Below are 72,089 nucleotides of genomic sequence, written 5' to 3'. Positions count from 1 at the left end.
TGACATTGATCCTAAAACTGACAAGGTTGTGGTAGTTGATCCCGAAGCATACACCTACGATGATGAAGTGATCAAGAAAGTAGAAGCTACTCCTCAATGCTATAGAAGTCCTGAAACAGAAGCTGGACGCAGTGCGCCTTTCTGAGGATACTGTAAAAGCCAATGACTAGTCGTGGGTAACGGCTATTACCCTGCGCGAGGGCCTTAGCCCAAAGACCTGCACCATATTAAGAATGGTCGGGGACATGGGGCCCATCTCAAAGTTGAAGGTGTTGGAGCCAGAGTTCCAAAAAAGAAGTGCAGTTTTTAACAGCTCGAGCTTAGCAATCATAGTCGACTTGGACAACATTATCAACTCATAAATTTTGTTGTTCATCCATTTCCTTTTAAAGATAGGCTTGAGCTCGTTAATCCATTGTGTTCATCCCTCGTCCTTCATCAGAGGGAAGTCGCGACGGTGGTTTGACCATTTGGAGGAGGAGATGCTTGACTCGGCCAAGAATGGGTTGGGAGTGAACCATTTCTTCTTGGGCATATTGTTTGTTATAGGTACAGGGACTGGAGAGGTCCATGCAGGCACCAAGGAATGTACTTATCCCTCCTTGAAGAAAAGTTCAATATGCAGGCTTGCCCGAGGGCGATGAAGGCTGTTAAGCAAGCAGTACCTGGTGGAAATCCCCTCACCAGTCTCGCAAAAAGATTGAGTTCAAGCAACTTTGGGTGCCATTGAGTAGAGTTGAAGGAAAATGAGGAGAAAATTGAAGATTAAGGAGTAAGAACTGAGAAAGCAAGAGTGTACTGGGAAGGTTCTGAGAATACTAAGAGTTCTAGAAATTTGAAGGCTCGAAATTGCTAAGGTATTTAGCTAGCCAGAGAGTTTATATAGGGATTATATAGTAAGTGGTTGGTTAACATTGGAATTCGTGGGTTAGTGCAAAGGTTTTTGTTAAACAATGGTTATTTTAAAATGGGCAAGTCCCGAATGAAGGCATGTGGCGGCTGTTTAATCATTATTAGCGTCTTGGGTTGTAGACTCAACAATGATTAAAGGGGGCACTATTTGGGTTAATATTTTAACATTGGACTTGGATGAAGGAAAGCCCAAGGGTGCCAAATTAAAGAAGACTTGCCCGAAGCCCAGCATCAAGCCCAAAGGCAAATTGAAGCATTCTTAGCCAAGATACAAGCCACGTGCTTACCATTGAAGTGACAAGTGATGGAGACTAACCTAATACCAGCCAAAGAACACTTTCTAATGGTATTCCAAGTAAACAGATGATGACTCACTACCCTCCAAGTGCTTTCGGGCAAGAACAAAGTTATAGTAGTCGGGCTAATTTGCCTATAAAAGGAAGAAAAGGCCCCATAAACAACTCAACCAATCAAACAAACAAACATACAAACTTTGCTCTTAAGCCAGACACTCAACCAATCAAACAAACAAACATACAAACTCTGCTTTCAAGCCAGATTTGCATCCAAAAGCTGAGATCAACCCAGATTCAATTATTTTTTAGCAACAAGCTATCTCTTGTCCAGTTTAAAGCTATGTTACCTCCCTTAGTGGCGTAGTATCGATTCTCTTGTGTAAACTTGTTTACCATCCATCCTTTTTTAGCGTACAAACCACTGTTAGTTCAAAGAGAAGCAATTGCAAGAGGTTCAACCTTGCCAAACAAGGTGAAATCTTGCTTGAGGCTCTTTGTTTGTTTTCTAAATTTGTAGATCTATTACTTAATGCATTCTCCAGTATGTATTCAAGTTATTTCCAACAGTTTTCCTACTTTAAGAGTTCCATTTGTATCTGGATCTGGTTAGTTTAATGGATATGTTATCATTAAAATGAACCAAGAACAACTAAGTAAATGGCTTAAAGGGCTCTGGACTCCCTTTATTTGAACATACAAGACTGTGAACTAAAAGTCCTTGTTTACAAGGAAAGAAAAAGAACTTAATGTGGACTTAACCCATCCACGACAATCTTTTGATAACAAGAAGTCCAAGTAACTTGGGGCGCAAGTAATTGACTAAATACACTTGTTCTACATCTGCTATACTGAGATAGCAGTTGCACGCCTAGCACTTAGTTAGTTTTGATTGCGAGCCTCAAGGCCTACACCTAAGGCCCCACAAATGCACCTTTCAATACTAACTTTGTCCTCTTCTTGTAGCACATCAACAAGTAAGAGCCCGACTACACATCCAAAGTGCCAATCCTTTGGGGAGCTGTGCTGAGATCCGAAGAGCCTTCTCTAAAGAAATCTTCGCCTGAACAGAAGGTATAACACCCAAAGGGAACCCATTTCCCAGAAGAAAGAGTTGCTGAATCCTAAGGGCTTGGCTAGCTCGAGCACCGTCGAGAGGAAATGGGTCGCCAGGAACGGCCTTGGCAGAGCCCTTAAGGGTCTGAGGTGAAGAAACGTTCAAGTCCCAAAAGGCTGAGTCCATTGTCGTCCTCAGGTTCGCCATTGTTGGCTATTGAAAGAGTAAGGGAGTGCAAATTCGTTTTGGTTTCGGTTTTTGGGGTTTAAGTGATGGGTTTGTGATGGTTTTATTTGTCTCTTCCTTTGGGTCCTTATGTGTCTTGAAATGAGTTTGAACATGGTGTATCCTCTTTATCGTGTTTCGTGCTAATGAGACTGTTTTAAAAATTCTCATGCGCTAGGCGGCTGGCTACCGTCCCGATTAATGCCTAGGTGTTTGAAAATTAAGAAATGGCGTATATACCTGCCAAGGCGCCCACCTAGACCTCCTAGTCACCCGTCTAGCCTGCCCAGACCCGCCTAGGCACTCGTCTAGATTGCTGTTCACTTAGATAGAAAATAGATAACTCTCATTTTGCATTTTATTTTTTTCAATAAATTGTAATAGACTTGTTGAATACTTAAATCAACACACATTATATGTTTGTTCCCTATATGTTTTCATTATATTCCAATACTTCATAATATATATCATTATATTTTGTAGTTTATGATGAAATTATATATATATATATATATATATATATATATTAACTATAAACAAACACTTATTTACACGAAATATAATAGATTTACACGAAATATAATAGATTTACTTAAATCCGCCTAGTCGCCTAGGCGCTAGGCCTTAGCCCGCTGCCCGATTAGCGCCTAACGTCTTTTAGAACCTTTACATGGAGAAAAACTTATGAGATAATTGTTTCATTGGCTTGAGACTCTACCATGGTGATGTAACACTATCATAGAAGTACTTTGCGAGAAAGAGATTGGTGGTTGAGAAATCCGCAAAATCCACCATGGTTTGAAAGGAGAAAGTGGTGATAGAGTGCTCTTATGTTATGTTTCAATGAAGGATGGTACTAATTTAAGGGGGGTGAATAGGTTCCAATTTATAAATTTAATGTCAATTTCGATTCTCAAATTAATTTTCACATCCGCATCATATGAAATATCCTACATAATAAACAAATAAAATGTACACGCGGATGTAGGAAAATCCTCAGGTTCCCTCCCAAGTCAAGACAAATGAGGACGGAAAGACTTACAAACACAATGACTAGTAGGCAATTTTATCTCCACACTTTGCTACTCAAACTCTCTTCAGCCTTCAAGTGGAAGTGGCATGATACTAACGCAGTCATCGATCAACTTCTTCTCAAACTTTGCAAAATACTAACGCCGATTATACATAATGTATGAAATGAAATAATGTTTTGAAAATCAACCAATTACAAAAATCAAGTAACATTTCCATAATTGATTTTGAATTAAAGACCAAATAAAACCAGCATGAAAAGAATACTATTTCTCTGAAAAACGCAAGATGTTGTGATGCATCATGCACCCTATTTGTCTCATAATCAATTTTCCTCTGTGTGCAAACATGCCATGCAGGTCCGTCTCTAACCGTGTGTGAGTAATATTGAAAATATTTGAAAAATATCAAACATGACAAACTAAATTATCAAATAAATAAATTCCGAATGAATATTATTAAACCCAAATAACAAATAAGGTCTAACTACATGAATGCATATATATAACAAACTTACTTGGGTGAATATTTCTAAAATATTTGTGATCAAGAGTACAAGAGACAAATATAGATTTAAATAGTTACAACCGAAAACATGAGTCTAAGAAATTACAGACTCATGAGTTTTGTTAGGAATTATCAATTTTACTCTAATGGTGCGTTTAGTACTTGGGAAGGAATTCCCTAACTTTTCCTAGGGTACATGAAATGCATTTTTCTATTGACATGTTTAGTGACGTTTGGAAATTAAATAGGAAAGAAGAAGATAATTTAGTGTTTTAGTTTAATGATGAGGATAAAGTGTCACTTAGTACTTCGGTGTAGTGGTATTCCTTTTCATTTGTAAGTGAGAAGTCTTGATTCAATTCTTATCAAAAGCAAATTAGAACCACATTATTGTTGCTAGCCCATTGTGTATATATTGGCCAACTCACGAGTCATGACCCAACAAATGGGTTAACCCTGACAAGCCCATCGGACCTAAGTTGTTTTATAGTATTGGACTAGGCCGACTCATGACCCAACACATTTTCCTAACTATACTATTTTTCTATAACTTAATAGCGTTACGGTTCATTGATATTTATTTTAACTTATTTGTAAGAGGTATTTAGTTTAACCCATATAGATTATTGAATTCGGTACCTAATTACGATTGGTTAGGATGAAAAAAATCTCCACACGAATATATGTAAGTTCAAGGCTCCGCACTGATGGAGCGAACACAAAATACCAAAAGTATGCTATATATGTGGAATAGAACCCTCTTTGTTCCCCTGCACGTTTGCGGGAACTACTTAAAATAGTGAGATCATTAGTAAAAGAAGGACCAACTACCGTGAAAGGGGAGAAGGGGGATGTTTGAAAAAAAAAATTCAAGGTGTAAAGGGAAAGCACTCGTTAACGTGGTTGTTAGTTCAAAAATTAGCTATCAACCAAAAGAATGTGAAAAAACGATTCATGAGTATTGAAATACTTTCGTACACGGTGAATGTTACTGCTTTTTGTTTCTTCTTTCTTCACCCACATGTCATCAAACATAAGGATATTTAATAAAAATAATAATAATCCCCCCACATTCTCATATCCCACATTTCTCTCCAACTTCTCTTTATTTCGTTATATTTTTCTGTTTAAATCTTTTATATTTATTATTTACACACATGGTGTACGGGCTCCATCTAGTCTATTTAATTGAAATAATAATTTTCAATCCAAGTCATTTAGTATTACGGTGAAATGATATTCTTCTTTATTCGTAAGTGAGAGGTTTTGTGTTCGATTCTCGTCAAAGGCTAATTTGAACCACATTATTGCTAGTCCATTATGAAATTAAGTTCACTCATTCCCCTTTGTGTAAATAATATCGTTTGTTAATAATTTTCAATCCAAGTGTGCAAGCATCCCTTCCCATAACTTCAGAAAGGGTGATGCTATAGAGAGACCATATTTTAAAGTTGAGAGTTGGATTACTTAATTGAGATAGCACGTATACATCACTTGCAACATCAAACGGTACCATGAAAGTGGTCTTCCTATCATTTTTCCTAAATCCTAAAAAAGAAATCCAATCATCAAGCATCACATCATCTAATTTACAAAACATAATATAACATTATTGTCACACCAATTGTTTTCTTTCAAAAAATAAAATTAGCCAAACTACCTATAAATACCCAATTCAGAAAAATACATAGTCCTCATCCCACCATAACACAAAAAAATGAGAACTCCCACATTCTCCTTCACAACTCTCCCTCTCTACCTCCTCTTCTTCTTCTTCTCCTTCAATGCCATTACTGCCAAAAACCTCATCCCTGAAACTTGCAAAAAATTTGCTCAATACGATCCAAACCTAAGCTACAATTTCTGCGTAACCTCTCTGCAAGCAGCGCCGAAAAGCCAGCGCGCCGATCTTCACAAACTCGGCATAATCTCAATCAAGTTAATCCGCAACAACGCTACGGACACGAGGCATTACATCAAACACCTGCTGAAAAACAAAAAGCTCGACCCCTACGTAAGGGCGTATTTGGGCGACTGCTTGGAGCTTTACTCAGATGCCATACCAACCATCAAGAAAGCCCTTATGAATTACAAGGCCAAGAAATACAACGACGCCAACATTGAAGTGAGTTCTGTCATTGATGCCTCCATAACTTGTGAAGATGGATTCAAGCAAGGACGGTTGGTTTCGCCGTTAACGAAGCGAAACAACTATACGTTTCAGTTGTCGATTATAGCACTGTCTTTTATCAATCTGCATAATTCACTAAATTAAATCAAACAAAGAGAGATATATATTATATTTTATTTTATTATATATATATACACACACACACACACATGAGTATATATAGCTGTCTTTGTTCATGAATTATATATGTATTTTGTATGTTTTTATTATTTATTTGTAGTTATCTGGTTTGTTTTCTGCAATACCTAGATTTTATGTTCGTTCATTGTTTTGTTTGATTGTCTGGTTGTTGTTGTTTGCAAGGTTTCCTTTCTGAATTCTGCTAGCTGTATATGTAGTGTGTAAAAAAATCTAATTAATCAGAAGATAAGATTTGGAAATTGGTAATGGTGAGCTTTGAAGATAACATCAAGAAAGAGTAGCTTCTAATTAATCCTATTATATTAAATTAGTTTTTATTTTTTTATAGAGAAGTATTGGGAATGGAAAAGAAAACTAGAAGGTTCAATGTTAGGGACACGAAATGTGTTCGCATGGTGTCGTGTTTATACGTTATTTGTTAATCTTCTACATTATTTGTTAATCTTCTGTTTGCAATGGACCGAGGCTTCAAATTTCCCAGCTAATTAACACCTCGTACTATTAGACGTTGATCAATGTCGATCTTATTACATTAACAACTAACAATTACAATAATCTCATAATGAATTAGCTATTAGTCTGGCTGTATAGAAGATGTCTCATATTTGATTCCCGTCCTTTAAGTTGGATAATTATAAAATAAAAAATAAATAGAAATCTGATGAAGTATGTGGAGCCTTGTGGCTTGTATACAACAACTACTTTTTTGTTTACTAAATAAGTAGATTGCGTCATGGATGAAATTAAGGTGTTGGTGCAAAAATACTATTTATGTGGTGCTTTAATTGTTATATGACAAAACAATATGGCCAATCTTTTTCAGTGAAGGACCTGATGACTTTCGAATACAACGTGACCAATATATCCCCTCATAACATGATGGGTTAATATTCTGAAGCTTAAATAAACACCAAAAATAATTGTTTCGATAAGGGTTTTTAGCCAAAATGGTAAATAAAACATCACTTTGGTCCCTGACATTGAAAATCAATAGATATTGTCACTGAGATTGTCCACCATCCATTATTTTGGTCATTCCGTTCAAAACTCAGTTAAGTGTCCTGGAGCTCTTGGCCGGAAGTTTGGGCAATTTTCAAACTTCGTAACTCAATCGTTTCTTAACCAAATTTGATCCATAATATATCAAAACGAAGATAGGAAAGTGATGAACAATATTATATCCATTTGGAAGCCCAATGGTTGCCGGAGATGGCCTGAAAATAGCCTGAAAGGTGACTGGTCGGCGGGAAAACTGGAAAACTCGCCGGAAACTGGGTAAACTTTAAACGTTCATAACTTCTTCAATACTCAACGAAATCGAGTGATTCCAAAACAAAAATCATACTTCTCAACGAGAGGAAGAGAATGGTACCTTTCTCAATGGATAAATAGCTGTGGTTTGACCGGAAAACAGCTCGAAATTAACTAACGCGAGACCAAGACAGCCACTTTCGAACCATTTTCCAGCCAAACCACTGCGATTTAGCTATCGAGAAAGGTACCATTCTATTTATCTCATCGAGAAGTATGATTTTCATTTTTGAATCACTCGATTTCGTTGAGTATTGAAAAAGTTATGAACGTTTCAATTTTACCCAGTTTCCTGCGAGTTTTCCAATTTTCCTGCCGAATAGTCACCTTTCAGGTTATTTTCCGGCCATGTCCGGCAACCATTGGATCTCATCGAGAAGTATGATTTTCGCTTTTGAATCACTCGATTTCGTTGAGTATTGAAAAAATTATGAATGTTTCAATTTTACCCAGTTTTCGATGAGTTTTCCAGTTTTTCTGCCTACCGCACCTTTCAGGCTATTTTTCGGCCAGCTCCGGCAACCATTGGGCTTCCAAATAGGTATAATCTTGTTCTACACTTTTCTATCTTCATTTTGATATATTATAGGTCGAATTTGGTTAAAACACGATTGAGTTACAAAGCTTTGAAAATTACCAAAACTTTCAATCAAAAGCTCCGAGACACTTAACGGAGTTTTTAACGGAATGACCAAAATAATGGATGGTGGACAATCTCAATGACCATTTCTATTGATTTTCAATCTCAGGGACCAAAGTGATATGTTATGCAAATCTTAGAAACCATTCTGGCTAAAAAGTCTTTCGATAATTATAAATTGTAGAAAATAATAAAATGCCAAAACTTAATATACGAAAAGGAAAATATTGTCTTCCTACATGTAAAGAGCATTTCCTCCTCACTAAGTGATACATTTGTAGATATAATTTCCAATATTTGTTGCGTTAGCACAAGATATGCTTGACCAAGGCAGAATCGTGCATACAACCAGAGATATGACCCTCGCTTCCTATATCTCCTTGAACAGATCACCAGACAAGTGGCACTGGAAGAGAGAGGGGGGGAGGCTCTAACGGGAAAAAGATCCGGAGGATCCTTTTCCTGGGGATCCTAGGGATCTTGTAATCGCGACCGTTTATCGTACATCGTGCGGTCAATTTTCGTTAAATACTATTTATATTTAATTTTAAATTTTTAAATATTTTCTAACCGCGTGATGTACGATAAACGGTCCTGATCACGGGATCCCTAGGATCCCCTTATCCTGGGAAAAGGATCTGTTTCCGTTCTAACGGGAAGAACCAAGAATCTCCAATTACAGCCGCTAAGTTCGTTCTAATGACAAGTAATCATAACAAGCACTTGTGTATGGGAAAACTTTACAAGCACTGTAATGGGTCCAACTTCCACAACACCAGTTGCCCACAAGAAAGAAATTGGTGGCAAACTTAGTACATAAGCAACATATACAAGCCAGTGTGACCACTAAGAAATACTACCATAAAGACGACACACACAATCACAATCCCGAAAGTCTCGTATGAATCTTACATTAGTCTTTCATACGAACAAAGAATTTCCACTCGAGCAAGGTATCAAAATTAATGTTTGAGAATTCTTTCTACGGTGACATGTGTGTTGTTTCCAGATTATTCAAAACGCTTCTGAAATATTCGGATGAAATCAAGAAAAATAAGTTTGGATTTGGAAAGGGTTTCTTAGAGACAGACCAAATGACAAAAAGTGTTCCTAAGAGAACAGGTGCATTTATGGGGAACAAAAGTGCACGTCTTAGACACGGACAATAATACTTCAGTAGAAGCGTGCCCTCCACTGTTACAATGTCTGCCCAACAGAACCATGATGCTTGAACAATGATTCACGAATCTAAAGTAATCGGAAAACCATGTAATGAATGATACACAGTATACAAGTAATACAGTTTCAACTCAGAGACACGTTATCCATACAAATCAGAACGTGAAACCATGTAATAAAAAATGAATTTAAAGTTATTGAGAAGGAACACAACCAATCAGACTGATTGGATAGAAGTTGACGGTGTTTACAGTTGAAGCATTGCAAAGACATTGATAGGTTTTAGTTCCAGGAGAACAACTCTTTTTTTGAGAAAGATGCAAATTATTTTCAACCAACATGGTGATCAAATTTCTTCGAGCGTCATTTAGGCAGAAACAAAATTACGTTCAAACAGTTCATGCAAAGAGAAAACGCTGCTGCTAAAGAGAGTTACGCAGCCATTGGATGGTTATAGACGTACTCAATTGCCAGATTAGTGGAGTCGATCCTAACAGCTTCCAAATCTGGAATCTCTAGCTTGAACTCTTCTTCTAGAGCAATCACAATCTCCACATTATCCAAGCTATCCAAGCCCAAATCCTTCTGAAAATGTACATCAGGACTCACCTGCCAATAATTGACGGAAAATCGGTACTCCCAGTAAATTTCAGCTAAAAAAAATTGATACTTGATAATGGAAAAAGAAAAACATTCTGAAAGGGAGAAACAAAGTTATACTTATTGAATGAGGAAAACATCAAAACAAAAGGAAGATGAGCAATCATGCCACTGCACTTGGTTTCTAAACATATAATATAAGCACTAAAACATACCCCACAGGCACGGTTTTACATTCTTAACCGCTACAACCTACATTTTGTTCATGATTATAACATAAAAATATCAAAGCAGTCACTCTGCACATGCTCAATCTAGATTATGTAAAGCGTCTCATTCATAACCAACTTTTCCCTGTAAAACCCAAAACGTTTCAGATCTTGGCTAATAGTTACAAAGGACCAAAGCATATCATCATCTTAAGCCTAATCATGCCTTATCTCTTTAATTAATCAAGAGAATTTGCCTCACCAACCGTCCTATGCGGTTCAAATAGTCCAATCAGCGCCAGAACTGTGAGCTGACAACATGTCAAAAGGTCATAGTTACAAGTTACAACCATGCGACCTTTACTCGGAAGATTTGCAAAAACATCTCACCAACCCGTGCAAGCCCAAGGAAGAAATAGTACAACATCAGCATTTGATACCAAGAAAATGTGCATTACCTCCCCAAAAAAAAAAATCAGTATAAAAAGTTGTTTTCTTTCTCTTGCTTTCTCATATCAGCTAAATATAGGACTAGCAGTGGGTATAGCCTATGGGAACTCTTTCCGCAGCCTGACCCTGCAGGCCTATTCTGCAGGGTCAAGTTCTACCCATGATGTCTCATCAAAGTTCCAAATTACCATCAAACACACACCAAAAAACCAAAAAACAAAAAACGATACGGCACGGCTAGAGGTACGTAATACTAAGCCTATTGCCATTTAAAGATTGATGAAAACAAAGAAAACAATGAATTCAAGAGAAAAATTACACCAACATTTCTACATTGTATTGATGCCTGGACACTGAGATCCACAAAAATCAAGATAATTCAAATGCCCAAAAAGGGCGAAAGCTTAAGCGAACCAACAAACAAAAAATGGATCCAAAATCTCTTTTTTTTTCTTTTCTTCTGGTATTATTCTGTAAATTGGAACCCCAAATCGACCCTGAATTATTTCGAAAATTCATGGGGGAAATTGAGCTGAAATAATAAACTGACTGATAAAACACTAACTACAATTTAAAAACGAATAAATTGAAATCGAAGCAATCTAGCAATCAATAGCTCTAATTACGCTTTTGGTTTCCGAGAAAACCGAAGGAAAATAAAAACAAAAATTGGGATTTCGGATTTCGGATTTGTGATATAATGTTTACATTTTCCAGGGAAACAAACAGAAAGTAGAGATGGAAAGAAGGCTGACCGTGGAAGGATCGACTTTCGGGAAGCTCTTGACAACGGAGAGGACTCTGTCGGTGACCTCGCTTTTCGTCAGATGATCGTCGCCGTGCGATGACATCCATCGGAGAGAGGGTGGGGCCCATTTGCCTCCAGTTAGGGTTAGGACCGGGTTTAGGGTTACCGGAACTCGCAAGTGCCGCAGTACGGCTGCTCTCAGCGCCATCTCTCTCTCCTCCCTCTGGTCCAGCGGTAAACTCTTTATCAGTCTAGTTGGTTGCTGTAGGGAAATGGCGTATCGAACAAAAGCTTAGTAGTTCACGTGTTTGTGGCGTGATTTATCATTTTCTTGACCTTTTTCTTTCCCTTTTTCTTTCTTTTGTGTTTTTTTTAATTGTTTTTTTTTTTTTAAATATAGGAGTTTTCACAACCTATGTTGATGATAGACTAATTCTCCTCCTATCAACACCGCAATGACATGAGACAACAATACTTTTCTGACCCACCCAATCAAATGGGGTGGCCCAAACAATACATTTATGGGAGGTCGAAATAGGGTTGGTGGTTCCAAACATCTTCTGTTTTGTGTTTTTAAGAATATGTGGATTGAAATATAAAGCGACTTGCTTTTACATTATAACGCGTCTAATAACCCATCGTGTCACTTGTTTAGCTCTCCACTCAAGAGATGATTGTAGTTAGTTCGACGAACCTCCTACCATAATATTTAAAGATTTGGTATCTCCATATCTTGTACTAAGTAACTTTTTTCTAATTTTTGAATTAATTATGACGTTATTCTTCAAAACAAAGACATTTAAAAATAGAGAAATTGAATTGAGGAGTTGGAATTAGACAAAATCAAAATTGGATTCATATTAAAGTTGTTTATTAATTTTTTTTTAAAATCAAAGTAAAATTATATCAATTCTATGTAAGATGCCTAGTAATACATATAAGATCCAAATTATATATTTTATTTGTAGCTCAACTAAACGAACCAAAAAACATATAATATCAATGAATTGTAACCTATGAAAGCATCAACATCCTTTTTTGTTAATGTGTACTTTCGTCTATAAATTGTCTAATATTAAGTTTGCTAAAACTTTTTTGTTTGTGTAATGTGTATCATTGACAATATTGTAATTATTGCTCAGTAACAATTATAACTCAGTTACAAACTTAATCATTAATAAAGTGCTTATAATTATTATTTTCATGTACATGTGTTACTTCGTATATGTCTATTTGGCAAAATTGTTTACATATATATAAGTGATGATAAAACAAAAATGAAGGCATACAACGCTTTATCGCAATGTTATAAAGAAATCAGGTTTATGCACACTGATGCAGGTTTGATTCTTATCCATTTCTTTCTACCCTAACAACTAACTATTAAACTCATTAATGCTAACGCTTTACTAAAAAGGAGGTAAAATACAAATAAAGGAATGTGGAAACGTAAAATAGCTCCACATGACAACACTTTTTATGCTTAATTTATCTGGTTAATGGGTTTTGATTTTTGTATTTGCAATTGAGATAAAATACTAATCATGGTAGCCACTTAGTACTACCATTTAGTAGTATTACTTTTCACTTAAAAGTGAGAAGTTTAGGTTTAAATTGTAACATCCCACATCGTCCAGGGGTGTGGATCATGTAATCCTATATGTATATTCTCATCTCTACCTAGCACGAGGCATTTTGGGAGCTCACTGGCTTCGGGTTCCATCGGAACTTCGAAGTTAAGCAAGTTCACGCGAGAGCAATCCTAGGATGAGTGATCCACTAGGAAGTTCTCATGTGAGTTCCCAGAAACAAAACCGTGAGGGCGTGGTCGGGACCCAAAACGGACAATATCGTATTACGGTGGAGTTGAGCCCGGGATGTGGTAAGGGCCAAAGCCGGGATGTGATAATTTGGTATCAAAGTCAATCATTAGCCGGGAGTGTGCCGACGAGGACGTCGGGCCCCTAAGGGGGTGGATTGTAACATCCCACATCACCCTGGGATGTGAATCATGTAAGCCTTATATGTATATTCCCATATATACCTAACATGAGGCCTTTTGGGAGCTCATTGGCTTCAGGTACCATCGAAACTCCGAAGTTAAGTGAGTTCGCGTGAGAGCAATCCCAGGATTGGTTACCTACTAGGAAGTTCTCGTGTGAGTTCCCAGAAACAAAACCGTGAGGGCGTGATCGGGATCCAAAGCGAACAATATCGTGTTACGATGAAGTCGAGCCTAGAATATATTGGGATCCGGGCTGGGATGTGATATAAATCGTTTGAATGAAGATTTTGATCCTAATTTTTTTTTTAACCCCTTAATGTAAATATATCATTGTATAAAACAAAACACTAGCAATGGCATGCTCTTCTCGTTTTTTTCTTCTCCTTTTTTTAAATTAATCAAATGAAATTCTATTTAAATACTTTTTTGGTTTAGTCAAAGCTATTTCCGCTCTACATTAAATACTTTCACTTAACTGTCAAATGTAGACTTGGAATTCGTGTCGTGTTTCTCGTGTTTATATTGTTTTCGTGTCATAGCCGATAGCTTAACATGTCGTGTCGTTTAATACCTGTTAAAGTAAACGGGTAATATAACCCCACCCGAAATCAACTCATTAATATTATCAGGTAATATGGCTCGACCCGTTACCTGTTAAGAAAAATATATTTTAAATCAATAAAAATGAAAATGAAAAACATAATTTGACCCCAATAAATGTAAAACATAATTCTAAATTAGTATATACATACTAAATTTCAGAGTTAAATCATTCATAAAAGTTGTAAGATTTTCATTACGAGTTATTACATTATTCATGTCACAACCCGTCCCGGAATTTTAATTTCGAGGACGTGAAAAGACGAAAATGCCCTTAAACGGGACTAAGGGGCGAAAATTTAACAATTGGTTTTACTTAAAGTTCCTAAGTTATTTGGTTTTAGGAACTTAAACTAGGCTTAAGTTTGGATTTTTATGTTGGAATTTATGAAATTGGGATTGGGTTGGACACGTGGGATCCCCACACCTCAAAACCCTCCCCATAACCCGTAACATTCTCTCTCTCTCTCCTCCCTCACGAAACTCTCAGTTCTCTCTCCCTCTCCTTCGAACTCACACGGACCACCACAAAACCACCCTAAAGCTATACCAACGACGAATCTAAGACCACCATTGGAACCCTGAAGACTTCACGATCACGATGGTATCTATTTCAGGTAAGTTTTGCTTCGGAAAACCCTAGTTTCAAAGTTCCCGTGAAGAGCACTGTTCATGATCTTTTAAATGGTTACGTTTTAGGCTAAAACAAGATCACAGCGAGCTTAGTGAGGTCCCAAGGAAGCTCGGAGTGCTTCGTTGGAAGTTTTTGGACGTAAGAACACGGAGATCGACAAGTTCAAAGTTTGGCCGGAGCTTTCGAGGCATTTTCCGGCGACTCCCCGGTGAGTTAGGAGTCGAGGTAGGTATCAATATCTTCGTCTCGTCAAGTAATACAACTTTCCTTTTTGTTTCACTCAATTTCGTTGAGTATTGAAGAAGTTATACTCATTTGCAAAATACCCAGTTTCCGGCGACCTCCGAGGCTTTCGAGGAAGTTTCCGGCCAAACCACGGTGAACTAGGTGTTGTGAAAGGTACCATTCTCTTTGTCTCTTCAAGGGCTACAACTTTCGTTTTTAAATCACTTGATTTCGTTGAGAAATGACAAAGTTATGGCAATTTGAAAAACGGCCGCCGGAAACACCAGTCCGGCGACCCAAGGAAGAAGAAGGTGCGCGTGGGGGTGCGTAGGTCCGTGCCTTCCTTGGCGCGTGGGGGCGCGTGCTGCAGTAAAAAATTATTTTAAAAATATTTCGACGTCCGTGACGTCGAGTAGATCACCGTGGTATATTCATATACCCAAATTGAGCACCGTATGAGAAAGTTATTAAGGATTGTTGGTTAGGTGTTCGAATAACGTTTTATAGTTTTCGCATTAGGTGAAAATGTGAATTGATGATCCGACCGTTGGATCTTTACCAAACTTTGATACGTTGTAATACGTAATATTTGAGGATTATTGGAACTTACGGATTGGGAATCCGAGTTACGGATTTTCCGGAATTGGAATTGTAAGTTCATAAAATAAAATGTTAACCGTCACTTAGTTTTGGAAATTGACGGAGATCCGACCGTTGGATGGTAGTGAAATTTTAGGATGTTATCCTAGAGATATATTGTGGACCTCTGGAAGTTATGGATTTAAAATCTGAGTGGCAGATCTTCCGGATCGATCAACGGAGTGACGTATTTTATATAAGTTATATATTCTATCGATATGAATTCTGAGGTTGGATTTGATTACTGTTCTAGGCGGCGATCGTCATGACGCCTTGGCGTATTGTGCTAGGGAGTTGTAGGGCGAACTCCAGGTAAGTGGGCAATTTTGTTTTTTCCGTATACATATACACTTACCGTTTTCCCAGAAATTGAAAATGCATGAAATTATGCTTTAAATGAAAATGTATAAAAATATATGAGATATATTAGTTGAAACGCTATGCATGAAAGTATATGAAAAGTATATAGAAATGTGAATCGAATTGCCATGCATGAGATGATATGAATTGATATATGATGCATATGTATGAATTGGTGCGGCGGACGCACAGGTGAGTATCAGGTGAGTATCTAATTACTGTTATGATGATGTTGATATATATTGAGCTCAAATCCTGCACCATGGTTTAGTGCTTATAGTATTCACCGCATCGCACGCTCGCCTTGGATCCAAGTAGATGCTGGTCGCACAGTCCACGCGGAGTGGGTGCGACGGGCCAGTCGTAGAGTGTTAGTGAGATTTCGACTGGTGGGTGACCTTAGATTATGTGCACAGATGATTGATGAGAAAGCACTAGAGCGTAACTTGTGTGCAGAAGGCCGTACAGGTCACAGAGGTGACTCCGGCAGAGTGAGAGTGATAGATTTTGAGCTCTAGGTTCAACCGTAAAGGCTATTAGAGGGCCTCCGGTTGATTACTTTCTTGCACCTGATTGATAAAGAGATAATGTTGAGATAGTAAAAATGAAGTTTTGAGAATATATATGTATATTTATATTTTACATTTCTGGGAAAGTATACAAGTTTTACGGAGAGGGGTTACAACGTTTTGAGAAATGTTTGGATTTGGAAAGGAATTGTTTTACTGACCCACTCAATTTTGGTTTTGCGCCCCTCCAGGTTCAGGAATCACAAAGGTGTGGTGACTACGAGAAATTCGACGGTGTTCTGACAGATTGGACAAAATTAGGACTCACCTTCGGGTGTATCAACTTATAAATTGTATCTTAAAGCTTCCGTACTGTGCAAATGGTTACGTCACTTTCACGTGACGGCCAGCATGCCCTCCTTTGGGACGGGGTGTGTCAATTCACACTTCTACAATAATGATTATTAATTTTATTAATTTTGCACTCAAATAAAAAACAATGTTCATGAGATTTGAAGGGTTTTAAAAATCTAAACAACCATGTAACCATCGTCTAAGCGTTGATGATGCAATTATGAACATTTATTATGCTTTCACGTCTTTCAGACTTATACATTAATAATTATGAATTTTGTTTATTTTGAACTCCCTTAAAAATACTATTCATGAGAGTTTGTATGGTTTTAAAAATTCAAACGATCATATACCCATCCTCAAAGCGTAGAGGATGCAATTGCGAGTGTTTGCATATTTTTTCATATTTTTCGCACATGTAAATTAATTATTATAATTTTTTAATGTGTTTGGTATTTTTAAATTACTTGATATTTTTATTTTTAATGTGTTTTATGATTTTTAATCTCAATCTTTGCCTATAATATACTATAAAAAATTAAATAAAACTTAAATTTTAAAATTTATATAGAATAATAATTACTAAACAATATATACATATTCATTATATCTATTGTATTTTATAATAAGTTTTTTTAGTAGTTTAAAAATTTTAAATCATCAAAATAACTTTTTTCTTATCGTGTCGAAACAGGTTACCCGTGTGTCACTCTCATGTAAAACTGATAAGGACCCGTTATTAAAGGGTTATTATCATGTGACTCGATAATGACCCGATTAGTTATCGTGTTGACCTAAAACCTGTTATTTTCGTGTCATTTATGTGTCATGTTAACAGATAGTGTAAGAAATTGCCAGATCTAGTTAAATGCACTACTATACCAAGTTTTTAGTATAGAATATTCCAAGGTATTTAACCTTTATTGTGCAATGTATATCGGACCCAATTAATACATAGATAAAATATGTCAAAAAATAAAATAAAATTATAATACCTAGATAAAATGCTAGACAAAATCAAACCCGCGGCCGGTACAGGGGAGGGGGAATAACAAATCTTTGTTCTCCTTCTTTCCCCTCCCCATTTATTTTTGGGGGTTTTAACGAAAATGCCGCAGTACTGTTCACTTTAATGAAAAACTACATTTTTACACTAAAAAATCAATCCTGGTACTATTCACTTTACCCTTTATTTTGTCCTTATCGTTAAAACCCAAAGTTTTCAAACCATTTTCAATAGTTTTCCTTTTATTTTTTATTTTTTTTATCTTTCTCCTAACAGATATCAAGTCCCTTGCGGCGACTTGATTTGAAGTTATGCTCAAATTTCAATATCCTTCGTTCAAATTCTTCCATCAAAGCTCGACTTGAAGGACATCGATGCTATTTGTTCATAGGCATCTTGTCAAATGAGAACTCATAGCAACTATCTATTATGTGCAGTTGAATTGCCGGAGGAGATTAAGGGGGGTGTATTCAATTGGGATTCTAAGGGATTTTAATTCTTTTAATGAATCTAGGGGTATTCAATCAGGATTTTAAGTGATTCTCTGAAATTCTAGGTGTATTCAATTAGCATTTTAAAATAGTTTATTAAAATCCTTAGAAATCCAGGTGTATTCAATTAAGATTTTAAAGAAGTTTATAACATTCCAGGTGTATTCAATTAGAAATTTATTTTAAAGAATTTGAGAAAGTTGAGGAATTAGAGGGAATTTGAGAGATTTCATAGTGTATTTTAAACATCCACAAATCTCACATCTTCCCATGAGATTTCGAGGGAATTGAATCAAAATTTTATATGGAATCTCTACAAATCAATTAAACTCCATAAAAATTTATGGATTTATAAATCCATTAAAATCTCTCACATTCTCAATTGAATACACCCCTCTAATACTCATCAGGTTCACTAATTGGTCCACATGTTCTTCTTGGTTAGATGCGGTGGCTTCACTGGCGGCACGGTTACGATTCATTTTGGTAGTCATGATTTAGGTTTATTATTTAATTTAGGTTTTTTGTTGTTTTGGAGTACGTGAGCTTGACTACGATTATATTAGGTGTTGCGTGTTTTTCATTGTGGTATCGGTGTTATCCGTTTTTGTTTAGCCTATTTGAACTATTGCTTTTGCAATAATATTGAAATTCGTTTCTTGTACATAATGTTAATTTATGTAACAAATACATCTATTTTATAAATTAAAAAAAATTAAACCTTTGCCATTAAAAAGTTGCACTTGAGGTGCATTATTAGACATCGAAATTTCAGTGAAATAAATGTTGACCAATAGTTACAATTTTAACGCTCACGTGTCACATAAATTTTACACGTAGTGTGTGACTAAACGAAAAATCAAAATAAATCGGAAAAGTCATCAAATAGGACACATGTCAAAACCTGACAGAAACAATTTATTTCATCTGTATATTATATTCAAAATTAGGCCTTGGAAAATTCTATAAATAGAAGTCATTTCATTCATTTTGGAGAAAATTGAGAACAAATTCATAACCAATTGACATTACACCAAAACCCTGAAATTCTGAAACTCTAAAGCTCCCAAGCAAATCCCAAAGGATCAAGAAAGCTCTCTTCGTTCTTCGTCAACTCAACATTCAAGATCAAGCCCCACCAGCCATTCGAAGGAACTTACACCAATTCAAGATCAAGCCCCGACGGCCTTTGAAGAAAGTGTTAATCGTTTATCATCCGTTCATCCTAAGATCAAGCCCCAACGGCCCTTTGGATCAACAACATCAACAAATCCACACATCTAACCGTTCTTCAAGATAAAGCCCAAAAGCCCTTGAAGATCCATTCATCAATTGTTCATCAAGATCAAGCCTCAAAGGCCCCTTGAAGATCCGTTCATCAATAGTTCTTCAAGATCAAGCCCAAAAGCTCCTTGAAAGATCCGTTCATCCATCAAACCTTCAAGATCAAGCCCAAAAGGCCCCTTTGAAGAAACTTCCAACCATTCATCCGAGATCAAGCCTCGACGGCCCTTGGATCAGCATCACAATCCACAAATCAACACTTTACGGAGATCGAATCAGATGATCAAATTTGAGAGAGATTGTAACCCAAAATCATCAAATACAAATATTATTTTGTACACGTTGTTCTTGTCTCGTTTGTTTCAGGAAAATTTCGTGTTTACAGCATTATTAGACAACTGAATTAAAATTGCTATCATACGAGAAAAAGAATAGGTCAATGGTTGGATCCCCTTATGTTATAAGAAAGAACAATACAATAAGTTCAACTTTTTTTTGCCCTCCCCCATCAAATTTCATTGACAAAATAAATCAACATGAAGTATAGCATTTCCATTCGATTAGAGCAAAAACCATTACTAAAATATCTAACACAACCCCTAAAACAAAGAAACATAGATTTGAAAAAAAAGAACACACTTTTGTTTTGGTGTACAAAACACTCTTGTTTTTGGTGAACAAAACACTCTTATTTTTCAACTCCTTCAAAATCCTAACATGATTGGCATCCTCTCTGTGAGCCGAGAGTTAACCTAAACTCAGACTGCATCCTTTCTTGGCGCCGTCTGCTCTGCTCAGCAGCTTGAACAGGAACTTTCCGGGCATTAATCCGTTACTTCTATCCCAAGCTAACCCAATTTCATCACCAACCTTGATACGCCTGTTACTGATCACATTCACACACGCAAGAACATAGTACTCATCCATATGCCCCTTCTGGAAATATATTCCATGATCCTTTCCATACACCATAGGAGGGCGGAGATTATAATCAGTAACATCCCAAACTGTAACAGGGAACTTGTTGCAACCATTCACTACAATGTTTGCCTCTTCCATCGACCAGTAACGGAACACATGCTCGAATGCTTCTTTGAAAGGCAAGAAAAGCACGCCCGTCTTGACTTCACTTGCAGATATAGCCCTTACTATGTGCCGCGGATCGCTGATTATGAGCGGAGGTGGTGGCTGATAATGAATGTCAGCGATTTCTACCAAAACTCGGGGTACATCTCCGCTGCTACCGCCTTTTACAGCTTCCTCCAGTTCTTCTTCCTTTGTTGGGTAAAAGTTGTAGTAGAAGGTTTTCTTCATGAGATCAGCCATGAGAAACGAAACCCTTGGTTTCTTTTTTCTTTTGGCCAGAGGTCAAAGAAAACCAAGGTTTGATTGTGAAAAAATTAGGGTTGTGGCTATTGGTTTTATAGTGAGTCATGGAATGCATGTTTTGGAAGGAGGTTTATGGAGATTTTGGCAACCTATTTGTTGGCTGGATATGTTCCATATTTATACCAATTTTCGTATACATATAAGAAATTATTTTGTGTAAGAAATAATGAAACTTCTCTAAATGCAACCCCCCCTATAAAACATAAAAGGAAAGAAACCAAATATATATAGGAAATTGTGTACAATAGGAAATATAAAAACCTTTCAATTAACCAAATATATCCATTTTGTACATTTGGTCCTCGTCAACTTACCATGTAGGGTGCAAAATAAAATCTTGCGATGTCAAGGTTATCAAATTGGTTCTCAATTAATGTAGTTAGAAGAAAATAAATGAATTGGGATTCTGCAAAAGAAGAAAAGAAAAGAAAAAGGTTGTTTTGTTGAAAACGAGCAAAGGTGTGAAACACCCAACCTGAGTTCGAACTCCCATAGTTTTATTTGTTGGGCTATTAGTTCTACCTTGTCGTACCGTTTGACTTGTGGCAAAAAGTACATGTTTCCCTCTTTTAGGCCTGACCACGGGGTCCATAAGCAATTTTGGTCATTCTTTGGTTTAGATGCGCGAGTGTGCCACCACGTGGCCTAGATTAATAGACGCAGAAAATATATGCGAGTGTATTTGCGTTTACCTCTCGAATTTAACTTTTAATCAAACGATTGTGTTGTCAAGAATGGAACCTCTTCTTAGCCTGGGTTCTTTTTTCAAACTCGGATTCAAGGCTTTGAGCGAACAACCAAATGATGAAATGCATGGGTTGAGGTGAAGATGAGAGTATATGAAAGTAAAAGAAATCGTAAATAAAAGAGGGTAAAATTAATTTAATTGTGGGAAAAGTAAATTAAATAAGAACAAATGCATGATATAAAAGAGCTTTGAAAGTAATTAGAATTGATAAGACGATATGAAAAGTAAAATGCGTAAAATAAAGGATTGTAAGCCAAGTGCTTGAATTAAATTGCATTGAGTAAATTAGATTGATAAAAGTAGTGGAAATTAACTAAGACTTGTATTTAATTGTAATTGAAAGGCAAGAACAAAAAAAGGTAAATTAGAATAGTACGATGTATGTAAAATAAATTAAAGCAAAACGTAAAAACTATTGTAGCCTATTTTATTTGAAGGGAAAGGGGACGATGGCAAAGAGAGAGAGTGGAGAGAGATGTGTTTACAAAATTGCGTAGAGGGATGTGTGTGTTATTTCTCCCTACATAGTGCCTTTATTTATAGTAATAAAAAGGAGAAGAAATCATTCATCCCCAAGGAGTACAAGTCCGTGCAGAAAAGAATAACCATAATCAAATCTAATATAGAATTTACACAATCACACTTAAACTAGGAAAGTTTATAACACTCCCCCTTAAGTGTGTAAATACTCAAGGTAGATTCGGCATCAAGTAGAAGTTGAGGAAGTTGACTCGTCGGCATTGATTATGGGAAAAACGCTATTCTCAATAAGGTAGGAACTTTCATAAAGAAGTAAGTCTCACTGAAAAACCCTAAGGCTACGACAAAAACCCGAATAGGGACAAAATCCATAGTCTAAGGAAAAATGCATGAGAAATGCAAAGTCAAATGAAACATCTACAAGACATCATCAGGGATATGATCAACCCAAGGTGGGTGTCTTGTTAAAACCTAGTTAGGTAGCAAAACCCAATAGGAAAAATACTCCTAATCGTAGGAAAAAAAAGTACATTAACAGCCATCTTTGCAGGCGCATTCACAGTTTGAATATGTGATCTTGTCACTCGCGCTAGATCAGTGAAAGCATTTGGTATGCTCTGAAGATCTAATATGTGATGTACTTCAATTTTAGATTGAGCGGTGTAGGGATCTAAATAAGACAAAGTGGGAATCATCCACGATAATTTTCATCGTTCTTCAGGAACGTTGACGTTCTTATCTCTCCCTAACGACGGGAAGACTGTCTTATAAAAGTGACAATCCGCGAAACGAGTAGTAGACAGATCACCTGTCAAAGGTTCTAAGTAACGAATGATCGAAAGAGAATCATATCCGACATAGATTCCCATCATTCGTTGAGGCTCCATTTTTGTATGTAGGGTGGCGAAATTGGCACATAGATCGCACAACCAAAAACTCACAAATGCGATATGTCAGGTTCATATCTGGTAACCAACTGAATGGCGCTATATGGTTAGGTCACAACAGGCCTCAAGCTGACCAATATAGCTGCGTACAATATTGCATGGCCCTAAGTAATGATTGGGATCTTGGTACATATGACCAGTGGCGAAGCTACATGAAGGTAAGAAGTGGCGGCCGCCACTCCCCTCGCCGGAAAACACGCCTATGAGAGCTGGTTCAGCCCCTCCGCTATCTTGGTCGAATTTGCAGCGGAAGGGCAATAATTTAGTTGGATTTGTAGAGGAATGACGAAGACAGAGGAGAGAGGTTAGGGCGGGGGCGGGGGAGAAAATGGAGGAAAGAAGATGAGCTGAAGAAGAAACCATAGCCATGGCATGAAGATTAGCAGTCATCGGAAAACAAGAGTCTTGTTTGGTATTGGGTTTAAAGGGGTTGATTTGTGTTTAGTTACGAAGATAGCAAAAGTTGAAATTGTTTTAAATTTGGTATTGGGTTTAAAGGGGTTGGTTTGCATATGGCCTTACCTTTTTTTTTTCTTTTTTTTTTCTTTTGTGGGTTATTAACCCATTTCTTTCATTTATTATTATTATTATTATTTATTCTTGTATGTATTTTTATTTTCTCTTTTAAGACTCCCATCGTATTTATCTTACACTTACTTCTTAAAAACAATGTAACTATTGTTTAATGCTTATTTTACGATAATTTAAATCCATCAAAGCTCCTGCCTAAATCTCGCCTAGGCACCTAGCTACTAGGTTTCAGTATGTTGTTTGACTAGCGCCTAATATTTTAAGAAGATCAAATCCTAGCCAATTTAAGCTTCTTACATTGGCTTTGATATTATTACTTACAACCGCTTTGATGGAGAGACTATTTTCTACTATGAATATTGACTTAAAATTTTGCACTCTCCAATGCGAAAGCAACCGCTTCGATTAAACTTTTGCACTCTTTTAAATTTCACCCCTCCCCTCGGAAAATCCTGGCTTGGCCACTACGTATGACCAATAATCGGCAATCATTTGTAAGCGCTTAATGAATGCCTCTGTCAGGCCGTTCTAGCTGTGAACATGGGGTACAAGATGTTCCACTTCAACCCCAACCGACATGCAATAGTCATCAAAGGTTTGGATATGAATTCTCCAGCATTATCCAATCAAGTAGATTTGATCGAATAATCATGGTGGTGAGCCCTGAGCTTGATAACCTGAGCCAACAGTTTGGAGAATGCAGCGTTCTATATGAACAACAAGCACACGTGACCAACGTGTGGAGGCGTTAACCAAAACCATAAAATAGCTAAATGGTCTGCATTGAGGGTGAAACGGTCCACAAATGTCCCCCTGAATCATTTGTAGAAAAATAGGAGGATTCGAATGAATCTTATCATAAGAAGGCTTAGTAATAAGTTTTCCCATAGAACATGTTTGACATGTGATTCCTCGAATCGAACCTAAACTTCGGGTTAATGGATGCCCGTTGATGATTTGAGGACACGACCCATTGCTATTTGTCCAGGGTGTCCCAAATGATCATGCCAAAGTGTAATTTCATGCGCAGTCCTAGAGGTAGGGTCGGCCACATAGTGGTTATCTATGGGGTGTATGGTCGTAGTATACATACCACTCGAGATATGCTCCATCTTCTCTAGAATAGGTTTCTGGCCATATTCGTAAGAAGTTATGCACAAAAATTCAACTCCATTTTTAACATAGGTTTTAGTGTGGTAATTATTTTCTCTAATGTCCTTAAAACTCAACAATGTTCTCCCAGAACGCGGAGAATAAAATGCCTCATCAATGGTCAAAATTGTACCATTGGACAACATTATATATGCCTACTTCCCCATTAGTCATACCTGGAATGAAAAATTAATTTGAATGGATCACATGCATAAAAGTTCTTAAAAACAAATATCCATTCAATTACAACCCTTTGGGGAGCTCGACAAACATGGGACCAATGGTCATTTGAACCACAGCGATAACACATATCTACATCCATGGTTTTAGGTGCTTTGCTCTTATTCTTGAAGTTTGGGGTCTTGGGAGTAAGTGATGCGATGAAAGTTAAACACTCAAATTAAACCCTCTTGTTGTCAAATTGTAGTATAAATGCAAGTAGGGATCGTTCTAAACCGCGGGTTATGAGGGCTTGCTAAAACCTCTAAACTTACTCAAAAACATAAAAACAAAGTTAAAAACGTTTGAATAGACTCAAGGGATTCAAAACAGATTCTAAAGACTCAAAACTGCCTAAAAAAACACAAACTGGGCAGATTTGACTCTAACACAATTTTGGACGAATTTAGTGTTTTGGTTTGAATCAAAACACTCAAAAACACAAACAAAACCGAAATTTTGAAGGAATTATTTTGAAAAACATGTTCATTTGAGCAACATCATATAGCATGCAATTAACAATTAAAGGCGGAATCATGCTTGCATGCACTCAAAAACAAAACATTACCATGAAATTCAAAGCCTAGTAGATTGGTGAACCAATAATCAACTCAAAACAAAGTGAGTTGAAATTATTACCTTTGTAGATTCCTCTTTGCATAAGCAAAGGCTAATCACCCAAAGAGATAGGGCCTTCATTCCTTGCTTCTTAGATCCATGGATTTGGATGGAAAAATAGGTTTCTCCAAGTTCCCAAAATAGGGAACCTCTAAGTCTCTTCACCAAGGTTTGATTGTAGAAGAAATGAGTGACCTTGGAGTAGTAGGATTGCTAGATGTACCCTCCAAGGTGTTGGCCTCTTTAGAGAGAAAATGGAGAGACAATTCTCACCCATTTTCACCCAAAATAAACCCTTAATTTTTCCTTAATGAATTTTGGCTATAAAGTCATTTATATAGTCACTTCTTTAAGTAACCTAAACAACCAAAACCCTAATTCATCTAATATGGCCGGCCATTTAGGGATGTTTGGGCTTTTGGGCTTTAATGAATCTTTATTCATTAAATTGTCATACAATTTAAGTTAATGGGCTTGACGTTCGAAGCCCATTGGGCCTTAAGGTCCAAAACTATCCCGAAGTCTTTAACGAACTTATTCGTTTGATTAATTAACATATTAATTAATCCTTGCCATAATTAAATGATTAAACCATTTAATCATTCTTACTCATTTCCGTTTAATCTTCAATCTCCACCTTTTATGGTGTGCGATCCATTAGGTTCCTTTTAGCGAGGCAGTGGGCGATTAAAACCATTTTACATCGATTGTGAATTGAAACAATTTTCAATTGTCCCTTTAGTGATTACACACGTTTAGGGCTTCCACAAACCATGAGTGACACCTAGCAGCATATCATGGTTACCCAAGCTAATCAGAAGAGGATAGAGAACCTATTCAGTTTGGGATTACAAATGCAATACGGTCCTTCTCTAATCTAATACTCTTGACCACATTGTTTGGTATGATAGTTTATTTACTCATGTCTACTATCCAATGTGAATCGTTTGCTTATATGATTTCCTTGAATGTGATTTGGAACGCATTCCCCAATCTCATTCATACTCTGGCCAGAGATTCCAAATCATATCATAGAGTATTCTCCCTCAACTGTTTGAAGGTTAGAGATCCCTTGTTGCGCATTCACTTGTCTCCATAGCTAAGTGGCTTAACCCCAACGATGCCGTGACACCCCGAGGGGGTGAATTAGACATAATCAAAGATTAAGGACTTAACCACAAGACAACTGTGATGCCTCAGGTCAAAGGACTACTTTGCATTATCCCAACCATGAGTTCTCATGTGACATGGAATATAAGAACTCTTCTCGTTGATCACGTTCAGTGAACTCATTCTCTTATTGAGCACCTACGTACTTGTCTTGATGTCACACACACCAATGACTCGAGACTAGTCACTCTCCCTGAGAGAAGACACAGTACGTACTGATCTTAACGGACTGTCAATGCCCAATTGGTAATCCTATGATCAGGAACATTTAGGATGTGTCTACGAAAGAATGGTCTCATTAATCTAACTTCATTAGATTGCATTCTCCCAATCACATATTCCTTGGACTTTATCGTTTAAGCATATAACATTTATATGAGACGGCTCAAACAATAATCTTTGCCCTTTATATGTTAAACTAGATTAGTTTAACATTTGAAATGTCCGTAAAGTATCATCATATGATTGGTTTTAGGGCACATTTCCAACAATCTCCCACTTGCACTAGAGCCAATCAGCATTGGTCATCAGTGATGATACCTCTTCTGTAGTCATTTCATAAATGGCTGAAAAGTAGGCCTAGACAATGGATATCTATATGTTATCCATAGAAGCAACGTTGAGAATATCGACGTCACCATTATACATGATTCTCAATTATGTGGTTCAGTCTCTCATTTGTGTTCGGATCTTGATGAGCCCTTGATTCCCAGGCTTGAGCTATCGCCCATTAGTGTCATACACTTTCTGGTTGGAACCGAATAGAGAGTTCATAAATGAACTTTCCCATCCAAACAACATTGTTGTAAACTTCTATATGGCAATATATCTTGCATTCATAATGGAACACACTAAAGTCATTACTTTAATGTTTCCATCCAAATATCTCTTTAGTCATAATAAAGAGATATCTGTTTATTTCTTCATTCGTAATGAAGAAACATCCAATGATGGATTAGATTCATAATCTAATACATTTACGCTTCCATTACGTTACTCTAATTCTTCCTCGATCTTTGAGGAATTTATCCTTTAGTATTTCTTAAATACTTAAGGACTCACTTGACAGTTGCCATGGTTCTGATCCTGGGCTTGTATTGATATCGTCTTGTACCGTTCTAGGTACAACTCATATCAATGTTCTTCATACAATATGAAATACATAAATCACCTTTCTGCTTACGCATAAAGGATTCTATTTACGCATTATTTCTTTGGGAGTCAACAACTTCTTAGTCTTACTAGAATTGTCCATTTGATTGAAGTTTATCATCATATGAGAAACTTCCCAGCATCTCTTGTCTATTATTAGGGATTGATACAATCCAATTATATCCTAAAATCTATCAATATAGATTTCATTCCCATGTATATAGACTATATCTCCCATATACATTCTATCGTTATAGAATGCTTAAAGTCATAACTTTAACGAAGAAGAATTCATTTCATTTCCAAAATTAATATATCATATATATTTTAAATTTTAGGAACATGATTAACTCCCACTAATCTTTTGTAAACCTAGTAAACAAAAGATTCATTTACATCTTTATAAGCAATCAAACGATTTGATCTTTTTCTCATAAGATGCAAATAGCTCCCACTAGCTTGCTAAGATCCATGATGGATGGATCTCTACAACTTACATGTCTTGTGATTCATAGTTTTAGACATATATTATCAAGACTATCTTAATAATGTCCAAACATTGAATCACCATTTAGTTGTAGCTAGCAATCTTCGAATTAATTGAAACTAAGACTATCTCAAAGATGGTTTCTTCAAAGTCAACCATTTTCTTTGATTGTAGTCACCTTAAGCTACCAATTAGCTATGAAGGTTTCATTATTTCGAGTCAAATGGTACTTTACCATTTCCTTGAGTATATATCGTATATGCACTCAGTGTATAAGGATTTTTCATTCTTACTTCTTTCGAATTAAGAGGTGCAACTCTATGACATAGTCATAAAGTTCAAAACCATTCAACTGAGACGGTTTATAAATCCTTATTGACTACCTTGGAGCTTGAGGTATAGGAACTAGGTTGTTATATTTGTTGATTACTTCCTTGTCTCTCAAAGAACCCATTCTTTGAGTTCTATCTCTCGTTCATTTGCTCTTAGGCAAATCACATTGTAGGATTACAATGAACTTCCCAACAAAACAACATTTGTTAGTTGGATTATAGAAGCGATATCCAAAAGTTAATTTAAGGATATCCCACAAGATTGTTATCAAACAAATATTGCTTATTAGCACACAACCTCAAATCTTAACATGCTTAAGATTTGTCTTTCTTTCCAACTACATCTTATGGAGTTATGAAAATTTTGGAAGATCTTCTAATTGACAATCATATTGTTTTAGAAGTATATATCCTATATATGGGTAATAGATAACATCTAACGAACTAAATCTTATTCGAGTTCGTTCTTCTCCTAATGGAGAAATTCATTATCTCATGATGCTCCTTTCCTTGATATCTTTCAAGGAAAGTCATCTAAAGTGTTACTTTTCCTTGGATCAAATCTAAGGAGGTAAATACTTTAGACGTCTTACTCATCAACTAACATTACTTGAATTCTTTGAAACCTTTTGCAAAGTATTCGGACTTGTGTTTATTTAAAATAAACTATAGTCCAACCGAGAGTGATCTTCAGTGAATGTCATATAACATGAGTAGTATTATGTTGTGGACAAGTGCCACTAACATCTAAGTAAATTAACCTTTTGGGTTTTAAGCATCATTTTATTCTGAATAGTTAACACTACCATATCATCTCTACTATAGAGATAATCAATTAGATTACTATAATCCAATTATTGATTAATAAAGAATAATGTTTTGTCAAACAAAACATTTATCCATCTCTACTATAGTGACGGAATTAAATTCCTTAAAATTGGAATGTAAAGACAATCTTTGGTTTTTCCAATTTCTTTGGTAGTTCATATGAGGAAGTAAGTACAATCCGCTTTCGCAGAGATCTCTATTTTATTCACTTTCCGAATGTGAAGCACCTTTTCTTCTCTCATATATCTTCTACTTCTTATTAGTCACACTTTTACAACGATTTGTAAAACATAGTTACTAATACGGAATCAAGTATTCAAGTAGAAGAACCAACTGTTTTGAACTATTCAAGAACAATTTACAACACCTTCGAAAGGTGTGTCTTTGACATTTGCAAGACAATTCATGCAAATACCCCTTTCAATGTCCATCATTTCATAAAGAAAGTTTGTTCCCTTGGAGTTATTTATCTTTTTTTATTTGACTTTCACCTTTGACTACATTAGTCATGGTCCCTAAACTCCCACTATCTCTCTTGAAACCTTTTTCAATTGTGCTATACACATCAAACAATTTTGGAGAGCATGTGGTTTATTTTTCACTACATAGTTTACAATAAACTTAGTGAACGATTAGGATAGGGAAACAAAGGTGAAGTCCTTGCCTAGTTTCCGTCTCGTTAAGTGGTTTATCACTTCAACACTCAATGATTCAAAATCATCATAAGTCCATGTTGATGGACTATTTTTGTCAACCAACCATTATGTTCTAAACATAATTACAAACTTTAAAGAGTTGTACAAGGCAACTCTCAATTTCTTCATACAACAATTTGTAAGTGAAGAATCATATCACATAAAGTGTCCATGCCCTTTGTGCTTTCTTCTCAAGTTCTTTTTTCATTTAACAAAGAAACAAGCACTAAGTGTTTGCATTGACTAAGGGTTGTTCAAAGCAACTCCTATTTCTTCATACAACAATTTGTAATTGAAGAATTATGTCATGAAAAGTGTTGTCCTCTTTATGATAGACCTTTTCTAACATATTCTTCTAATGATACATTATCAATAGGAAGATTGTGAGGATGAGACTACTTAGATACATATGCAATCCATTTAAGACATTCTTTGGGATTGTAGTACCAAGTCCGGAAACTAAAACATTCAGTTTTGTCAAGTGTTGGATAGCGTTTGCAAATATATTGGTAAACAAATACATAACGAATATAGATTGATTGATTTTAAGCCATTTGATTCGGGTCTTTAAATCAAAATAGCACCACCCACTATTTTTGGCAAATTCCATATCCCTCATTGGAATTCGAGAGTTTTGGATGAAACTCTTAGTAGGTTATGGGAGGCTCACTATTACCAAGCCCACCTCAGAAGAACTCTATATTGGTTAGCAACAATAATAATGAGAGAGTACGCTTACTCATTTGCAACTAATGCAAGTACCCATCTCGTTTGGCCTCTAGAGAATGATGCCTCAGAAGAACTCCATATTGGCACCATTGCACTTAGTTAAGTCATTCCCACCATGCTAGTTCAAGTAGGGGTTCAAGAATGGCCTCAGAAGAACTCCATATTGGCCACACTCGTTGCCTACTTTTCACTTCATCATATGTTTATAGGCTTCTCCTGAATGTAAGCACATACTTTGCAACCCCAGAACTGGACGAATACGGTGTATGAGTCACAAACGATTGAAGCCTACCACGGTGGAAGGCCACGAAAGAGTGTTCAAAGCACTCTCCGCTTATCAACTTAATAATGGTTTGGTTGAGGGTTTTAGGTCTCATCACATATCAATATACATTTTAATCTCTATTAAAACAATTTTGGTCCTATTACAACTATTGGTCCATATGATTGTTTTAGTTGTACATAATACTCCCACTATGCTTTTAAAACGGTTTTTAAAGCAAGAGTATATGTTACTACTAACATAAGGTTTGCATTCATTTGATGGACTATATAGTTGCCTTAGGGCCTTAGGATGACTATGAACCTTTGTTTAGATTCAACACGAGCCTTGTGTTGAATCTCGGTCTAGGGATGGAGATTGATTTTAGTTACGCGTTTAATCACATTAAGGCGTGTTGTCTTAGGGGCGTTGGACCCAATTACTTCATTTTCATGCATATCATATAAAGCAAGAAAGAAATACTTCAAAGTAAAGGATGAGTTTATGCTCATTACAACATTTGCATAAAACAAATTACCTTAAAGTAAAGAAGGACTTATGCCCTTTTACAACATTTGATCAAATCAAATTACAACCAAAATCTAATCTACACATTCCCATGGTTCAAACAAATTTGAAACTCCTTTCACATAGCTCAATTATATTAGGCTTAGGTTCATAATCATCCTTTAATTAATTAACGCTTTAACTAATTAATTGAATGCAACATTTTCATTTGGTTTTTGTATCCATAAAATTGATTTAAGTGGAGCTAAACAAAATGAAAATCCAATTCTCATTTAAAGAGACAAAACAATTTTGTTCTCATCCTATTTGGGCCATCATGCAATAACCACAACTTTTTGGGCCATATTGCGAAAACATAAACTTTTGGGGTCACTTTGTAAAAACACAAAAGTCACTACTTCATGTAAATACAACTAGAACCCAAAATTTAAATAAATTCAAAAACTTCATTAAAGGAGCAAAACAATTTGTCCTTTAGCGTTTTTAGGCCTTAACGTCAAAACGTAAACTTTCGGGTCAAAGTACAAATACACAAAAGTATCAAAACTTTATGTAATTGCATAAAAGCCCCAAAATTACCCTATTTTATTAGGGTGGCCGGTTTTTAGGGATAAAAAAAAAATTGGTGGGTGTTTTGATTTATTAGTTTTGTCAAAAACAATCAAGTAGTGCTTTCACCTTTCATAAAAATAATATATGTTTTGATGATTGATGTTTCCATCATCATTTATACAAATATTTAACATTTTAAATACTTTCATAAAATTAATATATGTTTTGATGATTGATGTTTCCATCATCATTTATACAAATATTTAACACTTTAAATACATAATAAATCATTTGAAAAACATATATCATAAACTTTATGAAATAAATCAAAACTTTGAATCAAAACACAAACCTTTGTGTTCTTGGCAAGAACATCAAGAACATATGAAGAACATCCATGAAAACCCATAAGAGCTCCATGAATGTTTTCATGCAATAAAACTCAAATTTTTATCATTCAAAATGAGGCTAACATCCTAGGGTACTTAGGGGTTCCAAAAGTCACCTTAAAACCATTTTAACAAGACAAACATGAACCCAAAAAATCACCCTTTGGATTTGGCCGAAAATCCCTAAAATCATGGCACCAAATTTTAGCTCCAATATTCATCCTCATATGAACTACATCTACAACATTTGAGATGGCAAATTTTCAAACAAAATTTACATTCAAAGAAGCAAGAATAAAGCTTGTAACAATTACAACTTTTAAATCATAAACTTATGAACTACAAAACCCAAAAGGATTCACCAACTACTAGACCTAGGCTCTGATACCACTTGAAGGAATTATTTTGAAAAACATGTTCATTTGAGCAACATCATATAGCATGCAATTAACAATTAAAGGCGGAATCATGCTTGCATGCACTCAAAAACAAAACATTACCATGAAATTCAAAGCCTAGTAGATTGGTGAACCAATAATCAACTCAAAACAAAGTGAGTTGAAATTATTACCTTTGTAGATTCCTCTTTGCATAAGCAAAGGCTAATCACCCAAAGAGATAGGGCCTTCATTCCTTGCTTCTTAGATCCATGGATTTGGATGGAAAAATAGGTTTCTCCAAGTTCCCAAAATAGGGAACCTCTAAGTCTCTTCACCAAGGTTTGATTGTAGAAGAAATGAGTGACCTTGGAGTAGTAGGATTGCTAGATGTACCCTCCAAGGTGTTGGCCTCTTTAGAGAGAAAATGGAGAGACAATTCTCACCCATTTTCACCCAAAATAAACCCTTAATTTTTCCTTAATGAATTTTGGCTATAAAGTCATTTATATAGTCACTTCTTTAAGTAACCTAAACAACCAAAACCCTAATTCATCTAATATGGCCGGCCATTTAGGGATGTTTGGGCTTTTGGGCTTTAATGAATCTTTATTCATTAAATTGTCATACAATTTAAGTTAATGGGCTTGACGTTCGAAGCCCATTGGGCCTTAAGGTCCAAAACTATCCCGAAGTCTTTAACGAACTTATTCGTTTGATTAATTAACATATTAATTAATCCTTGCCATAATTAAATGATTAAACCATTTAATCATTCTTACTCATTTCCGTTTAATCTTCAATCTCCACCTTTTATGGTGTGCGATCCATTAGGTTCCTTTTAGCGAGGCAGTGGGCGATTAAAACCATTTTACATCGATTGTGAATTGAAACAATTTTCAATTGTCCCTTTAGTGATTACACACGTTTAGGGCTTCCACAAACCATGAGTGACACCTAGCAGCATATCATGGTTACCCAAGCTAATCAGAAGAGGATAGAGAACCTATTCAGTTTGGGATTACAAATGCAATACGGTCCTTCTCTAATCTAATACTCTTGACCACATTGTTTGGTATGATAGTTTATTTACTCATGTCTACTATCCAATGTGAATCGTTTGCTTATATGATTTCCTTGAATGTGATTTGGAACGCATTCCCCAATCTCATTCATACTCTGGCCAGAGATTCCAAATCATATCATAGAGTATTCTCCCTCAACTGTTTGAAGGTTAGAGATCCCTTGTTGCGCATTCACTTGTCTCCATAGCTAAGTGGCTTAACCCCAACGATGCCGTGACACCCCGAGGGGGTGAATTAGACATAATCAAAAATTAAGGACTTAACCACAAGACAACTGTGATGCCTCAGGTCAAAGGACTACTTTGCATTATCCCAACCATGAGTTCTCATGTGACATGGAATATAAGAACTCTTCGTTGATCACGTTCAGTGAACTCATTCTCTTATTGAGCACCTACGTACTTGTCTTGATGTCACACACACCAATGACTCGAGACTAGTCACTCTCCCTGAGAGAAGACACAGTACGTACTGATCTTAACGGACTGTCAATGCCCAATTGGTAATCCTATGATCAGGAACATTTAGGATGTGTCTACGAAAGAATGGTCTCATTAATCTAACTTCATTAGATTGCATTCTCCCAATCACATATTCCTTGGACTTTATCGTTTAAGCATATAACATTTATATGAGACGGCTCAAACAATAATCTTTGCCCTTTATATGTTAAACTAGATTAGTTTAACATTTGAAATGTCCGTAAAGTATCATCATATGATTGGTTTTAGGGCACATTTCCAACAAATTTAACACTGTGAAACAAGAAAGTAAAATGGGGATTTTGGTTTTGATGAATTTGAAACAAACAAACAAGTTATAAAACTAGGCAGATTGTAAGACAAATTTGAGGAATACAATGATGGATGGATTAGTTAAAGGTCCATTCTTCACACATGACACACTTGTACATGAATCGATTTCCAATTGTTTTTCAATAAACTATTATGCTCAACACCCCAGATTAACCGTGATGCACAAATTAACCCTCAGATTTTCCTTTACTCATTGAATTGGATGAATGCATGCGACAACCCAAATCATTCTCTAAAAGTCCCCTATATGAATGCATAATAGAGATACAATCAGAGATCATTACGTTCAATGAAAATCATAAGTGTTGACGAGGCAATTATAACTATAAATGCATGATACAATTGCCAAGAATTCAATTAACGCGATTGTGATAAACAACCTTCACTACTCATGAATATAAACTTGTAACGATTAGGTGAAACTCATTTATATTCTAGCATCTAATTTATGCATGAAAATTAAGTATGCATCCTTAATAAACATACAAGAATCAATTATGAATAAAATAGATAATTGAATTGCAATCACAACTTATCAAATCACAATTGGAAGAAATCAATTCATATCTCAAGCATGTTCATGGCTTCAAACTTCCCCCTAACTAAATGGGGGGTTTAGCCACTCATAATTGCAACAAAATCAGAAAATGAATAACATGCTTTGAATATGTATTATGCAAATCAATAGCATGCTTTGAATGAAATAGGCATGAGTTCTAGCATTTGGAACTAAATGATGAAACGCCTTCTAAGTAGCAACCAAGCAAAGAATAATGAGATCATGCAACGACTTTAGAAAACAATGATGCACAAATTATTAACTCTCCAAATAAACGTTTAGGCTCAAGTCTCACAAGGTTGTAGCGTACATTTGAGTTCCTTCTTTCAAGCATGTTACAAAATTGATTTTTCCTTTATGATTGCATGTGAATTCATAAATTATAACCACAACCAAGCATACACCAAAGAGTAAATCAAATTTTCATCCATGTTTATAACTCTCTTTAACAGTCATGTAATTAAAAACCAAATCCTCATCATTGTGTTGGAAGGTACCTTAAGACACAAATAAACATACAAAAACAACTCTTTTTAGGTTTTTCAAAACAATTTTTTCAAATTTTTATGAGATTTTCGGATTTTTATGTCAAAACACACTGAAACACTCCAAAACAGCTTAAAAACACTTAAAATAGCAAGGAACAACACTAGAAGTAATGGGTGATAAACTCCTACAAATTTCATGCAAAACAATGGTCATACCCCCCCTCACACTTAAATCAAACATTGTCCTCAATGTTTCAAGCATAAACTCACACAAAAACAAGCAAATAAACAAACAACGAATAAACATGACAAGTATAGCAAAGTAAAAAAAAAAAAAAACAGACAGAGTAGAGTTTAAGAACGCAAATATGGTTTTGGAGATAGATGATCTTGTTAACTTTCCACAGCTTTGATCTTGAACTGATTTGGAATCCTAAGCGAGGAATATCAGAGTTCCTTGGTTTCAAATCAGACTCATTCTGCTGGGTTGATTTGATTGTGCAGTCTGCATTCTTCTCTGCTTGTTTCTTCTGCACGGCAGGCAGACACGAGATATAGGTGTTGGTCTGTTTCTTTCTTCAATCTTTCCAAGTGCCCACCTCTTGCTTTTTTTCTCCTTGTCCCTAGCTGAGGATGAATTGGCAATTTGTCTCCACATGCTTCGAGGTATCATTTTCACTTCCCTTATCTGTTCCCCAGGCAGATGTGGTAGACGAAGAGGAAGCATAAAATGATGAAAATGAGTACTCGAGAGCAAGACTAGGTAAGCAATCAGGAAGGGGTTCCAGGCAGTCGGTTCCAGATCGAAAGATTGATACCACGTGCTGGTTGATTGCTCTCTTTCTCCTTGTCCCAAAACAACGACAAGGAGAAGGACAAGGAGAAAGCATGATATGAAATACTCTTGCTTTCAACCTTCATGATATGAAATACTTTTGCTTTGGATGAGTTGTTTGCAGAGGTACCCCAAGGAATAAGGAACACTGAGTGACTTGAGAGGGTTTGTTGGAAAGGCATTCTCGAGGAAGAAGAAGGGTTATGTATGTCTGCCTTGCAATGGAGGGTGAAGGGTGACATTTATAGGAATTAATAACCGGTACTATTCTTTCACTATTGTCAGCAACCGTTGGATGATTTAATAGTGAACTTTACGTACTTTCTACTTCACAAGAGATCTTCGACAGATTGCCCGTAATTTCTGCAAGGCTGAGTGTGCATGTGACAGGCGCTGACACGTCTGGAAAAGCAAGTGCCTCTTCGATATCTGGAATCGGCGCTTCGACAAATTGCCCGTGATTTTCGTAAGGTTGAGTGTGCATGTGACAGGCGCTGACACGTTTGGAAAAACAAGTGCCTCTTCGATATCTAGAATCGGCACTTCGACAAACTACCCGTGATTTCCGCAAAGCTAACTCTGCATGTGACAGATGCTGACACGTCTGGAAAAGCAGATGCCTCTTCAATTTCTGAACTTGCCTCTTCGATCTCTGAAATCCCGTTGAGTGCAGAGGTTGCATGTGACAAGTGCAGACAAATCTGGAAAAGAAGATTGGTCGTGGTTTCTGAGCAAACCCAGCTTTTGAGAAAGCTAGCGCCTCTTTGATTTTTGAGTTGGCCTCTTCGATTTCTGTGCTCGCCTCTTCGATCTCTGAAATCCCATCGAGTGCTGATTTTTATAGAGGTACGCAAGACATTCAAAGCACACTTGAATTTCTGCCTCTAAAAACTCTCTTCTTGCACTTCTACGATCTTGACTTGTTCGACCTCTTCTTTCTTTAACATCTCTGAAAATGTCTGGCCTCTCCGACCGTCGTTTTGACTTGAACCTTGGTGAAGAGGTAGTTCCGCCTTCTCCAGACAACATATGGCACCCATCCTTCATATCCCCTACTAGTCCCCTTACCATTGGGGATTTGGTGATGAAAAATGATATGACCGCTGCGGTGGTGGCCCGGAACATTGTCACTCCCAAAGATAACAGACTTCTTTCCAAACGATATGATGAGTTGGCTGTTAAGGATTCTCTAGCTCTCAGTGTGCAGTGTGCAGGTTCTTTGTCCAATATGGCCCAACGTCTATTTGCTCGAACCCGTCAAGTTGAATTATTGGCGGCTGAAGTGATAAGTCTCAAACAAGAGATTAGAGGGCTTAAGTATGAGAATAAACAATTGCACAGGCTTGTACATAACTATGCTACAAACATGAAGAAGATTGACCAGATGCAGGAATCTGATAGTCAGATTTTACTTGATCATCAGAGGTTTGTGGGTTTGTTCCAACAGCATTTGCCTTCATCTTCTGGGGCTGTACCGCGTAATGAAGCTCCAAATGATCAACCTCCGATGCCTCTTCCTTCTGGGGCTCCGCCGACTACTGAGACTTCTCCTAAGCAGCCTTTGTGAAGGCTCCCTCTTGTATTTATCTGCTTAATGTTCCTTTCTTTTTTTTATGAATGTAAAAATACCTTGCATAACTGTCAGTGTTTCAAAAATAAACCCACACAAAAAACAATTAAACAAGCAACAAATAAAAATGACAATCATGGCAAAATAAAATGCAGAATAGGAAAGGCTTTTAGGAACGCAAAACATGGGTTGCCTCCCAAGAAGCGCTTGCTTTAACGTTTTCCAGCTGGACGATACCTCCAGTTAAGCTTGAATAGGACCCACGACATGGAATTGAACCTTGAATGGAAGGTGATACTTGACGTGATCCGGCAATGGTTTAAATTCTAGTGTAGGTGTCTGAATCATCAAAATCAGCAAGTTAGTAGAAAATAAAATCGAAGTTGGAGAAGATGGCTTACTTGCTTGCTCCGACACAAACTCAATTACTAACATCACATTTTTGAAGGTTGCAAGGATATTGGACTTGGCCAGATTTGGTGTTTTGAGAGTTATGACTTGTCCCATGTCATAAAATCAAACTTCTTTGGGATTTTTCGTCTCAAGTGTATCTTCTTTGATGAATTCTAGACATTCCCCATCCACTTCTTGCTCTTGATTATTTGGAAAGGTTTCCAATATGCCTTTCTCACCCTATTCTTCCTTGGATTGCTTGATCCTACAAGGAATAAGGACATTTGGTGAAACGGGGTCAAGACGAATTGAATTTAGGCTTACCTTGGTTGTAGTGGACGGCATAGAGGGCATATGGAGCTGCGGCAAGGGTGGTTCTTCCCTTACCGTGGCCTTGTTATTCTCCTCTTCTTCGAGCATCAGCTGTTCATCCATGTTTTGGCTTGGTTTGGATGTCTTGAGTTCACCTCCAACCTCCATAGCACTTCCCAAAGTGATAACATCATGGATTTCAAATCTTCCTTCAAATTTTCAATAGTTGAGTTGGAGAGTTCACTTTGCTCTTGAATTTGTGCCGTGAAATCCATAATCTCTCCAAGTTGATTTTCAATTTGCTCATCTCCTTAGCTTGATTGAGCATAGTTTCATTTTGATTTTGCTGCCCCTGCACCAAAGAGGTTAGTAATTGAAAATTTTGATCACTATCCGTGGACATACTTGAATTTGATTGGAATTGTTGTAGGGGAAGCTGTGGTGGCTGCATAAGTGTTAAATAAAACTCATCAAATTGCTGCCAATATCCATCTTGTTGAGCCTCCTTGGTTTGATTTTGTGAGCCCTGCACCAAAGAATTTATTTCATCAAAAATTTGATCATAATCTATTGACGAACCTGAGTTTGATTGAGCATATTGTATATGAGGTTGTGATGGCTACATAGGTCTTGAATGGAACTCATTTTCTTGTTGCCAATATCCATCTTGTTGGAATTGTTGAGGTTCTATGTAATCTGAATAATCTCTCCAATCCGAATTGTAAGCATTGGAAAACATGTTGTCCCATGATTGGCTATGGCCTTGATAACCCCAAGCATCTTCATTCGCAGCGAATTGAGAATATTGTTGAATTGGATATCCTTGCCTATAGGACACACCACATGTAGGGACACTTTGCATTGTGGTCCTTTCGGCATATTGTGACAATTGAGAAGTTCCGCCAATTGAGCTTGAATGATAGCAAAATCCATGTCTTAGTTCTCTAGTATCTGAAATCAAGGAAACAAAACTAAATCAAATATCAAAAGTAAAACAAAAAATAAATAAATAAATAAAAACACAAAAAAAAAACACAAACAGAAACAAAGTCAGTAACTAAAAACAAAAGACACGAAAATAAACAAAAAGAAATAACAAGGGATTAGCAAAGTTGCTAATCCCCGGCAACGGCGCCAAAATTTGATGGGATGAAAGTTAAGCACTCAAATTAAACCCTCTTGTTATCAAATTGTAGTATAAATGCAAGTAGAGATCGTTTTAAACCGGGGATTAGGAGGGCTTGCTAAAACCTCTAAACTTACTCAAAAACATAAAAACAAAGTTAAAAACGTTTGAATAGACTCAAGGGATTCAAAACAGATTCTAAAGACTCAAAACTGCCTAAAAAAACACAAACTGGGCAAATTTGACTCTAACACAATTATGGACGAATTTAGTGTTTTGGTTTGAATCAAAACACTCAAAAACACAAACAAAACCGAAATTTAACACTTTGAAACAAGAAAGTAAAATGGGGATTTTGGTTTTGATGAATTTGAAACAAACAAACAAGTTATAAAACTAGGCAGATTGTAAGACAAATTTGAGGAATACGATGATGGATGGATTAGTTAGAGGTCCATTCTTCACACATGACACACTTGTACATGAATCGATTTCCAATTGCTTTTCAATAAACTATTATGCTCAACACTCTAGATTAACCGTGATGCACAAATTAACCCTCAGATTTTCCTTTACTCATTGAATTGGATGAATGCATGCGACAACCCAAATCATTCTCTAAAAGTCCCCTATATGAATGCATAATAGAGATACAATCAGAGATCATTACATTCAATGAAAATCATAAGTGTTGACGAGGCAATTATAACTATGAATGCATGATACAATTGCCAAGAATTCAATTAACGCGATTGTGATAAACAACTTTCACTACTCATGAATATAAACTTGTAACAATTAGGTGAAACTCATTTATATTCTAGCATCTAATTCATGCATGAAAATTAAGTATGCATCCTTAATAAACATACAAGAATCAGTTATGAATAAAATAGATAATTGGATTGCAATCACAACTGGAGGAAATCAATTCATATCTCAAGCATGTTCATGGCTTCAAACTTCCCCCTAACTAAATGGGGGTTTAGCCACTCATAATTGCAACAAAATCAGAAAATGAATTTAACATTGGAAACAAAAGAAAGAAAACACATAAACGCTCCAACGATCCAAGTTGACAGCACACACGTCCAAGCACTTTCCTTTCCTTCCTTGGCTACGGCACAACGTGTTGGTGAGTGTTTGAAGATTTGTTTGTATGGAGGAATGGATGTGAAGATGAATGGATGTGTTTCGATGAAGGTTGTATTGAAATGGGAGTGAATGATCTAAAAAAAATATATGAACTCCATTTATGTTACACACACTTCCTTTTATAGAGGAAGTGCAAGGCAAAGCATGGGTAAAATGGAGTGGTGTTGAAATGATTCAAAGGTGAAAGTGAAGTAATGATGCAAAGCATGGGTAAAATGGAGTGGTGATGAAATGATTCGAAGGTGAAAGTGAAGTAATGATGCAAAGCATGGGTAAAATGGAGTGTTGTTGAAATGATTCAAAGTAATGATGCATGAAATCTGAAATGATGGAGGGAACAAGGAATGGTGTAACAATTAAGTGCAAGGAGGGAACATGGATGATGATAAGGTAATCTTGACTCATGTTTCTTCTTTGGTTGCTGAGCTCTTTGTCATTTTTACATTAATTCTTCTTTCTTTTTAACACATTCCAAGCCTCTTTAGTCTTCAATTTCGTCCATCCACCTTGCTCCATGCATGTGCTATCCATTCCAAGCCCAAAACTGCTCCAAAATGCACCAAAATGCACCTTATTGCTTTATAAGGCCTATGGACCTACAAACACATGAAAATAGCTTAAAATACATAATCAAGTAAGAAATAACAACATAAATGCATGAAAACAAGCTAACTCAGTCGCATAAATATGCTCCTATCAGTAAGGTTAAGGCACTTTTAGGCTTTGTTTCCTCCCTTAGATGGGCATTGGCTCTATTGACCTTGACGCGGGGAGGGGGGCTTCTGGCCACCCCTACCACGCCTTTTTTGGAGTTTTGGGCGTTGGTTCGTGCTATAGTGTGTTTCGGGCACAACAGTCGTCCTAGTAGGTCTAGCTTGATGATTCTTCATCAACAACTGATTCTGCTTTTCAGCGAGAAATAAAACAAAGATCAAATCTGAAAACTTAGTAAACTTCTGAGCTTTATATTGTTGTTGCTTGACAATATTAGTAGCATAGAAGATTTAATAGGTCTTCTCCAAAAAATGCACTTCGGTCAAAGTCTCATTACAAAACTTGAGAAGTGATCTGATTCGACAAATTTCATAATTATATTCATTCACAAACTTAAAGTCTTGGAAGCGCAAATGCTGCCAGTCATGTCTTATTTCAAGCAAGAAGATGTCCTTTTGGTGATCAAAGCAATCGGCCAAAGAGACCCATAGTTCTTGTGGATCCTCCTCAGCAAGGTACTCGATTTGCAGGGTGTCATGAATATGTCTTCAAATGAAGATCATAGCAATGGCTTTCTTAGCTTCGCCAACCAAGTTGTTCGTCTTATCTTCAACGGCAGGATGCAAATTCTTTGCAGTGAGGTGGAGCTTCACATCTTGGACCCACTTGAGGTAGTTCCTTCCAGAGACTTCCAAAGCGGTGAAGTCGAGTTTGTTCAAATTTGACATGTTCCTATCACAAAATAAAAGGTAAGATGTGATTAGTGTATTGGAGAAAAATATCAATCTATTCACGTAGGAGTAGAACATTCAGGTTCTAATAGACATGTATTGGTTAAAATTCCCATGAACAAACTTCGGGTTTTCATGGGTGATGTTTTTTAAGGAAAACTTCAGGTTTTCAAACATGGCATGTTTTTAGAAACTTCAGGTTTCAAAAATAATTATGAACTTCAGGTTCATATGTTCCTGTAGACAAACGTAAATATGTATACAGAAATATGCAACAAGGAAAATATGCAAATAGAACTTTAGGTCTATAATTATAATTGAATTAATTATTTGGACTTCCGGCCGAATTTAAAGTGTGGGTGAAAAAAATATAAAATCCAAATTGTCTAAAAAAAAAAACAATTTAAGCTCGGGGCCCAAAAACATGGGTCAAAGGTCACGGGTGGGCTGAGCAAATTTGAGCCGTGAGATCCAAACCCAAAGTTGGGCTGGAATGGTTTTGGCTGGGCTACAAGCCCACGACAAACAAGAGATGGGCCAGATCCAAGGGAAGGCCCATGAAAGGGCACATATCCGGTGCTTCCGGGACACCAAGAACCTGGGTTGGTGTCAATGTTTGGGTCGGGCCGCTTTAGGCAAGCCCAGTTTTTTTTAAAAATCCTTTTTTTTTCATACGGGCCGAACTAATAGTTTGGACCGCTGCAGACGAGCCCAAAGAAGGAAAAAATGCAGGCCTAGAAATCAAAGCCCAAATTGGGCTCAGGTTGGGACCAAAGACACCCCTGCCATAGCTGGGTGCGCTCGTCGGGAAGAAGACCAACGCCGCTGCTTCAGGTGGCAGTGTCGTGGTGCAAAAAGTCATTGCAAAGGCCGTGGATTCAACGGCAACCCATAATTTGAATGGAGAGTGAAAAACTCTCAATGTAGGAAAAACCCTAGAATTTTCTATTTTAATTTCAAAAGAAAAAAAAATCGAATTACAGGCAAGAATTCGTCGGGGACAACTTTAGGTTGTTGGGAGAGTAGCCAGAGGTGGCTGGGCATGGCTGCAAGCCATACTACTCGACAGTGTCAAGGTGGGCGACGCCTTTTAGGCGTTGGGTTTGGGTTTTAGGCTTGGAGCCGTAGCTCCAGGGTGGATTCTCGACTTGGGGGTGGCCCATCGGCATGGATGGGTTTCAAAAAAACCCTAAACAAAATCTTTTATAATTTTTTTCAATTTCACATTTTAATTCAATGCATATTTATATAATTTAATGCATAAGCAGTTATTTGATGCAATTCATGGCAATATCAAATTCACATAATTCAACAATTATGGATATAATGCATACACAATTTATGTAGAATCTAAAATTCGAAAAGCGTAAAGTTGGATCATGCATTATGGTTAATGTTCATGCTATCAGGGTTACAAAAATCTTGTTTTGGAAGAACCTGATTGCTTGATGATATGGATGAAATAGTTGGATGCAGGAAGCTTCAACGTCAGATTCCTAAGCACAACGGTATTAGCGTGTTGATAATGTGTTATATCCTATTTTATCTGACAAGGGGAAGGGGACCGGCGACAAAGAAAGAGAGTGGAGAGAGATGTGTTTGTAAAATTGCTTAGAGGGATTATGTGTTATTCCTCCTTATGTAGTAACTATATTTATAGTAATAAGAGGGAGAAGAAATCCTTCATCCCGAAGGAATACAAGTCCATATAGGAAAGAATAACTAAAATAAAATATAATCTAGGATTTATACAATCACACTTAAATCAGGAAAATTTATAACAAAAACTAGACTATGAATTATATTACACGATATGTATTGAAGAGAATGGTAAGGGTCATGGGCTTTTATGCCACTAAAGGACCATGAGTCATGGGCCTTTATGCCACTAAAGGACAATGGGCTTTGCGCACCGTTCATGGTACTGGTCATGGGCTATCTGGGTTGCTCATGATATATATTATAAGCTCTCTAAACTGCCCATAATATTTTCTGTCATCAAGCCATACTAGGTTCAATGTGACAAAGCATCGACATTATAGATTCTCTCATTGGGTGTTCAGCGCATATGCACTCTTAACAACAGGGACCTTCATAACTACTTGCTGGAAAGATTTGGGAGACTGACATGCATCACCAAGAATTATCTAGTATGCTCTGCAGCTTCTTTTCCTAACTGTCTGTTAAGGTTTTTCACTATAAATAGTCAGGTCAAATAGAGGAAACGGTAATTGCCACTTACTACTTAGAACTACCTCAAGTTCTCTTTTCTCTCTTTACTATTATGACTTAGGCATTGGAGGCCCTTGGCGAACATCATCCTTCCTTTTTCAGGATGTTCGTCAACTAGGCTAACAGTGTTCATTCTTTTGCATGTGAAATTTCGTCAAATTAGTCGTGTACAAAATTTGCATCTTCATATAGAGCAATATTAGCCTTGGGTCGACCATTTGTCTGGCTCGTGAGTTTTAACCATTCGAAAAACATTCCTTCCGTAACCGCTCTAATCTTGGGATATGATGTTTGCAAAATCAACTCATTTTAGAACGTTCATCCCTTTTTGGATTAACTAACTTCGATCCTTATCTTTGTGAATTTCTCCACGCACTAATCTTCTCTAGATCTCTTTAGAATGTCTGCGGACCTTCTTCTTTGGTGAAGCATGGACCTTGATTACATCATGTTGGACGTCAATTACTCTTCCGACCTTGATCCTTGCTAATTAGAGATTTTCCATGCAAGGATCTTCTCAAGGTCTCTTCGTTTCTGGACCACGGACTTTGACAAACATTTAATTTAAAGTCTTAAGCATGACTTGATTTCTGAGACTAATCATGTACCACACCAAAGTAGTGACTTTGGGATTTGAACAAGTTATTTCTACACTTGAATAGATTGGTGCGACTACACTATTGTAATGACATCAACTCATTTTGGTCAGTGTTCTAAAAATCGTCCTAGGTGCTCGATAGTGGGGTTTTGTGGCAATTTTAGGCAAAACGGTAACTAGAATCGGGGAGGGACTAGGTGGTTCCAAGTTTTTTATTATTATTATTATAATTAACTATTTAAGTTAATATGGGTAACGCATAACCAGCCTAAAGGAATTTGTTAAATTAATTCAGTTGTGAAAACCTTTTTTATTTTTATTTATTTTTTTGTAATTTGTTAATTTGCTTACTGAGCTAATTGTCTTTTATTGTATTTTATCTTATTTTATTCATAGAAGTATATTTTTTTAAGGTTAAATAGATACTTATTTATACGATATAATAATAAATTTACTTAAATATATCTAAGCGCTAGGCCTCAACCTGCCGTCCGCTTAGCACTTAGGCCATCTCCAACCGAAGGGTCCAGAGGGCCAGAGGGCCGAAAATAGCCCTAAAACCGTCTCCAACCGAGGGCTAGGCCAGAGGGCTCTGGAATCTGGGAGGGTCCCACGGGATCGGAGAGGGCTGGCTGCTTTCGGCCAGCCAGCCAGCCCGCTGGCTGGCTATTTTTTTTTTAATATTTCCTATTGCTGTCGGTTAAAACCGACAGCATTAAAGGGTTTGTTTTTTTTTTAATAGTTCTGCTATTAGTGTCGGTTATAACCGACACTAATAGTTTGAATGTTTTTTAATACAACGGCTAGTAGCCGTTGTATTATTAGGCCTTTTTTTTTTTTTTTTTAAACTTTTTTTTTTCCCTTTTTTTTTCCTTTTCATATTAATCAAATTTTGTTTCAAATTTTTTTTCAATTCTATTTTACAAAATTTGTTTCAATTTTTTTTTAAATTCTATTTTTTTCCTATAACTTCTATTTTACAAAATTTGATTCATATTTTATTTCCTATAACTTCTATTTCACAAAATTTGTTTCATAATTTTTTTCAATTCTATTTTTTTCCTAGGACATTTATACAACATTAAATTAAATTAAGTAACATGAAACAACATTAAACAATATGAAATAACATTAAATAACATTAACCAACATACAAATTATACAACATAAAACCAACATAAATTTGATTCATATTTTATTTCCTATAACTTCTATTTCACAAGATTTGAATTTAAATTGTAGTTTTTAAATAATAAATTATGTTTGGCCCTATGACCCTCGGTTGGAGACGGTTTTTTGTGACAGGGCTAAAACGAGCCCTCTGGCCCTCTGGCCCTCGGTTGGAGACGGAGGCAAATATGGCCATGTACTGTTCATTAAAATATTAATATCTTGGAGAATCTTGGAGGGCCAGAGGGCTAAAACGAGCCCTCTGGCCAGCCATCGGTTGGAGATGGCCTTAGCATCTTTTAGAACTTTGATCCAAACCATATTTCAATGTAGATTAGGGCTCGTTCAAGGATCTCAGCGTAAACGCTATGTAAGATGTACATGGGAGTATTAGGCCAATTGGACCACTAATTGACGCCAATAACTAGTTAGATTGAATGGTGTGAATCTGGGAACAAACGGTACACTACCACCTCATGTAGTACTGGAATCCATAAAGAAGGGTATAAGTCTGTCATCAATGTTTGGTGGATGCTTCCTATATTTAAGTAGGAACATACATTTTGAAGAAAGAAAAAAATAGTTTTACATATTTTTGAACATTTAGATTTTATATGGGGAAGTTTCATATAAGTCCAATTTTTTTAACCAATATTAGGAATAGTCATGTTTCTTAAAATAATTCCATCCCTTAAATTTAAGATTATTTTATTATCAATAAGTATTATTTATTGATAAGATTTATTATGAAGACAAGGGGGGGGGATAAGATTTATTATAAAAATTAATTTCTTTTTAATTATCTCTTTAATTATTATTTTTTATTATTTTTTGTTCTTCTGTTCCAGACCCCATTTATAAATTTTCTTTTATAATCAACCTATATCACAGGTCGATTGCATTTATCTACCTGTATAAAATATATGTATTTATAATTAACATGTATCACTACTCAATGCATCTTACTTGCAGATATTATGTTTTTGTATTTTGTAATTAGGTTTCATAGCTCGTTTATAAGTAGAATATTCATTTAATTGTCTATCTACCTATGCCAAAGGTTTTTGGTCATAGTCTACCTATAACCCAGATTAATCGTATTATACTTATATATATATATATATATATATATATATATCTTTATCACAAAAGTTAATGAATTTAAAAAAATTTCATCTAAAAAAACGAATAATTGATACAACAATATGTAATTAGATAACTGGACCTAGTCCCAAAAACAACCTACACTTTTGGACCTAGATCTAAAAGCCCCATTTTATAGTAACACAGTGTCCTAAATAAAAGTGATGTGGAAGCATTTTAATTAATAAATGGCGTGGAAGATGAGGTGGATTTTAACTTATAAAATACAATGTCTAAGGGAGCATTTTTGCTCACCACCATAAAATATGGTGTATGCTCACCATACACCTAATCAATTAACACTTGTCATTTCATTTAATCTTGGTTAATTTTTTTCAAAATTGAAAATGTGACATTTAATGTGAAAGTTAACTAAAGTTAGGTGAAATAACACGTGTCAATTGATTAGGTTTATGGTGAGCATACACCATAATTATTATGGTGAGCAAAAATGCTCCCTATGTCTAATGAAGATAAAGTTGGTAACCCATAACCTACCTAAAGGAATTTGTTAAATTAATTCAATTGTGAAAACCATTTTTATATTTGTAATTTGTTAATTTGCTTACTGATATTATTGGCTTTTGGCTTTTAAATTGTATATTTGCTTACTAAGCTTATTGACTTTTATTGCATTTTACCCTTATTTTGTTCACAATACAAGTATAGTTTTTTTTAAAGGTTAAATAAACATTTATTTATATGATATAATAATAAATTTACTTAAATCTGCATAGGCGCTAGGCCCCAGATTGCCGCTTGATTAGCACTTACCATCTTTTAGAACTTTGACCCAAATCATATTTCAATGTAGACTAGGGTTCAGTCTAGAATCTCGGCGTAAACCCTATGTAAGCCATACATTCCCGTATTAGGCTAATTGGACCACTAATTTAAAGCCCATAACTAGTTAGATTGGATGGTGTAAATTTGGGGGAAAAAAATGCGCTACCATCTCATCTGGTACTGGGGTCCATGAAGAAGGGGATAAGTTTGTCATCAATGTTTGGTGGATACTTCCTATTTTAAATAGGAACATACATTTTGGAAAATATTTAGATTTTATAATGACCAAGTGTCTGAAATAAGAGTGATGTGGAAACATTTTAATTACTAAATAACGTGGAAGATGAGGTGAATTTTAACATACAAAATAAAATAAGCCTAATGAAGATAATGACGAAAAGATCGTGAAAGTCATGACTCAGGAGGGAGGAATTGTTGAAGAACTTGAGAGGGAGGCAAAGGCTTTATTTATTTATTTATTTTATTTCACTATTATTAAGGGGGAGGGTTCGACACTATTACAATAATTTTAAGGAAGGGGGGAGTTCTAACCCGGGACGTATGGGTAGCAATCTCATTACCCTATCTACTAAGATATTAAATCACATGCAAGGGCAAAAAGACTTGATGCTTTGAATATCTTGCATCTTCACTACATGTCGCTTTGATTCGATTAGTACTAATTTTGATGAACATAAAAACAAAGCAATTAATCTAATCCTACACTCAGTCTCTTGAATTTTTGTTAGGTTAAGTATATTAAACCTAACCCTAATTCTTCATTCTTCTTGTCTTGGTGTGATAAATTAGGTTGTACAAATATCTACCTCATGGTGACATTCTAGGGTTAGGATTTAATAGTTTGCAACTAACAAAACATTGAAGAGGCAGATAGTGTAGAGAATGAACCGTGTAAAATGGCAATGGAACCGATACATATCAGAAAACAAAAAACCGATGAGAATTGTATTGCATGTGATTTGAAAGACATTTTTTTGAACTAATGATTGCACCAATCTTCGTGGATGAAGGCTCCTATGCGTGTAGGAGTTGTGCTTGTTCACGAGAATGCATTCCTCGTCAAGTTAGTTTGGAGGGTACGGACACACTCATAGTTTGGAAGGATGTTAACCCAAATTCAAATTTACATCTCCCTACTAAAGCATAAATTATAATTATAACATTTATAAAACAAATATAAATACTAGGTAAATAGGGTCCCGGTAGATTAACCCTTTATATAAATTTGTTAGATTTTTATATGTAAGAACTAATCGTTAATTATCCAAACCACTTAGGAGTTAAGTAAGATTTAAATATACGTTTTACATCTCAACTTACATGAGATAAAATAATTTTTTTTGTTTTACTTTTGGCAAAAAGAAGAACTTTAATTTTTTTTTTTTCATAAAAGGATTGAGGGGAGGAAGGAGTCTGGTTAAGTCACACTATGAACAATTTAATTTGGTATCGAATTCTTCATTTACAAGATTTAAACCTATAATAGAAATATCACCAGACTGTAATACTATTGACGAAAAGGAGAATATTTTAACATAAATAATTTTTCCATTTCTTGGAAAAACCTCCCCTCAAGCCAATTTCACGTGCAAAATGCACTCTCTCCGTCTCTCCCCTCTCTATCTCTGCCAATCACCGATATATAAATACGCACCCAACCGAAATCAAAGGAAAAATAAAATACAAAAAAATAGAGAATTTCGAACGAGGCTCCGAGATCTCGATTTGTCCGTTAAATCTCTGGCGAGATCTCGACCTTGAACCCGATCCGATCCGCATAGATCCGAAATCACCATGGCTCCCGTTTCGGCTCTCGCCAAGTACAAGCTCGTCTTCCTGGGGGACCAGTCCGTCGGTAAAACCAGCATCATCACTCGCTTCATGTACGACAAGTTCGACAACACCTATCAGGTAATTGGATTACACCCCTTTCCTATTCTTCTGCAATTTCTGTGTGATCTTCCGATTCTTCAATCCTTTTCTGTTTCATTTCTGTCAACATTTGCTACGAACTGCAGCAATGTCTTGTAATTGATTGATGGTAGGTTTCTAGGTGGCGATTGCTTTCGGTTACGGTATTAGTGTTGAAACGAACTAGTGTGGGCTGTGATTGCTGTCGAATTTCAAATTCTTTCGGGTGTTGAAAATTGCGTTATGTATGTGTCAAATTTGTGAATAATGCTGGTTTGGTTTGTGGGGATACAAAGACTGGTTGCTGTACTGTAGTGGCGTTAATCTGACTTGTATTTTTCGAAAATTCGTTCTGGGACTAATGTGGCGGCTTATGTGATTGGGGCGGTACCGTGTCTGCCAACTGGTTCAGTACATTAGGGCATTCTTGTCTCTTTCTCTTGAAATGTGCTAATTGGATTACTACATGTGAAAATAAATAAGTAAAAGAGAAGGGTTGATTGGGAGATGGACGCTAATCAACTGAATTTGTAGCGGTTGTAATGGGTAGCACTAGTGTAAAATTGTAGATGGTTATGATCATTTAGTTCACTTTGGAGTGGGGAAGAAGAATTAAACAAAGATCTTACTACTTTGTTCGCATATTGCAACAGTAAATTCTAAACATCTATTGACCGGTATGGGTGGGGCTGAGATTCGAAAAAAGCTTGAGGCAGGCATTGACAGGGATGTGGGGAAATGGGTGTCACCCTTCCCGCAATTGGATCCTTAAATAAGGAACTATTTCTTAAATGTTAATGTATAAAGCCTGAAAATAGATCCTTTGAAAATACTTCTTTGTGTGTTTGTATATGTATATTGTATATTCGGTTGTTGCTTATCTCTTTTAGTAACTGGTCAGATATATTGATTACCTTTTTTTTTTTGTTGGGATTGTGTAATTTTTTTGTTTGTAAAATGTCATTCATTTTTCTTACATTTCTGTACTGATATCTATTCTCAATACTCAACCTACATGTTGTTAATTATTTGTTCAAGTTTTCTCTTTCTTAGCTTGTATGTTTATTTGTTACAACCAGGCTACCATCGGCATTGATTTTCTGTCAAAGACAATGTATCTTGAAGATCGAACTGTTCGGTTGCAGCTCTGGTTAGTCTTTATCCCTTTATTTAGTTTTTGGTCCTGTAGATGTTATCTTTTTCTTCCTAATTTTTGTGACCAATTGATGGAGTATAACTCCCGTTTTCATGTATAAGGTTAAGTTTTCATTTTGACATGATCTTGCTCGGCATTCTCATTCCATGATGTTATGTTAGTTTACTGTTGACTTAAATGAATGGTTATTAGGCTTCTTTTATACAAGATATTGACCCTTGGCACTCAGTAGTACTCATTCTAAGCACTCGAGCCACATTTCACATTTCATTTTTAAACATTTGCTCTGAAGTTGTGGGGTTGTTTTATAGTTCTCTCAGTGATTAGCAGGGTTTACTTAAGTCATCCTAGAACAAGATTGGCATTGTGGGAATATTTTTTATCCCGTGATACATAAACTCTTAAAAATTTTGAACAGGGATACTGCTGGGCAGGAAAGGTTCAGGAGTCTCATTCCTAGCTACATCAGGGATTCCTCTGTGGCTGTCATTGTATATGATGTTGCAAGTATGATCTCTCTTTCTTTCTCTCTCTCTCTCTCTCTCTCAAAAGTAACTTTATTGGAGTTGAAGTTTGTATCTTTCTGATTTATTGGACTTGAAGTTTGTATCTTTCTGATTAAATGACTGGGATTTCATGTTTGATGAATTTCACTAACCATTTTTGGCTCATTCTTATGTGTAGGCAGACAATCATTCTTAAACACTTCCAAGTGGATTGAAGAGGTTCGCACTGAGCGGGGAAGTGATGTTATCATTGTACTTGTTGGAAACAAAACAGATCTTGTAGACAAAAGGTAGTGATTTGTTTTCTTCTTTGCAGTAAGTTATAAAGAATGTTGATTCTCGTGTTTCCTACTTCAATTTCACTTTTTAGTTTGATAGTCTTGTACATGTGGACGTGGTCTGCATGGCAACGATGACATGTTCATTTAGTGCAACTTTTTTCCTATTATTTCATTTTCATACTTGACCAATCTGAGCACTTTAGGAAGATGTTTTTTTATCAAGCTGTGTGGATGTTCATTCGTAAAACATGTATGGTGAATACGTGCTTGGTACTGTAGATGGGAACGAGGAGGGTGGTACAAGTTTTCCCTTCAGATCGTATCTCATTGTCAGTTAGGCTAGCTAGCTTCTTGCACTTGATTTTTCTTGCCACTTCTGGTGCTCATATTTGGGGTGTATTGTGGATGGATGGACAGGCAAGTTTCCATAGAGGAAGGAGAAGCCAAAGCTCGTGACCTCAATGTTATGTTTATCGAGACCAGTGCCAAGGCTGGCTTCAATATCAAGGTAAGCTAGATTTCTGCTCAGCGAGAGGTATCATACTCTACTCCCTTAATGCCGGTGATTGTGCTACTGTTCAGTACTTGCTATATACGTAGATTTAAATTAAATCTGTTATTCCCACAACAGGCACTGTTTCGGAAGATTGCCGCAGCTTTACCAGGAATGGAAACACTTTCTTCAACGAAGCAAGAGGACATGGTTGATGTGAACCTGAAGTCTTCGAACGCAAGTTCATCACAGTCGCAGGCACAGTCAGGCGGATGCGCTTGTTAATTTTTACATGGGTATTAAACTGAATTTTTTTTTTTTTTTTTGCCCCGTTCCTTGTATGCCGCTTTGATCCTACTATCTGTAAAGTTAGTTGCTGTCTGAGTTCCACCATTTTGTAGCATTTGGGGTTTTGTGTTTGGTTGATTGTTAGCAAGTGTACACTGTTTGGGTAAGTTTAGAATATCAGACTTTCAGACTCGGTTAAAAGTAATTAAAAGAAACATTTACATTTTTTTTTCTGCAAACTAATTTTAATAAATTCGGATGGTTGTATTGTATGGGTATGTTCGGAAAGTTTCGCACTATTTTAGTTATTGGCATGCGCTCGAGCTGATTACTGTCGAATCAGAAAAATAAATTGGTATTGAACTTATTATTCATAGAATCAAACCAGGCTTTTGGTTTACAAGTGAAGAGGAACATCTTTAAAACCGACTTCTATTTGGATTTCCTTCCGTTGTTTTCAATTACTGAAATCCAAATGATGATCATTTTTACACATTTATGGTTTGTTTGGAATTGCATTTAAAATGGTTCAAAGCGTTTTTGGATCAAGCCTTTGTAAAAATGCAAGTGAATTTTGAAAAAGCGTTTTGAAGTGATTCTTATAAGAAACTGTTTTGCAGGAAGTACTTCAAGTGCTTTTAGAAATAAAAAATATTGTACTTTAATAATTCAAAAACATTTTTTTTATAAGCGTTTTTAGTCATTTTAAATGCACTTCCAAACTAGTCTTTAATTGAGATAACACAAAGCCAGCAAGAAGCATCCAAACCAAAACAAATCCAGAACGTGACCAAATCTCTGCTCTAAAATCATTAGTCACAGTTGGTAATGTGGTGGCCACATATCAAATACCAATAATACCCCCGCGGCCCAATCAGAGGTTGGTGTTGGATTCACAGGTCTCTTCTTTCCCTCTGGCTCCTCGGTTCTCAAAAGAGTCTCTTCTGCTTTTCTCTGTGCCGCGCAGATATCTGATGGGTTCACACGCGGCAGAATCGGATTGGTGGAGAGGTATGTAAAGTACAGTATTTGTTTGGCTTTTTGAGTTGTATATTCCTACGACTCTGTTTTTCTCTGAAAACTCGCCACTGTTTTCGAAACATGTCTAAAATTCGATTCTGGAAGAACACCAAAACAGTAAATAAAAAGTATAAAATAAAATTGTGAAAATTTTGTGTGATTAAGATTAAGTTATAACCTCTTAATTCCAATCTTAACTATGATAATAACACTGCCCACCGATTACTGCCGCTCCACCTCCACCACTTAAAAAAGTCTTTCATTCAGTCACGCCAACGCCAACCCTAACCCTAACTAAACAAACATGGCCATGCCAGGTCTCTCTCTCTCGTTTTTTTATTTATTATTTTATGTATAATTTTATGTTTTTGTGTTGAGTTGTGAAGATTACTGGAGAAATTAGATATGGGTTTTGTTTATTTTGATTAACATGTTATTGGGTTTCATTAGAATAATCAGAATCTGAGGCTTCATTTGGTTCGCTGGCCGACTGTACGTATGCGAACAAGAACAGAATAGGATGCAAAGCTTAAATTTTGGTCACTTAAATAAAAGTTTTTTTTTTTTAATTTTTTTTTTTCAAGTTACAATCAATCACTCACATGAAACTTCCAATTGGGTTTCCGATTTTCGGCTTCTTTTTTGTTTCCACAAACTGGTTCTTTTAATTCATTTATTAACTTTTCTATGCTTCTGGTGATTACTGTATGCTTTTAGCTGGTTAGTTTTGGATTTGAATCTGTTATGCTTTTAGCTGGTTATTGTTAAGTATGTATTTGTTACGCAATTGACTTCTTGAATGTTTAATTGATTGAAAGATATCCTATACGAAGGTCTGGATCTTTTCAATGTTTCATTTGATTACTGTTTGGCCTGCGCCTCGCTTAAATTTGCACTTGCAGGCAATGTTGTTGAAATTGAAGAATGCTAAATGAATTTTACAAACACATTTATGTTAGTGCTTATGAATGAATCCCTTCATCAAAATGGTCCCGGGCATTTGATGAATGGAAAGAAGTGATGACCATAAAAAGGCCTTTATTTTATGTTTGAATCTTAGAGTCACCGTCATTTGAAAAGGAACGTGTTCAATGTTGCGGCTTGTGATTTGTTTGCCAACCAGATAGAAGCTAACTTGCATATGCTTTTGTATTTGCAAGAAACATGATGCAACAAAAGTTTAAATCATCAGTTGTGTAAGTCATATTAATTTCAAAGATTATGGAAGGACTATATTGACTACACATATGAGGAAATAAGAGCGTTGTTACTTGCATCTTGACCAATAATTTCTATATAAATTCTAGCTCTGATATTTACCAGATCTGTACCAAACCTTGAAATGTAGATAAAAATCTCTGTATAGATGCCATGTTTTCTGATTACATGTTTCATGATTCTCCTCTTTTTAATGCTTTAGTTTCTGGTTGTAACCATTCGATGAACTGTAACCTTAATAATTTGTTTACATGTGTGTGTATGTAAATACAGATAGCCAGGAATCGATTTTACCCAGAGATGGAACTGTGATTGAGCAAACACTATTTGTTAAACTTGGTCGTTGGCAGTGGTGGTTTTTGGTGGTACTCAACGTCGTCTTCCTCCTTGTGGGGCAGTCTGCTGCAGTTTTACTGGGAAGATTCTATTATGACCAGGGTGGCAATAGTAAGTGGTTGGCTACTCTTGTCCAAACTGCAGCCTTCCCAGTCCTTTTCATCCCGCTTTATTTTCTTCCTTCATCCAAAGAACAAGCAACTTCTTCAAACCCGCCTTCCATTAAAGTTCTTGCCTTGGTTTACTTCTCTATTGGAGTGCTCTTAGCTGGTGACAACATGTTGTATTCTGTCGGACTCTTGTACCTATCTGCCTCCACTTATTCCCTCATATGCGCAACTCAGTTAGCTTTTAATGCAGTTTTCTCGTACTTCCTCAACTCTCAGAAGTTCACAATGCTAATTCTTAATTCAGTGATTATCGTGTCATTCTCAGCAGCTCTTATTGCCGTCGATGATGATTCTGGAGGACCAACAGGAGTCTCAAAGGGGAAATATATCCTTGGCTTCATCTGTACCATTGGAGCCTCTGCACTGTACTCTCTTTTGCTTTCCCTCATGCAGCTTTCTTTCCAAAAGGTTTTAAAAAAGGAAACGTTTTCTGTGGTTCTGGAGATGCAAATCTATACGGCCCTGGTCGCTACTTGTGCTGCAATTGTAGGTCTTTTTGCAAGTGGGGAATGGAGGAGTTTGAATGGGGAAATGGAAAACTATGGCAAGGGACGAGTTTCTTACGTGATGACCCTAGTTTGGACAGCTGTGGCTTGGCAAATTTGTTCTGTTGGTGTCGTGGGCTTAATTTTCGTGGTTTCTTCTCTCTTCTCCAATGTAATCAGTACTCTCTCTTTGGCTGTTACTCCTATAGCCGCTGTGATAATCTTCCATGACAAGATGAACGGTGCCAAGGTAATTGCTATGCTTCTGGCTCTTTGGGGTTTCGCCTCTTATATTTATCAGAACTATCTCGATGACTCTAAGGCAAGAAGAAGACTAACTGATGCTAGGGAACCATAAAATGATTCCTCGATTTAATGGAAATGATAAAACTACACAGGAATTGAATTGTTTATATCTCACTAAATTCTATAGAAATGTATTCATTTAGTATTCGATCAATGGCTCACATTTAAGCATATTGTTTATCGTTACTTTGGTTGGAGAATTATTTTATGTCATTACGATAACATTAGTTCTTTCGTTGCTCAGTAAGATTGATGATTCACGGTCGTCTAACATGATACAAGTTGTAAAAATAGATAAAACTATGACAGAAACTATCACGGGATGCAGCTATTCTTGTGTCGTAGGTAATGTTGATTTCGATCCCTAAACCGTACCGTCTAAATATGTCTTATAGGGAGCCTTACATGATCTGGTTATGAATAATCTGCGGTAGTACTAACAACGATGATTTGTGTGAATGACCTGCATTAGAATCCCACACAAGTTTATGAGTATTATGATATGCAGCCTATTCTCGTACTGATTAGGCAAAATTGTCTTGTTCATTTGAGCTACATTAGGATTTGTCAAAGAAATACCAAGATAGAAGCAAGCACAGCCAGCAATATCCAGCCAAGCATAAGAAGAGCTCAAATGGAACTCCTCTTGTCTTTCTTGCTCTTTAGAAAGCTTGGCTGGATGTTGCTGGCTGTGCTTTTGGCAATGCAGAATTAAAGATTACAGGAATGTGGAAGAGAAGTAGGTAGGATAAGAGTGGATTCAAAGGGGTGCTCTCGCAGGGTTGCACCTCACCATCCTCCATCCGCTCTTCTTATGTCTCCTTTCTCCTATGTATTACCACTCTAACTCTTCAACGATAAAAGTGAAATTTAAGAACAAAATAAATATCGAATAAGCCGTAGTTAATTTGTTCTGACAATAATAAACTCGTTAGAGTGCTTAGGCAAAATTTACAGATGAGATTGATTTTCACACACGTTTTTTAACTTTCACACACTGGCCGGTCCTGAGATTTTTGAGGTTCGGGGCAACACCAAAAAATGTGCCCTAACTTCATATAAAAAATTATTTGTTTTTACACGTAAGACTTCGATAAAATTATACTTAGAAAAGTACTTCAAACACAATAATATAGAAACACAGAAAAACTAATTTATTTTGTATCAAGAGAATGGAACCAAAAAAATCCTGGGCTTACAAGTAGATAGATGATGAGTTTTGTTTTCTTTCTATCTGAACTTCAAAAGTATTTTTATATAAATCACGATGTATTTTTTATATATGCTAACCTTTTCAATAAAGGCTAAAAATTAATGATGTTTTCTAGTCTTTAATTGATATGTATAAGCAATGAATGAGTACTAAATTATACCTATTGGTGACACGTCATATGATTTGTAAATTTGGTCTAAAATTTTGTCCACTTTGTTGAAGGTTAGACTTGATTTGGAACGAATGTTCAAAAACTGCAACCCACATAGCTACTAGCTAGTAACTAAACAGAAATTAACAACTAAACAGAAATTCGTAAAAATGAAAAGAATAAACATGCACATAGTATTTCGAACTCAGGATCTCTCGTTAATTTTGAACAACAAAAACCATTACTTCTTATTAAACCTCTTGATTGTTTAGACAAATTTTATAAATTTAAACTCTTATGAAAATAAATTCATAAAAGTTGGAAAGTAACAAAAGACGCATAGTGTTTCAAACCCAAGACCTCATTGATAATTTTAAACAACGTAAACCACCACTTACTGTCAAGTCAAACATTTTGATCATTTGGCCAATTTTTATAAATTTATATTCTTATTAAAAGAAATTAGTAGAATTGAAAAGTAAATAAACAGACATGGTGTTTTGAATCCAAAACATCCTCATTAATTTAAAACAACAAAAGCGACCAGCTCTGCTTAAATTTCTTTTGTTATTCAACCAACTTTTAAAAATTTATACTCTTATAAAAATATATATGAATATACCTTCCTAATAATTTGGTGCCCTCAATTTTTTTGGGCCCCGAATGATCGCCCAGCCCGCACTGGGCTTGGGCCGGCTTTGCACACTCCTTTTTATTATGTGTGTTTATTAATTTCCTTCGCAAATTTATAAACTAAAATACTTAAATTGATACAGTGATCCCTATGCCTATGTGTAAACATCTGGAACAAAAAAAAAAAGTTCTTGTGTACTAGCTTGCTAACCTGGAATTCTTCATTTTGTTTTGAATTTCTTTTTATAGTTAGTAAGTTTGCGTACGGTACATTTATTATACACATACGTACATATTTTTTGAAATACTTCTGTTTTACATACATGTCTTAATGATTTGTTAAAGTGCACGTTTTTTAAAACTTCAATATATGATAAACATAACATATATGTACTTACTTTCTTTTAACATTTAATACATGTTATTTAGATATATTTTTTAACGGTACTTTAGATGCGGTCCTTAATCCTTAACATTCTTTAACTAAAACTTTAATGGTATTCAAAGTTTGATCAAAGTCCCTTGACTTTGTACACTTCATTATATCACAATTAATATTTATATTTTTATAGTTTTGACATTAATTGTTTGATATTTTATGAGATTTATAATCCTATAAATTTAAAATCTCTCATTATAATACTATTAGAAACGGTTACAATAAAAAAATTCAAACATTTTGATTGAATAAATGGATAAAAACTATGTAAAAATAAGAAATATTAAATGGCAAAAGAATGTATCCATAGTGTTAAAAAATTGGTACATTTCGCATACAACAAAGTGGTACATTTATAAAGAAGAATGTGTACATTATAAATAAATTAGGGTACAGATAAAAGATTAAAAAATTATGAGTACAAATGAATTTTAAAAAAATATAGGCGCTAAAAGAAATTAATACGTTGGTACAAAATAAAATTAAAAAGAAAATACTACAAATTTAAAAAAATGTTGCAAATTAAAAGTGGGTACAAACTAAAAATATAAATATATGATACAAAGTTTAGGCATAAAACATAAATATACCATATGAAAATTTTCTATCATTGATTAAATATACCATGTCACGTGACGGTATACACATGGGTACAAAGACAAATAAAATTTTAAAAAATATGGGCATAAAAAGAAACTAATATATGGGTACAAATTAAAAATGAAAAAAAAATTGGTACAAATTAAAAATAGGTACAAACTAAAAATAAAAATATATGATAAAAATTTAGCCATAAATATAAATATACTAATTGTAACATTTTTTACACTAAAGGAATATATTTAAAAATAAAAATATTTTATTATTCAAATAATTAATGATGTTATTAATACCCAAGGACCTTGATCAAAAATTGAAAATGAATAGAATTTTAATCAATGGAGTAGCAAAAAGAGAGATGTGAACCTAATTTCTCCATTTTTTAATTATACATATAAAATTCATGTATTCAATATGTATATTTAACTTACAATTGAAAACAAAAATAAATAACTATTTTAAATAAATCAATCTAAATTTTAAAAAAAAAAGGACGGAATTTTCAAAGTAATTTTTTTAGCAAAGTTGCTGAATAATCACATACTATACGTATTCCGTATTTTACTAACTATATTTTATTTGTATCTTTTTTCTATAAGATTTGAAAGTCTACTTATTTCACGGTCAACTCATCCTCCTTCCTAGGTGTTACTATTCAATGCAAGAACTTTGGGTGGTGAATATAATGTCAAGCACTAGGTGTCAATTTCTAGGGCAAGAATGTTTTATATCCAACGTCAAAACAAAAATATTTTATTTTAATGAAAAGAAATTTAAAAAAATACATAAACAATTATGTGAAGATTAATTTAAGCCTAATATACATTAGTTTGATCCCTCCTTGTTTATACAGGTCCAAGAAAAGTGGACCGAGATCAATCCACAGAAACCAAGGCCGCCGGCAATAAAGAACATAAAAATTAACAAATATAAACCCAATTATTTGGAATCGGGCTTCTTTTTTTCTTTTTTTTTTAAATAATAATAATTATTGTTTAGATTCGGTATTGGCTTTAAATATTACAATGTTTATTTGGCGCACAAGTCAAACAAGTATCTAATTACATCTTTCTTGTAAATGCGGGCATACTAACTCGTAACCGAGCTCGATCAGGCGAGTAGAATAAATGTGTATGGTGGGTCGAATGCGTTGTTGACTTCTGCCCTTGAGCAATTACGGCCGAGGAAGAAACACGTATCAGTCATGGGTTCTAGAATCTGAAGACAAGGTTACTAAATCACTATGAAGTTAATTAATTGGTTCGACTTTCAATTTACCTAACACACGATGTAACCTAGTAACAACTCATTGTGAAGTTATTTTTTTCTTAACCCACAATAAATGTTCCTAACCTAGGACATGTATACAATATCAAATAATACTTGCATCCTCCCATGAAAGGAATCACATTTTACAAATAACATTTTAATTGTATAAATTTTCTAATCAGAACAGTAATTTGTTAATTTTCATTTGAGTTTATAATTGTTTGTATCGGTGCAAAAAAAATAAGTCGATCGAAGATATATATGCATTTAAATGTATAGAATAAACCGACAATGTGAATACCAAGTAATATATTCTCATATTCAATTGACTTTTTGCTAAGATGATTTTTAAATAATTATTAACAAATTAACAAACTAAACATAAGCATTAGAAAATAAGCATTTTCGTTGAGACGGAAATAAAGCGATGTAAGGGAAAACTGGTCATATCTGTCTTCCCTTTTGAAAACAAAGCCCACCTAACACATGTCCCCTATTTTAATTTAATTTGCTTGCAAAGTACCATGCAAGAGTAACATGCATGGAAGAATACAAGAGTAACATACAAATCTCGTGTATATATAAATATATATAACTGAGTACAAACAACCACCATATTCCATATATATAGATACATGAAATATGATAAATGATTTTATAACGATTTTACCTCAAGAAAATTCTTTTTCCTACGTTCTCTTCGGTCCCAATTCGAATCTACCAATTCATGGTTTTGTTTTTGGGTTGCTGACCAATTTATGGATGGTGAGCTTATTCTATTTCTGCTCGATACTTAGGAGTTTACGGTTGTTTATTCTTTTGTGGCCGTTCTTGCACTCCATTTACAGTGATGTGAAAATTTAGTTTCAACATTGCTTGGCTCTTTATACCTTAATGTTCATTTCTATGTAACTCTAAATCACAATCTAGCACATACAAAATTAACTCATTAAAAGTATGAAAATAACATTTTATGCACTTTAAAATTGTTGTTTGTTTGTAAGAAGAAATGGGTACTTTACCCCTGCTTAATACAATACAAGATTCCCACATCTAAATATTGATAAAATTCAAATATATTAAGTGGTTCTACTTTTAATTCACCGAAACATTTCATGATAAAATTCTCACACATTCCTTGTTGTAAGTTTGATGAAATGCAAGCATGGTTAGTGACACACCCCATCCCGAAGGAGGGCATACTGGCCGTCACGTGAGAGTGACGTAACCATTTGCACAGTACGGAAGCTTTAATTATACAACTTCAAAGTTAATACACCCGAAGGTGAGTCCTAATTTTGTCCAATCTGTCAGAACACCGTCGAATTCCTCGTAGTCACCACACCTTTGTGATTCCTGAACCTGGAGGGGCGCAAAACCAAAATTGAGTGGGTCAGTAAAACAATTCTTTTCCAAATCCAAACATTTCTCAAAACGTTGTAACCCCTCTCCGTAAAACTTGTATACTTTCCCAGAAATGTAAAATATAAATATACATATATATTCTCAAAACTTCATTTTTACTATCTCAACATTTTTCTTTATCAATCATGCCATGCCATGTCTAATTCAACAGTTAAGTATGGATGCATCAACAATAATCATATCAGGTGCAAGAAAGTAATCAACCGGAGGCCCTCTAATAGCCCTGTACGGTTGAACCTAGAGCTCAAAATCTATCACTCTCACTCTGCCGGAGTCACCTCTGTGACCTGTACGGCCTTCTGCACATAAGTCGGAACCACCTAATGTAGTCTGTACGACTTAATGGTTAATATTACGCTCTAGTGCTTTCTCATCAATCATCTGTGCACATAATCTAAGGTCATCCACCAGTCGAAATCTCACTAACACTCTTCGACTGGCCCGTCGCACCCACTCCGCGTGGACTGTGCGACCAGCATCTACTTGGATCCAAGGCGAGCGTGCGATGCGGTGAATACTATAAGCACTAAACCATGGTGCAGGATTTGAGCTCAATATATATCAACATCATCATAACAGTATTTAAATACTCACCTAATACTCACCTGTGCGTTCGCCGCACCAATTCATACATATGCATCATATATCAATTCATATCATTTCATGCATGGCAATTCGATTCACGTTTTTCATATAATTCTATATACTTTTCGCATACTTCTATGCATGGCATTTCAACTAATATATCTCATATACTTTTATACATTTTCATTTAAAGCATAATTTCATGCATTTTCAATTTCTAGGAAAACGGCAAGTATATATGTATACGGAAAACAAAACTGCCCACTCACAGAATACATCAACGTGTCGAAGGTCCCTGAGCCTCCCTTAGCCATGCCCAACGTCCGTATAATCCTCGCCTATACGAGAAGTAACCAAATTGACGTCATTTAACGCATAATCCCACTCTTAGCTAATAACTTCTCATATATTGCTCAAATTGGGTATATGAATATACCACTGTGACCTACACAACCTCAGGATCATCCCCATATTTTTAAAATAATTTTTGGAGGTCTCACGCGCCCCCACGCGCCTGACGTGGCACGGACCTACGCGCCCCCACGCGCGGACACGTGTCGTGCACACTGACGGCACAGTAACGGTAGTTAGGGAATATTCCGTTAAATCCTAGCATATTCCGTTAATAATTAACGGCGTCAGTCAACGCCGTTAGCATATTCCGTCAAAACTGACGGAATATTCCCTGTCTTCTCCGGCGATTCGCCGGTCGCCGGCGACTGTTCGCCGGTTTCTGGAAAATTTCAAACTTGCTATTCTCCTTCGTTTTTCATCCATTTTTCACGTAATTTATACCAAATTGAAGCCCTAAACATCTACTATCGCGTTGGACTAGTTTTAAGGCCTACAAACAACGGGATCAAACTTTTCAAAAAATTCAAGAAATCGGCCAAACTTACAGTTCGTGATCCCGACGTCCAAATCATGCCAACGAAGCACTCCGAGCTTCGTGGGAACCTCCTAGAGCTCCCTGTGAGCTTAGATTTCCCTAAAACACAACATATTCAAAGATCATGAACAGTGCTCTTCACGGGAACTTTTAAAACTACGTTTTCCGAAGTAGAACTTACCTGAAATGGATACCATCGTGCTCGTGAAGTCTTCAGGGTTCCAATGGTGGTCTTAGATTCGTCGTTGGTATAGATTTAGGGTGGTTTTATGGTGGTCCGTGTGAGTTCGAAGGAGAGGGAGAGAGAACTGAGAGAAATCGTGAGGGAGGAGAGAGAGAGGGACAAGGTACGGGAATTGGGGAAGGTTTTGAGGGATGTGGGGATCCCACATGTCCAACCCAATCCCAATTTCAAACTTTTAACATAGAAACCTAAGTATAAGTCTTGGTTTAGGTTTCTAAAACCAATTAATATTCTAATTCACCAAAGTTTAAGAACCTTAAGTAAAAACAAGTGTCCAAATTACGCACTTTAGTCCCGTTTAGGGACATTTTCATCTTTTCACGTCCTCGGAATTAAAATTCCGGGACGGGCTGTGACAGTTAGTGTTGGACTGATAACTCTTCTATCTGAAATGAATCTTTCGACATTTAAGATCTAAAAACGTATAATCACCAAATTTTATAAATTGGGGGTGGTCCAAGATTGACCTAAGACTGAAAGAGGACAATAAAGGCAAACACGTCTATCTGAAATTAATCTTTCAACATTTAAGATCTAAAAACGTATAATCACCAAATTTTATAAATTGGGGGTGCTCCAAGATTGAACTAAGACTGAAAAAGGACGATAGAGTCAACACGTCTATTTGAAATTAATCTTTCGACATTTAAGATCTAAAAATATATAATCACCAAATTTTATAAATTGGAGGTGCTCCAAGATTGACCTAAGACTAAAAGAGGACAATAGAGTCAACACGAATAAATTGGCGGGAATTTACAAAGAAATGAATGTCTTGGATGCTAAACATGCACGCAATATACAGTGATCAATGTGGCTCACATTTATCGATCCCGTTCGCACTTAGTAATGTCAACCTCATCAATATTCTTCATTTTCTTTATTAGAAATGGGTAATGCTATGGAGATTAAATTTGCAGACGTAATTTGCATATTAAATTATGTGTCAACCACTGACGAATCCATATAGGGACCCGGGAGGTCCCTGGATCCTTCAGAAGCCCGAAGAAACACTTGTGATCGACCTTCGGGACCCCCAACAATTTGGGCAGGTGCAGTGAAGAGGCTTGTTGCCTTCATGGATGTGCAAACAGTAGTGCTTATAACGAAGAAGAAGAAGAGGTTTTTAATTTTTGTTTAAAAGACCTAGCCAAAACGACAACAATTTTTAGCTAGGTCATTATAAAAAATTTAAAAATTAAAATATTTTTGTCTTCTCTACAAAGCCCGAGAATCCCGGTCTTTCCAGTATCCCCAAATTATAATTAAGAACTCCAAGCCCCAATTGTCGCAACCTTCCAACTTTAAACACAAGTTACCTTATCCCCCACCACCATTTGCCGTTCCACCGCCTTTAGCTACCTAATTTTATTTCTTCCAAATTCATATAAGTTTGTTAATCCTAGACTCTATTCCCAACTCCCAATTAATAATATATATATATATATATATATATATGTTACATTAACAAATTTTATCTTTATAGAGTCACTAACTGCATTATGTTGCTGAGGAGAATTAATTGGTTTTATTACTTTTGAGATTAATCTTAATTTATTCAATGAACCAAATTCAATAGAAAATAGTGATATGGAACCAAATTAGTCTAATATATATATTTTTTTTGAACTTTTATCTTGGGACCACCCAATCTTGAAATCTTGGATCCGCCACTGATGTCAACAATAAGAAATGAGCACATTTGTTAAAGCTTAAGTAATAATCTAATCGTTAACTTTCATGTCATTTAGTATACAAAATTTTATGTACAAATCTAGTCTTCCTAGCATTATCCTTAGAAATGAGAAAAGGTTAGTTCATCTCATAATATTGTAACAACATCCCAAACTATATAAGAGATCAAATCTTCTGCACATATTTTGTGTGTGGCCTTTCTATGATATCTATCATTAAATGACACATGTTACATTTATGACTACAAAGTTAAGGAGGGTTAAGTTTATTAATACACGTCAATCAACGATAGAGTCCACAAAAAGGCCACACACATAATAGATGCAGAAGATTTGAACTTACTTTATAATTGACAGATTACAAATTTAGTAGGGTTTATCATTGGCCTAGAGCAAGCAAAATTTTAAGGTGAATTCAACTGATATTCTGACATTAATTTACATAGCGTAAGCAAGGTGTAACTAATATTCAATTAGTAAAATTGGTGACGAATACATTTTTCTCAGGCAAATATCAAAATTGAAAGTACCGTTTACTTATCATGAATAATTATGTACGGTATGAGTATCATTTCGATTCTCAACATATTGTGCATCCTGATCTATAACTTATATGATTACAAGTAACTAACCACGATAATCATGTGATAATTGTACAGTATTTGTTGCATCATTTGATTATCTGCTGTCATTTAGAAGATGTGGTTTAATCATCATTTTCGTAATGAATTATTACGATCATTCTATCGTCACAATGACGTAGTGTTCTTTTTTATTAAGTTGCGAGAGGGGATTGAGTGATATTTGATATTTGTTGTCATGATAGTTTTTGCTTGTAATATCATGTTCTCGAAAAAAACTAGTTCACAACCAACAGAATTATTATTTTATATGATGAGTAATAAAACACAGAAGAAAAAGACCATGATTTAAACTTGTTACGGAAGAAAATAAAAGTAACATCATTATGCTTTAACTTCAAATCACAAAACAAATTCAAAACACGCAGCACATTTGTCCAAAATAAATCTTTAAATTAAGGGTTGTGCTATTTACATATTATTTTTATTTTTCACACACCTCTTGCTAATTTATGTTATTTAATCTTCTTCAATTCATCCGATCTGACTACCAAAAATTAAAAAAAAAGTGTAAAAATAAAAAATAAATGTGTGAATATCACACTCCTAAATCAAATAAATTAAGCTACAATAAAAAAAGGATTTTTATTAGCACTAAAAAAATCTTATTCTACACTTCAAACTTTCTATATTAAAAAAAATATACACTTTTAATAAATGTAAAATAAGATTTTTTAAATACCAATAACATTTCAAAAATTACAAGGCAACTAAAACTAAAAGTAGCACGACCAATAGAACCTAATATTTTAACAGCTAAAAAAAGGACATTGACCGTACTCAATCCAGTCCTCTAGGAAACCACACCCTACAAACTTCAAACTGCATACAACAACACCACTCCCGACATAATTTACTTCGGTAGTCTAAATAATAAACGAAGATAATATAAGAAATCAAACTATAAAGTATATTTAAAAATTCAAACAACGTTGGGTCTAACAAAGGTTTAACTTTGGTTTATTGTCACAAAAGTGAGTTTGCTTTCTCAATTAGTTAAAAACGTATGTCGGTCTTTGCACATGAATTCAAATTTTCTTCGGTATATGTTGTAATAGTTTAGAATGTCACTGAAAAAAGAAAAAAAAAAGAAAGGACCTGGTTTCTGTTTTTTATTTTATTATTTCGATAAAAAATCAATATAAAATATTAACGTAACTTAATCGTTACTTAATCGTTACTGAACAAAATAAAAAAATATAAAAATGTATAGGAACTGAAAGGACAGAGAAGCTGTATCCAAAAAGAAATCGGTATATATCGAGTTCTTCTTTCCGTGACCGTTAACAAAGCCGCAGCTGTAGATTGGGTCCCGCAGCCAAGTAAGCATCTGAAATCTGAATCCGATCCATCAAATTTAAAACGCAATGACACAACGCGGAGTTTATTGCCTTCAGCGGGACCCACCACGATTCTAATAGTTAATCAATGGCCACGGGACCCACGCCAGCCGTTGATCACCCCCCTTCCCATTTGGCCTCAGTTGTGTGCTTTTCTAATGTGGAGCATCCGCACTTCTCACCACTTCCAGAATGGAGGGCAATTTCGGAATAAAAAATATTACTCTTTTCAATTATTTGTATCATCCTCTGATACAGTTGAAACATACATACGTTGTGAAACTTATCTTTATTAAAGAAATGCTACAAATGATAGTATAAATAGATTGTAAGTGTAACATTACACATTTAGAATTATACAACAAAAAAAATAAGAGAAAAAAAAAGGTGTCCTGTGATATTGATAACCAACCAGTAACAACAACATTAATGTACACAAAAGAGGACCCAACATTCCCTTTTAGTTACCATCCATATGTTTAAAAATAAAAATAATAAAAACACCAAGGGTGGAGGGGCAACATCGTATTTTCGTACTAGAAACGCCATAAACACAACAGCGGGGTTGTCAACGGCTCCACAACAGTAAGCCCGATCAACGGTTCGGATTTGCTCTACCGAAATCCGCCAGCTTCCTAGACCGGCTCTTGCAGAACGAAGCCGCGACACGAATCTCGCCGGCTATCTCAGGCGGCAATCCCTTCTGGTTCCAGTGCCGGTTCGGGCTGGCTCGAACCAGCGGGCTAAGGCAAAACGCAAGGCCCGACATGTTGTTCTTTCCCTGCCCGGCACGTGCCCTCCGCGTCGACGGCGGAGGCAACGCCGGCGTCTTCTTCCACTCCGGCGTCGTTGCCGACGAGTCACCGCTTCCCGGCCGCGATCGATCGCAGTCTTCGAAGGGATTGGGCGTTACGTCCGGCGACAATCCCCGAGGCCTCTGGCAACCGGATGACTCGTCGACGTAGAGATGCTTCGACCGATACCGCGTTTTTCTGGCGAAGATCGAAGAGAACCACGAGGGCGACGACGCCGACGACGAAGAAATGGCCGGAACCGACGAATCACTAGGACCCGACCAGAACTTGACGGATCTGGATCGAAAAAGACTCGATAGGAGCGAGAACCGGGTCTTGCTCCTCTTACACGAACCTTCAATGGTGGAGGTGGAGGTGGAGGTGGCGGTGGCATATGTGGGGCCCACCTGAGGCGTACTGTAGAATCGAATCCGGTGCTGGTGCCACGTTGAGTCGTCCGATTTTCTTCGAGAGACGTAAGGGGAGACGGAGTGGGGGAAAATAAGCGGCCGAGGGTTGGCATCGGACTTGCGGTTGGGTTCATCGAGCGGAGCGGCGGGTGTCCGGGAGTGGAGTCTCGAGAGCTGGGCCTGGGCCTGGGTTTGGGCCTCGATGATGGCGGCGAGGCGCTCCCGGAGACAGGAGGCGCAGACGCCGAGGGTGCTGGTGAGGTCGGAGAGGTGCTTCTTGCACCTCATTTAAAACATTTATTATCGAATTGTCAGTTGAAATGTGTATATACAAGAACTGGGTACGAGTAGAAATATCAGGGATTTTTATGGCATTTCAGAGGAAATGGAATCTTTTGATTGCTAGGTGAAAAATTGAAAGGGATGGATGTTCTTCTTCTTCTTCTTCTTCTGGGAACCCAAAGGCTTCTTCTGCACTGGCCAAAAGGGAAAGCTTTGTCTTCTTCTTCTTTGTTTGGGTTTTGCAGTGAAGCGAGAGGGAGAGTGGGTGGGAGTTTTTATGTGGGTTTGGGTATTTGTGTGTGTGTGTGTGCGTGTAAGAAATGAGTATCTGGTATCTTTATTAAATTAAGAGGGGAGAAAAAATGCATTCAATATTATGATTCGGTGATATTTTTTTCATTTATAACTGAAAAGTTTTAAACTTGAATATTATGAGTGGTAAATTTGATATCAAATTAGATTGCTACTATATAGTTTAACCTAACTCTATCCTCCTCTTGAAATAAAATATATTGTTAGACAAAAAAAAAAAAAGGAATAAAAAGGGAAAAAATCTAGAGAGAGAAGGTTAGAGAGTGAAAGTAAAACATGTGCTGGGTTTTTTTTATTTTTTTGGGAAGACACATGTGCTGGGTTTGGGGTCATAATTCATTTTACTTATGAGGAGGTTGGGGGAAAGAGGATGTTTATGTTAGGAAATAAATTTGGAAGATAAAACCTCTCTTAATCATAATTACCCAAAAAAGATTTTGTTGAACTTATCTGCTAATTGACCGGTTGTTAGTCAACCGAATGTGTGATTTCTCAATGCTTTAATAGTTGACAGTCATTCATACATAATGACAAATTTGAATAGTCAATTTTCCATTTCATTCTAGTTTGACATTTCATGATAAAAACTAAAACAAATCGTGTAATTTTCTTATTTTTTGTCAAACGATAATATATTTACAAAGATTGTTCCAAAGTACTCACAATGTCACACAATTACCATCAGAACGAGGGTAGCCTCATGCAGATGTTAAAACTCCTTACAAACATAAATTGTTCTAATTATTCATATGAATCCATTCTTCCTTCAATTAAGTATAAACAAATATCATTACGCCAAAGATTTGTTAGTCGCTGAACAACTGCGCAATTAGAATCGTAAGTTTTTGAGTGCCTTCTAAATAACTTATTACATTGTAGCTTTGGTTTTTGTCAACCAAATTATCTTAATATTATCATCATTGGGTGAAGAAAAAGTGGGCTTATGTGGCAAGTAATCCTATCTCAATCTTTGTGTAGTTGGGAGTTTGCATAAAACTATTAGTTGGGTTAGATTTACCACCTCGGTGGAGACGTCAATGAAACGGGCGTCGTTAAGAATAATTTAACTGGGAAAGTTGATGGAGCAAATTTCAAATATCTATTTCATTTTTATTGCTAACAATATTTAATTGATGTTGATTAAAATCATTATTTTGTATTTAATTCTTACTTACTATTGAAATAAGAAATAATTAACTCTTCACAAAATATAGTCGGATCTAAAGGCCTTTTTTTTTTCTTAAGGTCATTTTAGCTCGAAAATGTGCAAAACCTATCTCCATATACTAGGTAGTAATATCCTAGTGAACATTCAGGGTAGGCTACAAATCATATCCAGACTGGCTACTTAGGTCATCTTCAATTGAAGGGTCTAGAGGGCCGAAAATAGCCTGAAAACAGTCTCCAACCGAAGGCCATGTCAAATGGCTTGTGGGCCCCACTGGACAAAAAAGGGTCAACCGCCGGCCTTGGGCCAGGCCATAATTTCAAACTCAACGGTAACTAGCTGACGTCAGCTAGCCGTTATTTTTTATTTATTTATTTACAAAATTTTTTAAAATTCTATTTTTTTTCCTATAACTTCCTAAGCCATTAAACAACATTAAATTAAATTAAGTAACATGAAACAACATTAAACAATATGAAACAATATTAAATAACATTAAACAACATTAAAAAAATGGAATTTTAACAAAAAGCTCCCGGTATTGTTCACTTTAAAGAAAAACCACATTTTTACACTAAATAGTCAATCTTGGTACTACTCACTTTACCCTTTATTTTGTCCTTATCGTTAAAACTCAAAGTTTTCAAGTCCTTTTCATTTGAAACTTAAACAACATTTTTAAAAACATTTAACAACATAAAACTTAAACACATACTCCATGCTTCTTTTGGCCCAAAGATGTGCAAAAAGATCCTATTGCAGGTGCTTGTTTGTTGCACGGGAACGTATCATCCTATAACGCCTCATGTACTCATTTATAGAGATACTACCAGTTCTTGGATTGAAGGGCAAATTAGGCCTATCATGCTGACATCAGCTAACCGTTTGATTTGAATTTGAATTTTTTTGG

General features: G+C 35.9%; 5 protein-coding genes and 1 long non-coding RNA gene across 7 annotated transcripts; 4 read left to right on the top strand and 2 right to left on the bottom strand.

Moving 5' to 3' along the window:
* Positions 1 to 5,734: 5,734 nt before the first annotated feature.
* On the top strand, positions 5,735 to 6,432 carry LOC103433338 (putative invertase inhibitor). Its single transcript, XM_008371586.4, has one exon. It carries the CDS (start codon positions 5,744 to 5,746, stop codon positions 6,299 to 6,301), a length of 558 nt encoding a protein of 185 aa, XP_008369808.2. The 5' UTR covers positions 5,735 to 5,743; the 3' UTR covers positions 6,302 to 6,432.
* A 3,205-nt stretch (positions 6,433 to 9,637) lies between these two features.
* LOC114825995 (acyl carrier protein 1, mitochondrial-like) lies at positions 9,638 to 11,976 on the bottom strand. Its single transcript, XM_029105504.2, has 2 exons — positions 11,503 to 11,976; positions 9,638 to 10,097 (listed from the first exon to the last, which is right to left on the bottom strand). The coding sequence occupies exons 1-2, from the start codon at positions 11,701 to 11,703 to the stop codon at positions 9,921 to 9,923; spliced, it is 378 nt and encodes a 125-aa protein (XP_028961337.2). The 5' UTR covers positions 11,704 to 11,976; the 3' UTR covers positions 9,638 to 9,920.
* Positions 11,977 to 14,552: 2,576 nt separating this feature from the next.
* LOC139197355 (uncharacterized) lies at positions 14,553 to 47,263 on the top strand. The gene is made up of 6 exons (XR_011582679.1): positions 14,553 to 14,717; positions 14,800 to 14,959; positions 15,065 to 15,133; positions 15,852 to 15,910; positions 16,719 to 16,900; positions 47,153 to 47,263. It is a non-coding gene; the product is annotated as an uncharacterized lncRNA (long non-coding RNA).
* A 3,217-nt stretch (positions 47,264 to 50,480) lies between these two features.
* Positions 50,481 to 53,827, top strand: LOC103428456 (ras-related protein RABH1b). The gene is made up of 6 exons (XM_008366558.4): positions 50,481 to 50,831; positions 51,911 to 51,981; positions 52,406 to 52,494; positions 52,672 to 52,783; positions 53,192 to 53,282; positions 53,406 to 53,827. Exons 1-6 carry the CDS (start codon positions 50,715 to 50,717, stop codon positions 53,550 to 53,552), a joined length of 627 nt encoding a protein of 208 aa, XP_008364780.3. The 5' UTR covers positions 50,481 to 50,714; the 3' UTR covers positions 53,553 to 53,827.
* Positions 53,828 to 54,298: 471 nt separating this feature from the next.
* LOC103428454 (probable purine permease 11) lies at positions 54,299 to 57,261 on the top strand. 2 transcript variants are annotated; one of them, XM_008366556.4, is made up of 2 exons: positions 54,299 to 54,566; positions 56,067 to 57,261. In XM_008366556.4, the coding sequence occupies exons 1-2, from the start codon at positions 54,530 to 54,532 to the stop codon at positions 57,140 to 57,142; spliced, it is 1,113 nt and encodes a 370-aa protein (XP_008364778.2). In that variant the 5' UTR covers positions 54,299 to 54,529; the 3' UTR covers positions 57,143 to 57,261. The 2 variants fall into 2 exon arrangements, with proteins under 2 accessions (XP_008364778.2, XP_008364779.2); XM_008366557.4 differs by lacking the exon at positions 54,299 to 54,566 and adding an exon at positions 54,746 to 54,892.
* An 11,547-nt stretch (positions 57,262 to 68,808) lies between these two features.
* LOC103438952 (uncharacterized) lies at positions 68,809 to 69,705 on the bottom strand. Its single transcript, XM_029104852.2, has one exon. The coding sequence runs from the start codon at positions 69,703 to 69,705 to the stop codon at positions 68,809 to 68,811; it is 897 nt and encodes a 298-aa protein (XP_028960685.2).
* Positions 69,706 to 72,089: the final 2,384 nt, after the last annotated feature.

Source organism: Malus domestica, chromosome 07 (assembly GCF_042453785.1).
Source record: "Malus domestica chromosome 07, GDT2T_hap1".
In the NCBI taxonomy this organism is placed as follows: Eukaryota; Viridiplantae; Streptophyta; class Magnoliopsida; order Rosales; family Rosaceae; genus Malus; species Malus domestica.
The sequence above is the reverse complement of the archived record's forward strand: the minus strand, read 5'-3'. Positions and strand labels throughout refer to the sequence as shown.

Excerpts from the sequence above, each read along its gene's own strand:
- LOC103438952 (XM_029104852.2), bottom strand. The coding sequence starts at position 69,705 with ATGAGGTGCAAGAAGCACCTCTCCGACCTCACCAGCACCCTCGGCGTC.
- LOC103433338 (XM_008371586.4), top strand. The coding sequence starts at position 5,744 with ATGAGAACTCCCACATTCTCCTTCACAACTCTCCCTCTCTACCTCCTC.
- LOC103428456 (XM_008366558.4), top strand. The coding sequence starts at position 50,715 with ATGGCTCCCGTTTCGGCTCTCGCCAAGTACAAGCTCGTCTTCCTGGGG. Across the intron at positions 51,982-52,405 it reads ACTGTTCGGTTGCAGCTCTG|GGATACTGCTGGGCAGGAAA; the intron begins GTTAGTCTTTAT and ends AATTTTGAACAG. Across the intron at positions 53,283-53,405 it reads AGGCTGGCTTCAATATCAAG|GCACTGTTTCGGAAGATTGC; the intron begins GTAAGCTAGATT and ends TTCCCACAACAG.
- LOC114825995 (XM_029105504.2), bottom strand. The coding sequence starts at position 11,703 with ATGGCGCTGAGAGCAGCCGTACTGCGGCACTTGCGAGTTCCGGTAACC. Across the intron at positions 10,098-11,502 it reads CGAAAGTCGATCCTTCCACG|GTGAGTCCTGATGTACATTT; the intron begins GTCAGCCTTCTT and ends AATTATTGGCAG.
- LOC103428454 (XM_008366556.4), top strand. The coding sequence starts at position 54,530 with ATGGGTTCACACGCGGCAGAATCGGATTGGTGGAGAG. Across the intron at positions 54,567-56,066 it reads AGAATCGGATTGGTGGAGAG|ATAGCCAGGAATCGATTTTA; the intron begins GTATGTAAAGTA and ends ATGTAAATACAG.